The sequence below is a fragment of the Scyliorhinus canicula genome, chromosome 17, assembly GCF_902713615.1.
Source record: "Scyliorhinus canicula chromosome 17, sScyCan1.1, whole genome shotgun sequence".
In the NCBI taxonomy this organism is placed as follows: domain Eukaryota; kingdom Metazoa; phylum Chordata; class Chondrichthyes; order Carcharhiniformes; family Scyliorhinidae; genus Scyliorhinus; species Scyliorhinus canicula.
Genome location: NC_052162.1, coordinates 120,426,456 through 120,498,544, shown reverse-complemented (window position 1 = coordinate 120,498,544; position 72,089 = coordinate 120,426,456). Strand labels below are relative to the sequence as shown.

At 47.6% G+C, this 72,089-nt stretch overlaps 2 protein-coding genes and 1 pseudogene across 3 annotated transcripts; 2 read left to right on the top strand and 1 right to left on the bottom strand.

The window, feature by feature from the left end:
• Window positions 1-5,159: 5,159 nt before the first annotated feature.
• LOC119951568 (zinc finger protein 271-like) lies at window positions 5,160-7,138 on the top strand. Its single transcript, XM_038774755.1, has 2 exons — window positions 5,160-5,170; window positions 5,270-7,138. The coding sequence occupies exons 1-2, from the start codon at window positions 5,160-5,162 to the stop codon at window positions 6,825-6,827; spliced, it is 1,569 nt and encodes a 522-aa protein (XP_038630683.1). The 3' UTR covers window positions 6,828-7,138.
• Window positions 7,139-41,657: 34,519 nt separating this feature from the next.
• Window positions 41,658-64,751, bottom strand: LOC119951567 (annotated as a pseudogene).
• LOC119951832 (gastrula zinc finger protein XlCGF7.1-like) lies at window positions 52,558-55,985 on the top strand. Of its 2 annotated transcripts, none has more exons than XM_038775198.1 (2): window positions 52,558-52,741; window positions 54,207-55,972. In XM_038775198.1, exon 2 carries the CDS (start codon window positions 54,544-54,546, stop codon window positions 55,300-55,302), a length of 759 nt encoding a protein of 252 aa, XP_038631126.1. In that variant the 5' UTR covers window positions 52,558-52,741; window positions 54,207-54,543; the 3' UTR covers window positions 55,303-55,972. The 2 variants fall into 2 exon arrangements, with proteins under 2 accessions (XP_038631126.1, XP_038631127.1); XM_038775199.1 differs by lacking the exon at window positions 52,558-52,741 and adding an exon at window positions 52,916-52,949 and having other exon boundaries at window positions 54,207-55,985.
• Window positions 64,752-72,089: the final 7,338 nt, after the last annotated feature.

Genomic DNA, 72,089 nt, shown 5'->3' with positions numbered 1-72,089 from the left:
GAGGCCTACCGACTGAACTGGCTTGGGACAATTCACACCTCTTTAACCTGGAGTTACCTCTCTCTCTGCATCTTTGATGATTTGATTGCCTGCAGGTGCTCGCATTCCGGGGCATCTCTGACTGTGTCTATATAAACATTTCTGGAACAAGCCTTTCCATTCACCTGAAGAAGGAGCCGTGCTCCGAAAGCTCGTGTTTGAAACAAACCTGTTGGACTTTAACCTGGTGTTGTAAGACCACTTACTGTACCTGGATGAGGCGGGCAGAGCTACCCCCTTAACCCAGGGGCCTTTGTGACATAAACACCTCGGCCCAAGTGTGGTTCTGGGACAGGAGACCCTTCAGGCGACCGCCGGGCCAGGCACATTGGAACTACCCAGGGGTTCGGTCCAAAAGCCTGGTCCCACTGTCTGTGCTGCGTCTGCACGTTCTCCCCATGTCAAGTTGAGGGAGCAAAGGATGTTAATGTCTTTCAGAGAGAGAGAACTGGGCCAACTTTTCCAGAGTCTACATCCTCCCTGGATTCACTTCCTTTCCCTTCAGTTGCTGCAAGTGACCAATTGAAGGTGAGAATGAGGAAGGAAATGGAAAGGGGGAGAAAAGAAAGTGTTTTACTCACAGATGTTGGAGACAGGAAGACGTTTCAATCTGTGTGACGCTCAATTTTCATTCACACAAAGCCCGCGCTTCGATTGGCTGGAGGACCAGAGTCCTTCCAGTCCTCCAAGTCTTCCCATTGGTCAATTCGGCAGCCGGAAGGTCAGGGGGTGGGCGCTCCGCCGCACATGCGCAGCACCGGGCCGGCGTTAGGGGAAGGTCACTGACTGGGTTCTTCCCCCGTCAGACCCGCAGCACCGAGCAGTGAGTCCCGAGGCTCTCGGCAGCTTGACCAGGCCGCACGGAAAGAGCTGAAGCGGCTCCCTGACTCCCTGTCGGAAGGGAAGCCGCGCCCCTCCCGCCAGACACCCGCAAATGTCAATATTTTTATTACTTTTGTTTTCACCATTTTTCAAACAATGAAAGCAGCAGAAAAACTGGCGGGAAATGGGCCCAGAGAACAAGAGATATTGCCGCAGAAATACAACAAGACATTGAGAATTCATTCAGAACAGGATCTCTGAGGGAGCAGAGCCTCCAGATTAAATGGCAGCAATTCAACAACCAGTCAACATGTTGACATAGTGAGTGGGGAAAGAGGGTTCGATTCTAGACAAACAGGAGGCTAACGATGCAGCTCACACACCCCAAAGTATTAGAACCAAAGAACAAAGAAAAGTACAGCACAGGAACAGGCCCTTCGGCCCTCCAAGCCTGTGCCGACCATGCTGCCCGTCTAAACTAAAATCTTCCACACTTCCGGGATCCGTATCCGTCTATTCCCATCATATTCTGTATTTGTCAAGATGCCCCTTAAATATCACTACCGTCCCTGCTTCCCCCACCTCCTCTGGCAGCGAGTTCCAGGCACCCACTACCCTCTGTAAAAAAAACTTGCCTTGTACATCTCCTCTAAACCTTGGGAAAAAGTCTCTGACTATCCACTCTGTCTATGCCCCTCATAATTTTGTAGACCTCTTTCAGTTCGCCCCTCAACCTGCGCTATTCCAGTGAGAACAAACTGAGTTTATTCAACCTCTCCTCAGAACTAATGCCCTCTATACCAGGCAATGTGCTGGTAAATCTCTTCTGCACCCTCACTAAATCCTTCACATCCTTCTGGTAGTGTGGTGACCAGAATTGAAAACTATACTCCAAGTGTGGCCTAACTAAGGTTCCATGCAGCTGCAAAATGACTTGCCAATTTTTATACTCAGTGCCTCGGCCAATGAAGGCAAGCATTCCGTATGCCTTCTTGACTTCCTTCTCCACCTGTGTTGGTAACTCCTGAATGACCCTCTTATGCACTGAACTGATCTCTGCATCTTCCCTACTGTTGTTAGCACTATACTCTGTTTGCTTCACACTACGTCTATGTATTTACATTGTGTATTTATTATACGTCCTATGTTTTTTCATAAATAATCTCTCTGGACTGTCTGCAGAACAATACTTTTCACTGTACCTCGGTACACGTGACAATAAATATAAACCTAATCTATATTACATAAATTGTATTAAGTCCTTGTCCTCTATTGACTATTAATTTTTTTCAGGAGTTTTGGCAAGTTTTTAAAAAAATATTTTTATTCTCCATTTTCACATTTTCCTTCAAAAGTTACACCCCACCCACAAACAGTGAACGGTAACAAATACAAAATCAATCCCCTTAACAATAACAACGATCCCATCCTCCCACCACCCCAAACAACGGCCCACCTGTCAATATATGAATCCAATAAAACAAACCCTCCCACGGTGGAAACAAAAAACAAAGGAGAAAAAGAAAAAGGAGTCTGGTCACCATAGAGTCCACTCCCCCACTTTCTCCTAATCTTGTTGAATGTTTCTTTGAGTATTCTCCGCTGATCTTCAGTTGTTTGACCCATTAACAGATCTCCCCAGTTTACCGTGGACAGTCTCCGTCTCATCCCGTTAAAGTCAGCCTTACCCAAGTCTAAAATTCTACTGTCTGTAATGTGCTTTTCACTTTCAAACACTACACTGAATTCAATCATGTTGTGATGACTATTTGATCAATGTTTGTGCAGTTAGGTTACCAACTGAATTAGGGTTATTACTCATAATTAAATCTTTTTTCAAATAAAATTAGGGTAACCCAATACTTTTCTTTCCCCATTTAAGGGGAAATTTAGCATGGCCAATTGACCAACCCTGCACATCTATTTGGGTTGTGGGGGTGAGACCCACGCAGACATGGAGAGAATGTGCAAACTTCACACATACAGTGACCTGGGGCGGGATTGAACTCGGATCCTCGGAGTCGTGAAGCAGCAGTGCTAACCACTGCACCACCATGCTGGCCCTTATAACTAAATCTAATATTGCCTGTCCCCTTGTTACATCTGGAACATATTGCTGCAGGAAACTATCCCAGACACATTCCAGAAAAGGAAACTATCCCAGACACATTCCAGAAAAGGAAACTATCCCAGACACATTCCAGAAATTCACTCCCTTTCTGACAGGTGCTGGTCTGCCTCTCCCAATCTGTGTGTCAGTTATAATCCCCCATTAATACTACTCTGCCTTTGCTACACACTTGCTTAATTTCTGCCTTTATACAATCTAGCGCCTCTGTACTGCCACCAGGGGGTCGATACGCAACACTCATTACAGTTTGAGATTGTTTTCTTCCTCAGTTCCACTCCTATGGTCTCCACTGGATGCTTTCCCCTCATTGTTTCCTCCCTCACCATTGAGGTGATAGTATTTATGATCAGTAAGGCTACTCCACCCCCTCTGCCATATTCTCTGTCCCTCCTGTAAACTTTATAACCGGGATATTTAGTTCCCAGTCCTGACCATCCTGCAGCCAAGTCTCTGTAACAGCGACAACATCATAATCTTCAACTTGCATTTACGCCTGCAGTTCGTGTAGTTTATTCCTTACACTCCGTGCATTTGTCTATAGAACTCTTAATCGGGCTGTTCCCCCTGACCGCTCCCTCAGCACTGCTTGGTTGTTATTTGCTTGTTTGTTATTTGCTTGTTTTGTTATTCACTTGTTTGTTATTTGCTTGTTTGTTATTTGCTTGTTTGTTATTTGCTTGTTTGTTATTTTTCACTTTTGCTTTAACCAGTATACTACTTGTAGTTTTGCCATGAGCTGCAGTTCCTGACGTTAGGTTCCCGACTACCTCCCTATTTATCCTTTCCACGTGGACACTGGTCCCAGATCGGTTCAGGTGGAGACCGTCCCAACGGTACAGATCCCTCCTGTCCCAATACTGATGCCAGTGCCCCATGAAATGGAACCCCTCTTTCCCACACCACTCCTTTAGTCACGTGTTTACATCCCTAATTTTCTCATCCCTATGCCAATTTGCACGTGGCTCAGGGAGTAATCCAGAGATTATAACCCTTGGGACCTGTTCTTTAATTTTGTTCCTAGTTCCTGATTTTCCCCAAACAGGTCCTCTTTCCGAGTCTTGCTAATGTTGTTTGTCCCAACGTGGACCCCAACAAGTGGATCCTCCCCCTCCCTCTCCAATATCCTTTCAAGCCGGTTAGACATGCCCCTCACCCTGGAACCGGGCGGGCAACATACCCTGTGGGACTCTCGGTCCTGCTTCCAAAGGATGTTATCAGTTCCCCTAATTATAGAATCCCCGACAACTACCACTTCCTCCCCCCGCTTGAATGGCCTCCTGTACCAGGATGCAGTGGTCAGCTAGCTCATCCTTCCTACAGTCACTGCTCCGATATCCTGCCCCTCCGAGTCCGCTTCCTGGAGACTCGGCTGCGAATGCCCGAGATGAGGTTTTTATACTATCAGCTCCAATACTAAATCCCCGGGGTAAGGTTTTTATACGCACAGTTCCGGTACTCCGATCTTCCGAGTCCGCTCCCTGGAGACTCGGACGTGAATCCCCAAGATAAGGTTTTGTTACTGTTTGCTCAGATACTCCGCACCTCCGAGTCCCGTGCCTGGAGACTAGGCCGTGAATCCCCGAGGTAAGGTTGTTATACTTACTGCTCCAATACTCCATCCCTCCCTGGTGGCTAGGTGTGGGGAATAGGTATTGGAGACGAGGTATTGGGGAATGAGAGCGGAAAGAATGTTATACAGAAACTAGAATTGTTTGTTCTGAATTTCTATCCGATACTGAGTTGACTTTGTAAACTCCTTCTGCAGGATATTACAAGAGGAGGAATTACAGACAGAAATCTCAATTGTCACGTCTCGATCTGACAGAGCCACTTGATTCCTTGGGACCTGAGTATCGTCGGCCTTTGAATCCAGAAGAATTAATGTTTCCGGATCTGTCGGGATCAAAACATTTAACCATCAGTGTGACTGGAAAAGCACCCTCAATTCCTTAGAACCTGAATATCATTGGCCTTCGAATCTAAAGGAGAAATGTTTGTCTGTTCTGTCAGTTTCAAAAGATTTTAAATATCAGTGTGACTGGAAAAGCACCGAGACGCACACACACCCGAGTGAGAGTGTTCCAGAGCACTGACTGTGGAAAGAGCTTTAACCAGTTACACAGCCTGAAAAAAACATCACACCATTCACAGTGGGGAGAGACCGTACATGTGTTCTGTGTGTGGATGAGGCTTCAGCTGATTGTCCAACCTGGAGAAACACGAGGACACCCAAAACATGGAGAAACCATGGAAATGTGGAGACTGTGGGAAGGGATTCAGAGCCCCATCAGAACTGGAGATTCATCGACGCATTCACACTGGGGAGAGGCCATTCACCTGTGTGTGTGGGAAGGGATTCACTCAATTATCTCACCAGCAGTCACACCAGCGGGTTCACACTGCGGAGAGGCCGTTCAACTGCACTCAGTGTGGGAAGAGATTCAATCGGTTATATGCCCTGCGGATACACCAGCGAGGTCACACAGGGGAGAAGCCATTCACCTGCTCTCAGTGTGGGAAGAGATTCACTCAAATCTCCAGCCTGATGTCACACCAGCGAGTTCACACTGGGGGGAAGCTGTTCATCTGCCTACAGTGTGGGAAGAGATTTAGACAGTTATCCAGGCTGAAGTCACATCAGCGAGGTCACACTGGGGAGTGGCCATTCACCTGCTCTCAGTGTGGGAAGGGATTCAGTCAGTTGTCCACCCTGCGGATACATCAGCGAGTTCACACTGGGGAGAAGCCATTCACTTGCTCTCAGTGTGGGAAAAGATTTGGACATTTATCCAGCCTGAAGAAACACCAGCGAGTTCATACTGGGGAGAGGCCGTTCACCTGCTCTCTGTGTGGGAAGGGATTCAGATATTCATCCAACCTGCAGAAACACCAGCGAGTTCACACTGAGGAGAAGCCATTCACCTGCTCTCAGTGTGGGAAAGGATTCAATCGGTTAACCCACCTGCAGACACACCAGCGAGTTCACACTGGGGAGAGGCCGTTCACCTGTTCTTGGTGTGGGATGCGATTCACTCACTTATCTAGTCTGAAGATACACCAGCAAGTTCACACTGGGGAGAGGCCGTTCACGTGCTCTGTGTGTGAGAAAGGATTCACTCGGTTATCTAACCTCAAGACACACCAGCGTGTTCACACTGGGGAGAAGCCGTTCACCTGCTCTGTGTGTGAGAAAGGATTCACTCGGTTATCTAACCTGCAGTCACACCAGCGGGTTCACACTGGGGAGAGGCCATTCACCTGCTCTGTGTGTGAGAAAGGATTCACTCGGTTATCTAATCTGAAGACACATCAGCAAGTTCACACTGGCGAGAAGCCGTTCACCTGCTCTCAGTGTGGGAAGAGATTCATTCACTTATCTAGTCTGAAGACGCACCAGAGAGACCACACAGTGGAGAGGCCATTCACCTGCTCTGTGTGTGAGAAAGGATTCACTCGATTATCTGACCTGAAGACACACCAGCGAGTTCACACTGGGGAGAAGCCATTCACCTGCTCTCAGTGTGGGATGCGATTCACTCGCTTATCTAGTCTGAAGGCACACCAGCGAGATCACACTGGGGAGAGGCCATTCACCTGTTCTGTGTGTAAGAAAGGATTCACTCGCTTATCTATTCTGAAGAGACACCAGCGGGTTCACACTGGGGAGAAGCCATTCACCTGCTCTCAGTGTGGGAAGGGATTCAGTGATTCATCCAACCTGCAGACACACCAGCGAGTTCACACTGGGGAGAGGCCGTTCACCTGCTCTCGGTGTGGCAAGGGATTCACTCAGTCATCCAACCTGCAGAGTCACCAGCGAGTTCACACTGGGTAGAGGCCAGTCACCTCCTCTCAATGTGGGAAGGGAAAGCATGATTCATTGCATCTGCTGAGACACCAATAAATTGACCAGTGAATACAGGGGTTGGATTCTGCTGTTATTGTTTCTGCTCTCAGTTACATCCAGCACTGCAGTTTGTTCATTCTGTCAGTTGGTCAATGGGGAGGGTCCGAGGATTACTTTCTGCTGGACTGGCCGGTCTCACAACTTTGCCTCCAGTGGGCTGATTCTCTTTGTCTTGTTGGAATACCTGGTTTCAAATTTCATAAGGATCACAGAATAAAAGGATGTTTCGCAAGTGAGAAGATATTTAGTTTGCATTTCTGTTTGGATCCCCCAAAATCCTGCCACATTGCCATGAAGATGGGCCATGATGGTTACATGGGTTTTTCTGTTTAATTTATCTGGGTGTTGCTCACAGAAAAATGCCATCAGGGTATGGGGGGCAAGTTGTCTAAGGTGGAATGGGAAACTGATGGGAGACATAGAATAGCTAATATTTAAGGAATTATTACATATTTACCAGGGGCTCTCTCTCTCTATTGAGTTTTTTGTGGTATACAGAAGAAGGATTAGTGTGTACATACACGGTTGTTCTTTATTTTGCATTATACACTGTGGTGGTTGTGGTTTCCTGTTTTCCGTTCCCCACTGTTTAATTTTGTCCCGTCTGTTGGTCCCCCCCCCCCCCCCCCCTTCTCTTTTCCTGCCCCCCTGCCCCTGTTTCTCAGCTTCTTTTGTTGGGCATGGTTGGGTTCCATGTCTCCCTGCCCCCCTCTCATTCCCCTATCCCACAAACCCGCTTCCTTACTGTGTCATGACTGCCTTCTCCTGTTCTTTGTCTTCTCAGCTGCTGGCCACAAACAGGTCTTGGAACAACCAAGTGAACGGCTCCCACGTTTTGTGGAATCCTCTTCCGACCTCGGATGGCAAACTTTTGCTTGGCCCTTCCGAATTTTATTAACTATTACTGGGCAGCCAACATATCGATGGCTAGTGTTGAAGTCAGATTTAGAAAGAAGATTTTAGATAAAGGTACCCTGGCTTAGATGCCTGTATAAGAGGCAATTTGTAGGAATAGATAGTGTATAAACAATGCTTGTGATTTTATAAGCTGAGAATTACTAATATCAGAAAGGACACAAAATGGGTGTTAGCTGAGCTAGCCACATTGCTGAACAATCATTAGCTGGGTTACTTGCAAACTGGTACAAATAACATTTAATGACAGACAGCAGAGTTAGTCAGGGAGGCAGGAATGATTGATGTCAAGGAATTGAATGTGAAAAACACATGGGGAGTTTTTAGGGAGGATTTTATCACCACTGATAACAGCTCCACAGGACAAAGAGCAGAATGTATCCTCACCAGCTCAAGGTCTCCAGGTGCAGGCAGGAGACATAACTTTAAGTTAGTTTTGAATGACTTCTTCATGAAGTTAGGGGTTGGTAAGACACCAACCCACTTTACGTAATGTCAAATTTTAACATAGAACAGTACAGCACAGAACAGGCCCTTTGGCCCTCGATGCTGTGCCGAGCCATGATCACCCTACTCAAACCCACGTATCCACCCTATACCCGTAACCTTACTTTTTAGGACACTACGGGCAATTTAGCATGGCCAATCCACCTAACCCGCACATCTTTGGACTGTGGGAGGAAACCGGAGCACCCGGAGGAAACCCACGCACACACGGGGAGGACGTGCAGACTCCGCACAGACAGTGACCCAGCCGGGAATCGAACCTGGGACCCTGGAGCTGTGAAGCATTTATGCTAACCACCATGCTACCGTGCTGCCCCAAATTTAATTGGATATATATCTAATATATGTAATCTATAATCAGTATTGGACAAGGTGCGGCCGAAATGGGCTGTGCAGCTGTTTTGAAAAATATAAGAATGGATGTTTTCCTTTGTTCAGTTGAGAGATGGTCTGGGACTGTAACCATCTCCCCACCGGTGAAATAAAGTGTTTGATGTGAGAACCAGTAACCCTGGGCGTTGAGTGATTTGTTAGAGATTCTCTCCCGCTAACAGTTAGGTAGTGGGGGAGGGGTCGGTGTGGGAGCGAGTGGAGGCGGCATCTTGTAAGGGTACAAGTTTGGAGACTTTACTAACGGCGACTCTACCGTTCTTGCCGGCTCGGTATTCCACAAGCCCAGTGGTAGTGGCAGCCCTGAGGATGTGGGGGCAAGGGAGGCAGCATATGAGATGGGAGGGGGTGTTGGTGCGGTCACGGATATGTGATAGTCACCATTTTATTCCGGGAGGATTGGTCGGAGGCTTTAGGAAATGGTATCGGGCAGGGATCGAGAGATTTGGTAATGTCTTCATTGAGGAGGGTTTCCCGAGCCTGGAGACACTAGAGGAGGAGTTTGATTTGTCGGGTGGGAACGGGTTTCGCTCCCTGCAGGTACGGGACTTTGCCCAGAGACAGGTCACAAGTTTTCCCCGCCTCCCCCCAAGGGGACGACAGGATATGGTGATGTCAAAAACAGGGGTTCGAGAGGGGAGGGTCTTGGAAATAGACAAGGAATTGATGGAGTAGGAAGGGGTCCCAATCGGGGAGGTAAAGAGGAAATAGGAGGAAGAGTTGGGAGGGGTGTTAGAAGTCTGACTATGGGAAAAGGCCTTGAAGAGAGTTAATTCATTCTCGTCGTGTTCCAGGCTCAGCCTGATCCAGTTCAAGGTGGTTCACAGGGCTCATCTGACTGTGGCCTGGATGAGTAGGTTTTTTGAGGAAGTGGAGGATAGGTGCGGGCGGGTGGGGGAAACCCAGCGAACCACGTACACATGTTCTGGGCATGTCCGAAGTTGAGTGGATTCTGGCAGGGATTTGTGGACTTCATGTCAGAGGTCCTGGAAGGAAGGGTGACTCCGAGTCAATATTTGGGGTGTCAGAAGATCCTTGGGGGGGGGGGGGGAGAAGAGAAGCCGACGTTTTGGCCTTTGCCTCCCTGGTGGCCCGGAGATGGATTTTGTTGGGATGGAGGGACTCGGAGCCTCCAAAGTCAGGAGTGTGGGTCAGTGACATGGCCGGGTTTCTCAGGCTGGAAAAGATTAAGTTCACCTTGAGAGGTTCAATTCAGGGGATTGCTCGGAGGTGGCAGCCGTTCATCGACTTCTTCCAGGAAAACTGACTGTCAGCAGTAAGGGGGGGGGGGGGGGAGAATGGGAGGCTCGGCGGGGGGGGGAATGGGAGGCTCGGCGGGGGGGGGGAATGGGAGGCACGGCGGGGGGGGGGAATGGGAGGCTCGGCTGGGGGGGATGATAGGCTCGGCGGGGGGGGATGGGAGGCTCGGCGGGGGGGCGAATGGGAGGCTTGGCGGGGGGGGAATGGGAGGCTCGGCGGGGGGGGGAATGGGAGGCTCGGCAGGGGGGGAATGGGAGGCTCGGCGGGGGGGGAATGGGAGGCTCGGCGGGGGGAATGGGAGGCTCGGCGGGTGGGGGGAATGGGAGGCTCGGCGGGGGGGGGGAATGGGAGGCTCGGCGGGGGGGGGGAATGGGAGGCTCGGCGGCGGGGGGGAATGGGAGGCTCGCCGGGGGGGAATGGGAGGTTCGGCGGGGGGGGGGGGGGGAATGGGAGGCTCGGCAGTGTAAAATAAGGACGGGGAATCTAATATACGGGGAGTTAGCAGCTCGGGGGGGGGGGGGGGGGTAGTTGGGTAATTTATGGTGATGTTATTGCGGGTGTCGGTCCGCTCGCTTGTTTAGAATGTTAAATTGTTGAACTAAAAATTACAAATGCTTCAATAAAATGTTTTCTGAAAAACATATCGCCCCTTAAGGGAGATAAACCTGGGCAGTACGTTCATTTTGATCGTCTGCACCCTCCCCGCCAGGGTGAGTGGGAATGTGCAGGTCCTGTTATACTTCCTCCGTCAGGCTGGTCAGGTTCCACTTGTGGATCCCTGTCCAGTGATGAGTGATTTGGATCCCCAGGTAGTGGAATTTGTGCCAGGCCTGTTTAAACGGCAGCCACTCCAGCTCTGCTCCTCCCCCTTGCAGGTTCACCGGGAAGGTCCCGCTTTTGCTCCGGTTAATTTTGTCGCCCAAAAAGGTTCCAAACTCTTTCAAAAGCCCAATAATTCCTCCCATGCTGCTTTGCGGGTCTGAGATGTAGACGAGCAGATCATCTGCATGGAGCAAAGCTCTGTGTCTCCTGTCCGGATCCATTTCCACTTCTTTGCCACCCTCAGCGCAATCTCTTGTGGTTTGATTGCCAGGGAGAACAGCAGCGGGGATAACGGTCATCCCTGCCTTGTGCCTCTGTGCGGCTGGAAGTATTTAGAGCTGGTGGGGGCGTTATACAGGGGGTTTCATCCAGGCAGTGAACCCTGTTCCAAGCCCAAACCGCTCCAGCACCTCTATGAGGCACTTCCACTCAACTCTGTCAAAGGTCTTTTCTCTATCCAGGGAGACGATCACCTCAGGTTGTCTCTCCACGGATGGGGTCATGATCACATTCAGCAGGCGCCTGAAGTACATATTTTGAAGCTCCTTATGTCCTCTTCGCAATTTACTTTCCTGCCTATCTTTGTGTTACTGGAACATAGGAGCAGGAGTTGGCCATTCAGCCCGTCGAGCCTGCTCCACCATTCAATACAGTCATGGCTGATCATCCACTTCAATGCCTCCCCCCCCCCCCCCCCCCCACACTATCCCCATATCCCTTTGTGTTATTGGGATTTAGAAATCTGTCAGTCTCTGCTTTAAACACACTCAATGACTGAGCTCCCACAGCCCTCTGGGGTAGAGAATTCCAAAGATTCACAACTTGTGGATCAAACCATTGCCCTGTTCTTTTCTCATATCCCTGTAGACTTATTTTCCTCAAGTGATCATCCAATTTCCTTTTGGAAAAATTCCATTATCTCTGCTTCTACCCCCCTCGTAGGAAGTGGCTTCCAGATATTTCCAACTTTCGTCAAATACAAACGAGTGTCAAAGAGCACAGAAAGAGGCCATCCCACCCATCATTCCCATGCTAGCTCTTTCAGTGAACTATCTAATTAGTCCCATCGCTCCACAAGTTTCTTTTCCCACAGAACCTGTCCAGTTCCCTTGTGAAAGTTACAGTTGAATTTACTTCCTGCACCTTTGTCAGGCAGTGAATCCCAAATCACAGCTCATTCTGTTTTAAATATAATAATTTCATGATATACTGAGTTTGGATTTTCACACGGTATTTGAAATGGAGAGAATATCAATCCTCAGTCTTTGAGTGATCTTCATGAATGGGCACAATGTGATATACCCAAGTTTTCAGTGCCAAGGTGCCATCTGGCAGTGCCAAGGTACCCGTGTTCCGGGGGAAGGCCAGGGGTCCACCCTGACCACTCCAGGGCCTCCAATGGCCTGGGAGACCCCTCGGGTGCCGTGATGCCTGGTCCATGTCTGTGTGGACCAGTAACACTCGGCGCCCGCGTGACCGCTCGCTGGGGAGCCGGTTAGATCACCGGGGGCTATTAGAGGGTCCTTCCGTTAATGGGATGGAGATTGGCCTTCATTGGAGCTCGACCTCGCCAACGGGAGTGGGCTGGTTAGGTCGGAAACCGATTAGCGCTTGGCTTGGTTCCCAATTCTGGAGTCTCCAGCGGACTAACCGGCTCGCCTGGATCAATATGGCCATTAGATCACGGCTTCAGTTTTATTTGCTGTAAAAATGTAAACACTTAATTGCTGTGCATGTAAAGAATGTGATGAGGATAAATGTACTGGCAAGAGAGACCTTCAAACTCTGACTAGCCTCAACATTTGAAACTGTATGAATAAGGGATTGTATAGAATCAGATAAAGGGATAGTATGAAACAGTTCTGTTGTATTCCTGTCTGAGATGAGAGAAGGTGGTGTCAGTAATTGGGGATCCAATTAAATTAATCCAGTGACCAAATTGACCAATGGTCATGTTACAACAGGCCCAACTCTGTCGTGAGGTAATGGTCACTTTGGGGATAAAAGTAGACGTTCTGAAGGTCTTCCTTGCTGGCCAAGTACTGAAGATTCCCGAGGCCGGGTTCCAAGGAAATTACTGCCAAAGAAGGAGCCAGACTCCCGAGGCTGAATTCCACAAGAATTACTGTCAAAGAAGGAGCCAGAGAGGGTTACGCTGCTGCAGACTGATCACCCACATGAAGTTGGAAAGGTCAATGGGCTGGATTCTCCGATCACCGCGTTCGGCGATTGGCCGGAGAATCCGCTTTTACGGTGGAATCGGGGGCGACGGCATTTTTGCGATTCTCCGCCCAGTGAAAAACGTGGAAACTCGAAGAGCTCACCTGAGACCCTCCCCAGATACTACGCCCCTGATGGGCCAAGCCCTCGACGGCGCCGCTCGCCGGTGCTCACACCGTTAGGGGACCTCGCGTGGCAGCGGCGGACTGAGTCCAGTGTCGCCACAGTCACGGGGGGGGGGGAGGGGGAGCTGTTCCGGTGCCATGGGGGGCTTCGCAGGGGGTGGGGAGGCTTGTTACAGGGGGGCGGTTTTTAGCAGGCCGGGTCTGCATGTGGCCGGCGCCATGCACATGCGGAGCCCAGGACTCAGCCATTCTGCGGCCATTCATCAGGTAAAGCCGGGCTTTACGCTGAGCGACTGCTAGCCCCCCCACCGGGCAGAGGATCGGTGCGGGGGCAGCGCAATGGACTTGGCCGCAGGATCGGAAAATCCAGCCCTGTGTCTTAAAGTTGTTCAGTAAACTTTTTCATCTAATGAAACTCTTGAAATTTACTAGCCTGAGAATTCTGCCTTTGCCTTAATTGGTTAAAGTCTTGTCTGAACCAAAGTAAATTTATTAAATGGTAAGTTGGGGGTGGCTGAAATCAATTAAGTTCCTGATAACAAGATCTTTTAACATAAACCTTCAATTTAAAAACCTGCATTTCTATAGCGCCTTTCACAACCACAGGACGTCCCAGCCAATTAAGTATTTTGAAGTGTAGTCACTATTGTAATGTAGGAAATTCGGCAGCCAGTTTAAACACAGCAAGATCCCACACACAGCAATGTGATAATGAGCAGATGATCTGTTTTTAGTGATGTTGACTGAGGGATAAATATTGACCAGGACACCGGGGATAACTCCCCTGCTCTTCTTCAAAATAGTGGCTGTGGGAACTTTTACACCCACCTGAGAGGGGCAGACAGGGCCTCAGTTTAACATCTTATTTGAAAGAAGGCTGTTCTGACAGTGCAGCACTCCCTCAGTGCTGGGACCAGGAACGTTGGATGTGATTTTTGTCACATGGGGGGGGGGGGGGGGGGGGGGGAGACTGGGATTGGGGTGTCGTTGATGTAAGCCATGTTGACTGGGCTTTGTTGTTGGTTGGGTGTGTTGTTCATTTTGTTACTTTATTATCTTGTTGTTAAAATTGTTACAATTCTAATATAAATGCCTTAATACAAATATATATATATTTAAAAAAACTACAGGTAGATCTAAAATTTTTCACTTTTCCATTTGTTGTCCGGTGAATTATCAGATACTTTGACTAGTTTATTATTAAATCTTTTACCCAGTTGCCCTTACTTATGAGAAGAACAAAGAACAAAACAGATTCATGGGTTAACCCAATTTTATTCACAATTATCTGATTGTTTTGCTGTGCGTCTGTTTTATTTGCGCATTAGAATCCTCAACAGCATTCACACTGAATATGACTCAGACTCACAGCTGAGCTCTCGGTATTACCCGCACTTCGTGAAGTAAGCTGGCCATGCCACAATCACTCAATGTGGATACCTTCTTCTCTGAGCTCGGAGCCCAGGGCCTCTTCTTCTTGTGATAGTTGTGCTTGGGGGATTCCTAGGTTGTCACTCGCTTCAGTTTTCAATGTTCCTTCTTCTATGTCAGTTCTGCTAGCACTGAGTTGTAAGTACACAGCCACATCCGGCCTGAGTTCTATTGTCTCATCCAGACTTAAACTCATTAATAGGAATAAACAGGATACTCCTGTTCAACCAGGGTGATTCAAACAAGATCCATTGTCCTCTGAAACACTCTTGTCTGACCAGCTATTAGTCCATTATGGAGTCTGATATCGTTTGTCATGCTGGAAAATTGATTACTTCTGCCTCGTAGTTAATTAGGTATTCATAGTATGTTTTTTTGACCTTTTGTGTAAAACTGTTAACTACTGTAAGTGGGTAATCACGAAGTTCCATATAGCGATAATGAGTGTACTGACTTGCGTGATCTGGCAGGCGTCCAGTATGGAATTTAGCCAGGGCCTTATTTGGCAGTTCCTGTTTTTCGGCCTATGTGTGTTTTTCTGCCTTGTCAGCCTGTTCCCAGTGTCACATTCCCCCCTTTGATCCCATAAATGTAAGCGTATGGGGCCACTAGTTTGGGCAACTGTATTTCCCAGAGTGAGTCCGAGATACATAATTTCTTTACATTGATAAATGTATTCAATTACATACTTAGTTACAGTTATTAAAAGCTTGTTCAATTACACATTTTTATATTTAAAAACAAATCCCTAGGTTTCATTACCTATTCCACATTTAATCTCTCTTCCATTTGCCTTTTTCCATCTCTTAAACATAATCATCAGTAAAGCTTGATGTATAGTTACAAGAACAACAGCAATAATAAAATGCAATGTGACCTGCATTGAAGGGTGTATGTCCACATTAGAGCCCCAATCCCAAATATTGTCCTACCAGGTTGTCTCCTTTATCTGCTTGATGTTATTATTAATCTGCTCAGTTTTCTATTCTACCCGAAGATGTGTCTTGTAGACTCTTTTTAACAGTTTCTCCAATTTCCTCAATTGTTCAGGCAACAACTTTATTTCAGAAAGATAGCTCTCTTTCTAGTCATGCAGTTTCCCTTTAATTTTTTTGGTAACGTTCAGCTTGACTTTTGATCATTTATGTGTGCCTCTTTCCCATATATCCTATACTTTAACATGTTCTGTTTGTTTATTTACTCTCCTTGTTACAGTAATCATTGTAAACGTAAATTCTCAAGAATCCTCTCTCAAACCTTTTGCATCTGCTGCACACCCAAGCTCTGTCCCCTGAAGGGTTAAATGGCTCAGTACAAGTAACATGGAACTTCAACAAATTTTATGACCCCTTAAATTGGAAATGAGACTCCTCCATTATCTCATCATTGTTCTTGGCCCTTCTTTCTTAGTTCATGAATGGCGTGATCAGCACAAATACTATATTTTATTCCTCTTCTACGGTTTTGACTCCCATTCCCAAATCCCAGTAATGGACAAATCCCATTATCTGTTGCAGCTTCATTGACATTCCCCAAATGTAACATTATCTCCCCACCTGTAGGTCACCTCACTCATGCTCACATAACAGCCCTTATCCTTGTACAGAAAGTCATTCATTTCTAAACTAGTCACATTTAAGTACATAGAATTAAAACAACAGAATTTACATGCTCGCGTATTCATTACCTGAGTTAGCATACGGAACCATTTAAGGTTCCGTACTTAGAACAAAGAAAATCCAAAGCATTTTACTTTAATTCAGTCTTAACAAACTAAAATAAAGATAGAATTTTCAAAGAAAACAATGGAAGTAGATTATGACAGTCACCTTCATTCTTCTTTCAAAAGCTGTAATTAAACTCAAAGAAAAAGGGAAATTCTCCAGAAAATATATATATTTGCAGCCACAGGGGGCTTTTCCATTGTCCCAGTATCACCACTCTCCCACTCGAACAATTGCTTTAACAACTACTTTATCATTTTATCACAGCTTATCCTGCTCCTCACTCAACCTAATTCAAAATACAACTACATACACATATTTAACAAGCAGCTTTTAAATAACTTGTGGGCCAGGGCTTAGAAACTCCAAAGTGTATCATGGAGTTCACCTGATCGACAATCTTTATGTTGAATTTGGCTAGGATGAGCATAAAAGCCTTTGCCTCAGGTGTGATTCATCAGACTCCCTAGACACCTTAATCAAAATAAGGTTTATTCTAAGAATATAGTTCACAAATACAAACACATACTTTTTATCAATTACAAACATAAAGACACCACACAGCTACAATAATCTATGTATAACACAATGAATTCCCTCTTAACTGTTCCAATTCAATAACAAAATCCAATAAACCAAACCCCTTTTCAAGGGCGTGGCCCAGCACACTGCAGTATCGCTTCAATGGGACTGGTCCTTTCCCTAAGATTCTGATCCAGTCTCAACCAGCAGAGTCAAACTACTTCTGGAAAGCAAACAATATCTTTTAAGTTACCAAAGCAGTTAGCCACAGCTAATGGGTGTTTTACTTCTGGAACAGCTTTTAAAATGAAAATAGAGAAAGATTGGGAAAAAACACCTTTGCAGTTCAAAATGAAACAGACCCAAAACCTCACAGCCACAGCCCAGCTCCACCCACAAAATGACACCACTGAAGATATGTGATAAGACAAAAACCTTTCATAAAGAGACACTCACATGATACTAACAAAACAAAACCACATAACATTAACTCAATGACACAGGCACTAGAAACAGACTCACAGACAAGGAAAAATCACACATACTAGCACACAACTAGCAACTCAACAAACACAAGTGTCCCTTTTCAACTCAGCTGCCAGCAGCTCTGAATGAGTTGATTAAGGTCTGCAAAATATCTTTTCACCTGATATTGAATGAAACCAATCACTTACCCAATTCAGACATTTTTCTTTCAAATATGCATTCAGAACGTTGTCATTCAAACTCTTTTCCAAATTGTCAATTTAGCTTTTCCAAACTCAAAAGCCATATCTCCCCAATCTATATCTCCGTCGTCTTTATCCATCTCAAGGTCCCTAAAATCACACATCAAATCCCCTTGGACTGACACTGGAGACTCTAACCTCTCTCACTTTTTCTAACACTTGCTTTTGTTCATCAAGGTGTTCACAGAGCACAAATTCCCACACTGACTCCTTGTAAAACTCATGGACCAATACTCACCTATTTATTTTTTCCCTCTGGATAATCCCAGACGGTCCCAATATCACCTGCTTACACCCCATTGACACAATGGATCCCTTGAGGAGCCTTTTGTCACTGGCCACCTTCCACAAGGTGTTTGAATATCCTTTTCCTATTCCTGGACTTCATTGTGTCCCAGCCCCTTGCTTAGGCATTCCCAGAGTACCAACCCCCCCGATTCCCAGGCTTCTTTGTGTCCCAGCCCCTTGCTTAGGCACTCCCAGAGTACCAGCCCCCCCTATTCCCAGGCATCTTTGTGTCCCAGCCCCTTGCTTAGGCACTCCCAGAGTACCAACCCCCCTATTCCCAGGCTTCTTTGTGTCCAAGTCCCTTAGGCACTCCCAGAGTACCAACCCCCCTATTCCCAGTTTTCTTTGTGTCCCAGCCCCTTGTTTAGGCACTCCCAGAGTACCAACCTCCCTATTCCCAGGCTTCTTTGTGTCCCAGCCCCTTGCTTAGGCACTCCCAGAGTACCAACCCCCCTATTCCTAGGCTTCTTTGTGTCCCAGCCCCTTGCTTAGGCACTCCCAGAGTACCTACCCCCTATTCCCAGGCTTCTTTGGAACAAGTCCCTTAGGCACTCCCAGAGTACCAAACTCCCTATTCCGAGACTCCCTCAATAGACACAAGAGGCTACCAGTCGGGGGGCCCGGCGATTCTGTTCAATAGCGGGCTGTTATTTATCAGTAGAGGTACGGAAAATACACCTGATTTATTTCAATACTATGAATCTTACCGACTACAGGGTGGTTAAACACTAACAAACAATACAGGAGGTGGTGTAAACCAGCCACCACCTGGTAAGAGGAACGCTGATGCAACTGGGCTGCACTTTAAAAAAAAATTTAAATATCCAATTTAAATTTAAAGTACCTAATTATTTATTTTTCCAATTCAGGGGAAGTTTAGCGTGGCTAATCCTGCACATTTTTGGGTTGTGGGGGTGAGACCCACACAGACACGGGCAAACTATGCAAACTCCACACAGACAATGACCCAGAACCGGGATCGAACCTGGGTCCTTGGGGCCTGAGGAAGCAGTGCTAACCACTGCGTCACCGTTCCGCTCACGTGGAGCGCTTTTTAATCTCAAGGGTCTGTACCCTACTTACTGACCAATTGCCAAAAGTTATTTTTTTACGGGGGTTCAATTTAGCATGGCCAATCCACCTAACCTGCACATCTTTGGACTGTGGGAGGAAACCGGGGACAGGGGGAGGACGTGCAGACTCCACACAGACTGTGACCCAAGCCGGGAATCGAACCTGGGACCCTGGAGCTGTGAAGCGACTGTGCTAACCACTGTGCTGCTGCTTGGAGACCCTGAACCCCAGCAGACATCATCCAGTTGAGTGGAGTCCACAGGCTGAAGCTGGGAGACTTTTAATCAGCAGAATTTGCTGCAAGAATGCTGGGCAATTGAGGTTTTAATTGCAGCATTTCTTTCAGAGTTCTAAATGAACCTGTTAATCTGAACTGAAATACACAGGATTAGGATGAGGGTGCATCTTCTAAATAACATTTTATTGAAGACACTCAAAAAAGCAGAAAAAAATGTTATGGATAGATTCTGCTGTTAATGTTTAATATATAATTAAACATACTTGACTGTAGCCGTGATATTAAAGCTGATGCCATGAGCCAGGGAAAGTGGAAATCAAAATCACCCAGTTGGCCCTCTGCATGGTGCTTGTGAACTGCGCTCCCTGGTGTTTCCTCATTGGTGTCTCCGCAGGTTTGTTTAAAGAGTGAATCCCTTTCCACACAAGGAGCAGGTGAACAACCTGTCAACCAACCACACTTCAGAAAGTCCTTCACTGCCAATGAAATAGTCTGAGTCTCCGAGGTGATGAAAGGCACTGTATAAATGCAGGTTTATTTTTCAATCGACATGCTCCTATCCTGACAGGCAGATCGTCCAACAAGAGCATAAACCAGCTGACTGGAGAGGGGCAGTAACTGCCAGTGTGGACCAAGGCTGCTTCCTTTCAGAGGCCACTGAATACATTATGGAAACTGGCCATTTAAAGACAGTGCCTTGACTCGCTGGTCTGAGAATCCACCCCTTTCCCCCTGTGTAACGCTGGCTGAGAATCCACCCCTTTCCCCCTGTGTAACGCTGGTCTGAGAATCCACCCCTTTCCCCCTGTGTAACGCTGGCTGAGAATAGATATTGGGGCTGGTCAAAATACCGAAAATTATTTGCTCCTGTTCTCTTCGTCTGAAATCAAATTGGAAGGAAAGGGAGACAACTCTGAAACTGGGAAACGAGAATTCCAGACATTCCTGAAATATTGCAGACACACATTTATTTGTCTGTGATTACAGAATCTCACCGCACAGGAGGCTACTCAGCCCATAGTGCCGGTGCTGGCTCTTTGAAAGTTAGTCCCTTTCCCCATGAATCCTACAAACTAGTCCTCATCCAGTATTTATCCAACTCCCTGTGTTGAATCTGCTTCCACCAGCCTTTCAGACTGTGCATTCCGGATCACAACACCTCACTGTGTAAAGATTTAGCTTCCTCATTTCCCTCTGGCTTTTACGTCAATCACCTTAAATCTATGTCCGCTGGTACACAACCTCTTTGTTAATGGGCAGTTTTTCATAGAATCACTACAGTGCAGTAGGAGGCCATTCAGCCCATCAGACCTGCACTGACCCTCTGAAAAGGCACTCACCTTGGCCCATTCCCCCACCCTATCCCTGTAACCCCACCTAACCTTTAGACACACTAAAGGGCAATTTAGCATGGCCAATCCACCTTTCCTGCACATCTTTGGACTGTGGGAGGAAACTGGAGCACCCGGAGGAAACCCACACAGACACGGGGAGGACGTGCAGACTCCACACAGTTACCCAAGGTCAGAATCGAACCCAGGTCCCTGGCGCTGTGAGGTAGCAGTGCTAACAACTCTGCCACCGTGCCCTCTTTCTCTTTATTTTACTCAAAACCGTTAATCATCTTGTTTAAACTCAGATAATAGAAAGTTCCTGATCATTCCCATTGTTCTGCTCCAAGGAGCAATTTACATAAATGGTTAAATCCAATAAAATTAACCCAGTGACAATAATGACCAATTGTCTGATTACAACAGGTCTGATTCAGATCAGGTAATGTTAATACAAGAGGTAAAAGTGGGATTAGTGAGTGATCTTGGGCGTTGCAAGTTGGACTCTAGTCATGGAGATACTCAGTGTTCCTGGAGCAGGATTTTTGGAAATCGCTGTTCCACACTTCAACTGGGGTGATCGGTCAATTGAAGGGGTGAACAACACCAGATCCATTCGCGTATTGCCCTCTGTAATTGTTTCTCTGGCACCCAAATGTATATGTACCTCCCCAGTCTTCCCCCCCCAACCACAGAAGCCTACTTGTGTTAAAAATAATATTGCCAATTGTACAGAGTTGCTGTTGTTGAACTAGTGCATAATACCCGACCAGTTATTTTATTTTATTTGTTTGTGTGTGCTCTTCCATATATATATATATATAAAATTTTGTGTACATAACGGTAAATATACTTTGTTCAAAAACCCCATAAAAACATTTATTAAAAAACATTGAAGGGGTGAAAGTCGTTCATGTAATCCATCATGAGCAGTTTTGGGCCCTGTATCTAAGGAACGATAGAACATAGAACAGTACAGCACAGAACAGGCCCTTCGGCCCTCAATGTTGTGCCGAGCCATGATCACCCTACTCAAACCCACGTATCCACCCTATACCCGTAACCCAACAACCCCCCCTTAACCTTACTTTTATTAGGACACTACGGGCAATTTAGCATGGCCAATCCACCTAACCCGCACATCTTTGGACTGTGGGGGGAAACCGGAGCACCCGGAGGAAACCCACGCACACAGGGGGAGGACGTGCAGACTCCACACAGACAGTGACCCAGCCGGGAATCGAACCTGGGACCCTGGAGCTGTGAAGCATTTATGCTAACCACCATGCTACCCTGCTGCCCCTGATGTGCTGGCCTTGGAAAGGGTCCAGAAGAGGTTCACAAGAATGATTCCTGGAACGAAGAACTTGTCGTATGAGGAACGTTTGAGGACTCTGGGTCCGTACTTGGAGTTTAGAAGGAGAGGGGATCTTATTGAAACATACAAGATACGGCGAGGCCTGAATAGAGTGGACGTGGAGAGGATGTTTCCACTTGGAGGAAAAATAGAACCAGAGGACACCATCTCAGATTAAAGGGATGATCCTTTAAAACAGAGACGAGAAGGAATTTCGTCAGCCAGAGAGTGGTGAATCTGTGGAACTTTTTGCCGCAGAAGGCTGTGGAGGCCAATTCACTGAGTGTCTTTAAGACAGATATAGATAGGTTCGTGATTAATAAGGGGATCAGGGATTATGGGGAGAAGGCAGGAGAATGGGGATGAGAAAATATCAGCCATGATTGAATGGCGGAGCTGACTCGATGGGCCGAGTGGCCTCATTCTGCTCCTATGTCTTATGGTCTTATGTTAATGAAACAAAGTCTGATGTTCTTTATTCAAACTACAATATCAAGATTCAACATCAGCCCAATCAAAGAATATTGATCGTGCACCATCACAAAAAGGGTAATCTGGGCAGAGCTGCGTAGCCTCATCGGCGACAAAACACTGCCTCCCCACGGGAGCCCTGCTTCAATAAGCAGGGCATCAGGAAGTCACTATATAATCCCACTTGGAGCAGGGGGCCTATCTCCCCCCTCAGCCTCACCCTCGCACCCAAGGGCTTCAACATCATTGATCCACAACACTCAAACCCTCCAACCCACAGCTTAATACCTCCCCAGAACCTATCCTGAGAGGATTGATTGATGATTTGATTGATTTGTTTTATTGTTACGTGTACCGAGGTACAGTGACAAGTATTGTTCTGCGTACAGTCCATACAAATCGTTCCATACATGAAAAACAAAACATAGGACATGGATAAATACACAATGTAAATACATAGACACAGGCATCGGGTGAAGCATATGGAGTGCAGTACTACTCAGTAGAGAAGATGTGTGAAGAGATCAGTTCAGTCCATAAGAGAGTTATTCAGGAGTCTGGTAACAGCGGGGAAGAAGCTGTTTTTTATCTGTTAGTGTGTGTTCTCAGACTTTTGTATCTCCTGCCTGATAGAAGAGGTTGGAAGAGAGAATAACCCGGGTGGGAGGGGTCTTTGATTCTGCTGCCTGCTTTCCCAAGGCAGTGGGGGGTGTAGACAGAGTCAATGGATGGGAGGTGGGTTCGTGTGATGGACTGGGCTGTGTTCACGACTCTCTGTAGTTTCCAATGGTCTTGCCCCGAGCAGCTGCCATACCAGGCTGTGGAGGAGGACCAGAGGAGGAGCAGACCAGGGGTCTCCAAAGAGGACAACTCAGGGACAGAAACCTACTCCATCACCCAACAGACCCTCCGCCCGACCCAATAAACAGTTACTCCTGCCCTGCCCTCGCCGATCAAGTGACCACTGCCACTCTCAGGCAGCCAAGAGAATTTTGAAGCAGACAAATGGAACAAGGATTAACTGACCACACCCAGTCCCTCGTGCTCACTAGTCCCCTTGGTTCTCTCGTGTTTTTAGGACAATTTCTGTATCTTCCTCCGTGAGGACAGACACACATTGTTTAGTTTCTCTGCCATTTCCTTATTCCCCATTATAAATTCTCCTGTCTCTGCCTGGAATGGATCCACATTGGTCTTTGCTAATCTTTTCCTTTTCACATTCCTATAGGAGCTTTTCCAGTCGGTTTTTATGTTTCTCGTCAGTTTGATCTCATATTCTATTTTCTCTTTATCAGTTTCTTGTTCCTCCTTTGCTGAATTCTAAATCAATCACCAATCCACAGGCATACGGCTATTTTGGCCACTTTATGAGCCTCTTTCTTTGATTTAATGGAATCCTTAAATTTCCTCGTTAGCCACAGTTGCATCACTTTTCCTGTGGCTTTTTGTTCCTTAAAGGAGTCAACATTTGATGTCAACGTCTAATAATACCTTAGAAATTAGTGATTGCCTGTCTATTATCATACCTATTGTTGTAATGTCCCAATCTACCACAGACAACTTGCCTTTCAAAACTTGACAGTTTTCTTTGTGAAAAACACGTGGATAAATTAAACAAAGGAACCATGTAACCACCATAGCCCATCTTGGCAAGGTGGCATGCTTTCAGAGGTTCCAAACAGAAATGGGAACGACATATCTTCCAACCACCAAACACCCTTTCACTCTGTTGAAGCCAGGAATTCACAACACGGCTCAATGATCATCAGCCCACTGGAGGCACATTTGTGAGACCAACCAGTCCAGCAGGAAGAAACCCTCCGCCCATCCCTATTGATCAACTGACAGAATTAATACAATGCAGTCCTGGATGCAATTGAGAGCAGAACAGCGGAATCCAACCCCTGTAACCAACTGTGAACTTGGTGTGTGAGCATGTGCGATCAAACACAAAATCTCTCCCACACTGAGAGCAGGTGAACGGCCTCTCCCCAGTGAGAACTTGGCGGTGTGTCCGCAGTTGGAATGGATCACTGAATATCTCACCTACTCAGAGCAGGTGACCGGCCTCCCCCCAGTGTGAACTCGCTGGTGTGTCCGCAGGTTGGATAACCAAGCAAATCTCTTCCCACACTGAGAGCAAGTGAACGGCCTCTCCCCAGTGTGAACTCGCTGGTGTGACTTCAGGCTGGATGACTGAGTGAATCCTTTCCCACACTGAGAGCAGTTGAACGGCCTCTCCCCAGTGTGAACTCGCTGGTGGCTCTGCAGGTGGGATAATCGAGTGAATCCATTCCCACATTGGGAGCAGGCGAATGGCCTCTCCCCAGTGTGAACTCTCTGGTGTGTCTGCAGGGTAGATGAATGACTGAATCCCTTTTCACACTGTGAGCAAGTGAATGGCCTCTCCCCAGTGTGAACTCGCTGGTGTCTCTGCAGGGTGGATAACCGAGTGAATCTCTTCCCACACTGAGAGCAGATGAACGGCCTCTCCCCAGTGTGAATTCGCTGGTGTTTCTGCAGGTCAGAGAATTGAGTGAATCCTTTTTCACACTGAGGGCAGGTGAAAGGCCTCTCCCCAGTGTGAATGCGCCGATGAATTTCCAGCACAGATGGTGCTGTGAATCCCTTCCCACAGTCCTCACATTTCCATGGTTTCTCCATGTTTTCGGTCTCCTTGTGTCTATCCAGTTTGGACAATTAGTTGAGGCTTTGTCCACACACAGAACACGTGTAAGTTCTCTGCCCGCTGTGAATAATACAACGTTTTTTCAGGCTGTGTAACTGGTTAAAGCTCTTTCCACAGTCAGTGCTCTGGAACACTCTCACTCGGGTGTGTGTGTCTCGGTGGCTTTTCCAGTCACACTGATATTTAAAATCTTTTGAAGCTGGCAGAACAGACAAACATTTCTCCTTCTAGATTCGAAGGCCAATGATATTCAGGTTCTAAGGAATTGAGGGACTGTCAGATCCAGACAACATGTATTAGATTTCTGCCTGTAATTCATCCTCTTCGAATCTCCTGTTAAAAGAATTTACAAAAGACATCACTGTCAGTACAGGATAGAAATTTAGAACACACAATTCTAGTTTCTCTGGAACATTCTTTCCTCTCTCATTCCCCAAAAACTGTAAATCTCCATCCCACACACTCTCCCTCCATTCTCACTCTGCTGTACCTAATATTCACCCTCCCAATTCTCCTGAAGGTGCTGATTAAGGCTGATTGACAGATCCCTGCTCACTGCTTCCTGTCCTGGACACAGAGATCATAACAAATCGGAGCTGCAGTCGTCCATTCTGCCCATCGGGTTTGCTTAACCATTCAATGGGATCATTGGCCAATCTACCTCAGCACCATTTTCCAACACTATCTCCCATATCCCTCGACACCTTCACTCCCTTGAAATGTTATCAATCTCTGATTTGAAAATACTTGATGACTGAAGTTCCACAGTCCTCTGGGGTAGAGAATTCCAAATGCTGACAGGGGGAGTGAGGGGAAGATGTGTTTGGTGGTGGAATCATGCTGGAGTTGGCAGACAGCACCTCATCTTCCGATTAGGCATGTTACACCCTTCCGGACTTAACATGGAGTTCAACAACCTCAGACTCTCCACCACCTTTACCCCATTTTTATCTATCAATTTATTTTTGTTTTAATTTCTTCCATTGATCGTTTTTTTCCCTCATCATTATTCTCCTCCCCTCCCCCCATTCCAACTATTTCAAGCTGCCCTTTACACACTGCTCACCTTTATTCTGCCATTCACACATTCTAACCTTTTTTATATATCACTATCAGCACCCTTCTTAGCCTTAATTACCACCATTTGCATTCCTTTTATCTTCTGTTCTCGACATCTTTGACAATCTCCACCTATTGTTGGCCCCTATACAGCCCCACCACTCCATTCCATCCCTCCCCCACGACACGACAAATCTGACCCCATTTCCAGTTCTCTCTGTCACAGAGTCATCCAGACTCAAAACATTAGTTACTTTTTCATAGATTATCATAGAATTTACAGTGCAGGAGGCCATTCAGCCCATCAAGTCTGCACTGGCTCTTGGAAAGAGCACCCTACCCAAGGTCAACACCTCCACCCTATCCCCATAACCCAGTAACTGCACCCAACACCAAGGGCCATTTTGGACACTAAGGGCAATTTAGCATTACCAATCCACCTAGCCTGCACATCTTTGGACTGTGGGAGGAAACCGGAGTACCCGGAGGAAACCCATGGACACACAGGGAGAACATGCAGACTCCGCACAGACAGTGACCCAAGCCGGGAATTGATCCTGGGATCCCGCAGCTGTGAAGCAATTGAGCAAACCACTATGCTACCGTGCTGTTCGGGTACACAGAGGGAAAATTCAGAATGTTCAAATTACCAGACAGTACGTCTTTTGGGACTTGTGGGAGGAAACCGGAGCACCTGGAGGAAACCCGTGCAGACACAGGGGGAACTCTGGGGAAACCAACCCTTTTAATTGTGGACATTAGGAAAGAGACTGCCCTTTTAGCCAGACAAATAAATGTGTCAAGCAGAGGGAGCAAAGGATGTCAATGTGTTTGAGAGAGAGAGACGTGGGCCAAGCTTTCCAGAGTCTGCACCCTCCCTGGATTCACTTCCTTTCCCTTCAGTTGCTGCAAGTGACCAATTGAAGGTGAGAGTGAGAAAAGAAATTGAAAGGGGGAGAAAAGAAAGTGTTTTACTCACAGATGTTAGAGACAGGAAGAAGTTTCAGTCTGTGTCATGGTCAAAGTTCATTAACACAACGTCTGCCTTCTGATTGGCTGGAGGACAAGAGTCCTTCCGGTCCTCCCAGTTTCCCATTGGTCAACACCTCAGCAGGAAGGTCAGGGGGTGGGCCTTCCACCACACATGCGCAGCTTCCCCTCACCTTTGGACATGCGTAGTACCTGATCACCCGCCCGTGCGGCGGATAGAGCGTTTTCCCCAGCGCGAGGGATTGTGGGAGCTTCGGCCGACACTCTCCAAACTCCTGGGTTTGGGATGAAAAGTGGAGGAGGGGCAGTGACCTCACCCTGACACAAAGCACATGTTGGTAGTCACGGGAATTGATTGTGACGTTCACCCTTAGCACCTGGGGAGGGCAATAGGTGAGAATGAAACTGAAGCCGAGAGTCAGCATCTTCACGGGAGGAGACTTGGGGAAAAGCAGGAGGACAGAAGGATAAATTAGTGCTAAAATCAATAGTGAGGAGAGCATGTGTGAGGTTCAGATATTTATAGTTTGAGAGGAAGAATTCTTTTCTGTGATAACTAGGATTATCAGTTCTGAATTTCTATTCTGTAATCACAATGATGACTTTAATAAAAAAATTATATATATTTAGAGTACTCAATAATTTTTTGCCAATTAAGGGGCAATTTAGCATGGTCAATCCATCGAACCTGGACATCATTTTGGGTTGTGGGGGCAAGACCCACGCAGACACGGGGAGAATGTGCAAACTCCACATTGTCAGCGACCCACGGCCGGGAGTGAACCCGGGTCCTCAGCATTGTGAGGCAGCAGTGCAAACCACTATGCCACCCTGATGATGTCAATCCTATCACATCCATTAAAGTCTCTATCAGGTCAGTCTTCAACCTTCTCTTCCCCAGGGGAAATATCCCCAATCTGTTCAATCTCTCCTGAAACTTAAACACTCTCAGTTCTGATATCATCCTTGTTAGTCTTGCACATCGTGGAGGTCCTATCTCTGTTTTAAAGGGTATATAATTAATACTTAGATTCAGTTTAATTTGGTTGAAGTGTCTTATTTACTCAGTTCCAAAATGACCCTCGAAAATGCCTCAATTCGAAAGAGGCTTAACAATCAGGCAAGAGAGGACTCTCAAATGTCAAATGTTTATTTTTTTAAAGCAGTATACTGATGAAGTACACGAGTGACGTTCACCACCTCAATTGGGTGACCTGCCCTCGTAGAAGTGTGAATCTTCTTCAGGTTTCTGAACCAACAGTGATTTCCCAAAATCCTGCCCAGAAGCACTCAGTGTCTCCACGACTAGAGTCCAACTTACAAAGCCCAAGATCACTCACAAATCCCACTTTGACCTCTTGAATTAATATTACCTCATCTTGAATCAGACCTGTTGTAATCAGACAATTGGTCATTATTGTAACTGGGTTAATTTTATTGGATTTAACCATTGATGTAAATTGTTCCGTGGAGCAGAACAATGGGACTGTTCAGGATTTCCCTATTATCTGAGTTCAGACAAGATCATGAACGGTTTGCATCGAGTAAATGAAGAGAAACTGTTTCCACTGACAAATGGGTTGTTTTTTTTTTTTTTTAAATAATTTTTATTGAATTTTTCAAAATACAAACATTTTAACCCCCCCTACCTTTACATTTAAATTATAACAAAACAAAGTCAAACCCCCCTACTTAACAAGAAAAAGAAAAAAAATCCCCCCCCCCCCTACCCGCGCGTCCCCCCCACCCCCCCCCCCCCCCCCCCCCGCCGGCGAACCGACAGTCAGACCAACTTATCATTTCTAGCAGCGTCCTCGGGCAGGCCTTGCCCGTGCCACCGCCGCTACCGTACTTCCTTCGTCGTTGTCCCCCCTCCCCCCCTCTCCCCCCCTCCCGCCCTCCCCTCCCCTCCCCTCCCGGGTTGCTGCTGTCATGGCCTCAGTTTCTATCTCTGATCCAAGAGGTCTAGGAAGGGTTGCCATCGCCTGGAAAACCCCTGCACCGACCCTCTCAGGGCGAATTTGATCCTTTCCAATTGGATGAAGTTTGCCATGTCGTTTAACCAGGTGTTAACACTCGGAGGCCTTTCGTCCCTCCACTGAATCAGGATCCTCCTCCGAGCCACCAAGGACGCAAAGGCTAATATTCCCGCCTCCCTCGCCTCCTGTACCCCCGGTTCCACCCCAACCCCGAAGATCGCAAGTCCCCATCCTGGCTTGACCCTGGACCCCACCACTCTCGACACCGTCCCTGCCACCCCCTTCCAGAACTCCTCCAGTGCCGGACATGCCCAAAACATATGTGCATGATTCGCAGGGCTTCCCGAACATCTAATACACCTGTCTTCACCCCCGAAAAACCGACTCATCCTTGTCCCCGTCATGTGGGCTCTATGCAGTACCTTAAATTGAATGAGACTTAGTCTCGCACATGACGACGACGAGTTGACCCTCTCCAGGGCGTCTGCCCATGTCCCGTCCTCTATCTGTTCCCCCAGCTCTAACTCCCACTTATCTTTCAGCTCCTCTACTGGTACCTCCTCCACCTCCTGCATAATCTTATAGATGTCCGAGATCTTCCCCTCCCCGACCCAGACCCCTGATAGCACCCTATCACTCACCCCCCTGTCGGGGAGCGCGGGGAACCCCGCTACCTGTCGTCTGGCAAATGCCTTCACTTGGAGGTACCTGAACGTGTTCCCCGGGGGGAGCCCAAATTTCTCCTCCAGCCCTCCCAGGCTCGCAAACCTCCCCTCTATAAACAAGTCCCTCAGTTGTCTAATACCCGCCCTCTGCCAGCTCTGGAATCCCCCTCCTGTGTTTCCCGGCGCAAATCTGTGGTTCCCTCTTAGTGGTGCCCCTATCAGACCTCCCACTTCCCCCCTGTGTCGCCTCCACTGCCCCCAGATCTTGAGGGTGGCCGCCACCACCGGGCTCGTGGTATACCTCGTGGGAGAGAGCGGCCATGGTGCCGTTACCAGTGCCCCTAAGCTTATGTTGCCGCAGGACGCCCTCTCCATGCGCTTCCAGGCTGCCCCCTCCCCTTCCATCATCCACTTTCGTACCATCGATGTATTTGCCGCCCAGTAATATCCTGAAAGGTTGGGTAACGCCAGCCCTCCACTATCCCTACTCCGCTCCAAAAAGACCCTTCTAACTCTCGGGGTGCCATGTGCCCACACATACCCCATGATACTACTCGTTACCTTCTTGAAAAAGGCCCTGGGGAGGAAGATGGGCAGACACTGGAACAAAAACAAGAACCTCGGGAGGACCGTCATTTTAACTGACTGCACCCTCCCTGCCAGCGACAGCGGCACCATGTCCCACCTCTTAAACTCCTCCTCCATCTGTTCCACCAGTCTGGAAAAGTTCAACTTGTGGAGGGTCCCCCAGTTCTTTGCCACCTGCACCCCCAAATACCTAAAACTTTTAACTGCTCTTTTGAAGGGGAGCCTCCCAATTCCCTCCCCTTGGTCTCCCTGGTGTATTACAAAGACCTCACTTTTCCCCAGATTTAATTTATATCCCGAAAAGTCCCCGAACTCCGCTAGTATCCCCATTACCTCCGGCATTCCCCCCTCCGGGTCTGCCACATACAGCAACAGGTCATCCGCATAGAGCGAGACCCGATGTTCCTCCCCTCCCCTTGTCAGTCCTCTCCACCCCCCTGAACCCCTCAGTGCCATCGCCAACGGCTCAATCGCTAATGCAAAGAGTAAGGGAGATAGGGGACATCCCTGCCTAGTACCTCGATGGAGCCCAAAATATTCTGACCTCCTCCCGTTTGTTACCACACTTGCCATCGGAGCTGAATAGAGCAGTTTTACCCACTTGATAAATCCCTCCCCAAACCCAAACCTTTCCAACGTCTCCCACAAGTATTCCCACTCCACCCTGTCAAATGCCTTCTCCGCGTCCAGCGCTACCACTATCTCCGCCTCCCCTTCCACTGCTGGCATCATAATCACATTTAACAATCTCCGGACATTTGTGTTAAGTTGGCGTCCCTTCACGAACCCCGTCTGGTCTTCATGGACTACCCCTGGCACACAGTCCTCTATCCTGGTTGCCAGGACCTTTGCTAACAGCTTGGCATCTACATTTAAGAGGGAGATAGGCCTGTAGGACCCGCACTGGACCGGGTCCTTGTCCCGCTTCAAAATCAAGGAGATCAGGGCCTGCGACATTGTTGGAGGCAGAACCCCCCCCTCGCGCGCCTCATTGAAGGCTCGCACCAGCACTGGACCCACCAAGTCCACAAATTTCCTGTAAAACTCCACCGGGAACCCATCCGGCCCCGGCGCCTTCCCCGCCTGCATCTGGCCTATCCCTTTAATTAGCTCCTGCAGCTCTATCGGCGCCCCCAACCCTTCCACCAGCTCCTCCTGTACCTTTGGGAACCCCAATTTGTCGAGAAAGTTCTTCATTCCCCCTCTCCTCTTCGGCGGTTCAGACCTATACAATTCCCTATAGAAGTCCCTAAAGACCCTATTCACCTCTTGCCCCTTCTGCACTACATCCCCACCCCTCTCTCTCACTCCCCCAATCTCTCTGGCTGCATCTCGCTTACGAAGCTGGTGTGCCAGCATCCTGCTCGCCTTTTCCCCGTACTCATACGCCGCACCCTGCGCCCTTCTCCACTGCATTTCCGCCTTCCTAGTGGTCAGTAGGTCGAACCTGGCCTGCAAGCTACGCCGCTCCCTTAATAGCCCCTCCTCTGGCGCCGCCGCATATTTCCTATCTACTTCTAGGAGCTCCCCCACCAGCCTCTCCCTTTCCTGCCTCTCCTTCCTCTCTCTGTGTGCCCTTATGGAGATCAGCTCTCCTCTAATCACTGCTTTCAAGGCCTCCCAGACCGTCCCCACCTGCACCTCACCTGTGTCATTCGTACCCAGATAGTTCTCAATGCCCGTTCTCACCCTTCTGCACACCTCTTCGTCCGCCAACAGCCCTACATCCAGGCGCCACAACGGGCGTTGGTCCCGCGCCTCCCCCATGTCCACGTCCACCCAATGTGGTGCATGGTCCGATATCGCAATGGCCGAGTACTCCGTGTCCTGCACTCTCGGTATCAGCCCCCTGTTCAATACGAAAAAATCGATCCTAGAGTACACTCTGTGGACGTGGGAGAAAAAAGAATACTCCCTCGCCCTAGGCCTACCAAATCTCCATGGGTCTACCCCTCCCATCTGCTCCATGAACCCCCTTAACACCTCTGCCGCTGCCGGCCTCCTATTCGTCCTGGAACTCGATCTATCCAGCCCAGGGTCTAACACCGTATTAAAGTCCCCTCCCATGATCAGGCCCCCTGCCTCCAGTCCCGGGATGAGGCCCAGCAGGCGCCTCATAAAACCCGCGTCGTCCCAGTTCGGGGCATACACATTTACCAGTACCACATTCTCCCCCTGCAGCCTACCCCTCACCATCACGTACCTGCCCTCCTTGTCTGCCACCACCTCTGCCGCCACAAACGACACTCTCTTTCCCACCAAAATCGCCACCCCCCGGTTCTTGATATCCAAGCCTGAGTGGAACACCTGTCCCACCCACCCCCTTCTCAGGCGGACCTGATCTGCTACCCTCAAATGAGTCTCCTGCAGCATTGCTACATCAGCCTTCAGTCCCTTCAGGTGTGAGAAGACCCTTGATCTTTTGACCGGCCCATTCAGCCCCCTTACGTTCCACGTGATCAATCGGGTCGCAGAGCGACCCGTCCCTACTCCCTGTCGATTAGCCATGTCTTGTCCCTTGCTCGCCCCGGGTCATCCCTTCTTTTCTGACCCGCTTCCCATAGCGATGGCCCCCCCCCCCCCCCCACCCCCCCGGCTCTCCCCTTCTCGTCCCTGGTCTTTCTAGCAGCAACACGGTGTCCCCCCCCCAGTCCCCCCCCCCTTCCCCCCCCCCCCCCCCCCCCTGGCTAGGACCCCTCCTAGCCGCGATGTACCCCACATCGTACTCCCGAGAGTCAGCTGGTCTCCGCTGACCCGGCTGCTCCTGCCACATTCCGACTCCTCCCGGTTCACCCCATCTGCGCCCGTGAAAGATCCCCTTAAAACCCCCAAGAAAGACCCGCATAATCAACCCGCTCCCCCCCGTCCCGTCTCCCCAACTTAACGATATAAATACAAATACCCAATGGCAACTAAATGCATAAATACTTAACTACATACTTAAATAACAAAATAATTAACTAACTATCAACTAACAGTGTGCCCAACCATCACCCTCCATCAAACAGTATAAATAACCGCAGATAACCATAACCCGAAAATAAAAAAAGAACAAAAAACCCCCCCAAGCACCCAAAGAAAAAGGGTAAGAGGGGTAAATAACTAAGGGAAATTGGAAACGGGAAAAAACACCCCATAAGAAGCCAACGACCCACAATAGAGATTTCAACAGTACAAATATACAGAAACACCCAACAACTCGAAACCTTCAAAATATTCAGAAAAGTCAACCGTTCGAGAAAAAACACCCCAAACACTCCACGAAACTGTTACCCAGTTCCGACCTGGCCTGAAAAAGAAAAGGGCCACTTGCTCAATCAAGAGTCCCCCGGCGGCTACGACCGCCGGTGCTCCCAGGTTTTAGTTCGTGTCCAACTTTTCCTCTTGTACAAAGGTCCAGGCCTCCTCTGGGGACTCGAAATAATGATGTTGGTCCTTGTAGGTGACCCACAAGCGCGCCGGTTGCAACATTCCAAATTTGATCTTTTTCGCGTGTAGCACCGCCTTTGTCCGGTTGTACCGGGCCCGCCACTTTGCCACCTCCGCACTCCAGTCCTGGTACACCCTTACCGTCGAGTTCTGCCACTTGCTGCTTTTCTCCCTTTTAGCCCACCTCAGGACTTTCTCTCGATCACTTAGCCGCTGGAACCGCACCAGCACCGCCCTCGGGGGCTCGTTTGCCCTAGGCCTCCTGGCCATGACCCGGTATGCCTCTTCCAATTCCAGGGGCGCCGGACCGGCCCCTTCCCCCATCAGGGAGCTCAACATCTCCGCCACATATCCCGGGAGATCCGACCCCTCCAGGCCTTCTTCCAGGCCCAGGATCCTCAAATTTTTCCTCCTCATCCGAGTGTCCAGCTCCTCGAAGCGGCTCTGCCACTTCATGTGGAGTGCCTCGTGCACCTCCACCTTTGCCCCGATGACTGTGGCCTCCTCCTCCCTCGCGGTCATCTCCTGCTGCAGATCTTTAATCGACGCCTCTTGGATCGCCTGGGCTCCCACCAACCTGGTGGCCGTCGCGTTCATGGACTCTAAGAGTTCCACTTTCATCTCCGTGAAAAAACGGAGGAGAGCGGCCTGCTGCTCCTCCGCCCATTTCTTCCACTCCTCCGGTGCACCGCCGGCCGCCATTTTGATTTTCTTCCCCCGCTTTTTTTGGGGAGCTGCTGCCGTTTTTCTTGCCGCTCCACTCCGGGTACCGACCATAAAATCGGTCTAGTTCTCCTCAGGGGACCTTCCCCCACCGGGATTCGTTTTTTCAGCGCCGTTGGGGCCCTCCAATTGGCCCAAAAACACCTTTGTTGCAGGAGCTTCCAAATGTGCGGCTTAGCTAGTCATAGCCGCAACCGGAAGTCACAAATGGGTTGTTAACCAGAGGACACAGATTCAACAAAGGTTTGACAAAGAGTCATCGGACTCAAAACGTTAGCTCTTTTCTCTCCCTAGAGATGCTGCCAGACTTGCTGAGATTTTCCAGCATTTTCCCTTTCGTCACAGATTTAAGGTGATTGACATAAAAGCCAGAGGGGAAATAAGGAAGATGAATCTTTACACAGTGAGGTGTTGTGATCCAGAATGCACTGCCTGACAGGCTGGTGGAAGCAGATTCAACACAGGGAGTTGGATAAATTTTAGAAAGGGACTAGCTTTCAGGGTTCATGGGGAAAGGACAGGATAGTGGGATAATTGAGTAGTTATTTCAAAGAGCCAGCACAGGCACGATGAGCTGAATGGCATCCTGTGCGGTGAGATTCTGTGATCAAAGATAAATAAATGTGTGTCTGCAATATGTACTGTGATGTCAATGTCTAGAATTCTCTTTTCCTTCCAATTTGATTTTAGACAAAAGAGAACAGGAGCAAATGGCTTTCAGTATATTGACCAGCCCCGACGTCACACAGAGGGGAAAAGGGGTAGATTCTCAGACCAGCGAGTCAAGGCAGCCTCTTTAAATGGCCAGTTCCCACACTGTATCCACTGAAGGGAAGCAGCCTCGGTCCACACTGGGAATCCTGCCGCCCCATCAGCTGGCTCGCGCCAGGGACCCGGGTTCGATTCCCAGCTTGAGTCACTGTCTGTGCAGAGTCTGTACATTCTCCCAGTGTCTGCATGGGTTTCCTTCGGGTGTTCCAGTTTCCTCCCACAAGTCCCGAAAGACGTGCTTGTTAGGTGAATTCGACATTCTGAATTTTCCCTCACTGTACCCGAACAGGCACCGGAGTGTGGCGATTACGGGATTTTCACAGTAACTTTATTGCAGTGATAATGAAAGCCTACTTGAGACGCCTATAAAGATTTTTATTTTTAGGTGCGATGAATTATTGAATCTCTTTCCACAGTCAGAGCAGGCAAACGGCCTCTCGTCAGTATGAACTCGCTGGTGTGTCCACAGGCTGGATGGAACATGGAATGCTTGCCCACACAGAGCAGCAGAATGGTCACACCCTGGTGTGAATGTGCCGATGAGTTTCCACTGTCGATGGACAACTCAATCTCGCTGGTGTCTCTGCAGTGCAGATGACCTTCTAAACTTCTTTGTGCAGTGAGAGCAGCTAAATGCGCTCTCCCCGGTGTGAATGCACTGGTGCATTTCCATTGTTTCCTGCTGTCTCTTCCGGTAAGACAATCAGTTGAAGGCTCACACAGAATACGTGTACGGTCTCTGCCCGCTGTGATGGTGCAATGCTTTTTCAGGCTCTTTCCAGAGTCAGTGAACTGGAACACTCTCACTCAGGGGTGTGTCTCAGTGCTTTTCCAGTCACACTGATGTTGAAAACATTTTGAAGCACAAGGAATAATAAAACATTGCTCCTCCTGGATTTAAAAGCCATTGTTCTTCAATGAATTGAGTAACGTTGTCAGATTTTGATGTGAAGTTGATTTTTAAAAATAGCCACGCCTAGGCCCGGGGGGGGGGGGGTCCCTCGCCTTCATTAAGTGCACCCTGTGCACAACTTTCAAATGAGTCAACCCCAGCCTCACACACGAGTTTGATGCGTTAACCCTCCACAGCACCTCACACCATTGTCCGTCCTCCAACATCATCCCAAACTCTTCCTCCGACTTCTAAAAAAAATATTTTTATTCTCCTTTTTCACAATTTTTCTCCCGAGTTTACACCCAACAACAATCAAAACCCAACAACAAATATCTCAAATCCCATAACAATAACAACGATCCCATCCTCCCACCATACCCAGACATCGGCCCGCATGTTAACATAAACAAATGACCAAAACAAAAAGGAATCAGTGATTACCCACAGCCATCTTCAACATACACAGCCCCCCCCCCCCCGACTAATGTTCGATGGTATCCAGTTCTTGAAAGTGCATAATAAATAGTGCCCATGACTTGTAGAATCCCTCCGAGCTTCCCCCTCAGTTCAGACTTAACCTTCTCAAGGGTCAAGTATTCCAACAGGTCCCCTCGCCACGCCAGGGCACAGGGTGGAGAGGCCGCTCTCCATCCCAGCAGGATCCGCCTTCGGGCGATCAACGAGGCGAAGGCTATGATATCTGCCTCCGCACCCGTTTCCAACCCTGGCTGGTCCGACACCCCGAATATGGCCTCCCGGGGACCCGGGTCCAGCTTCACATGCACCACCTTGGAAATGACCCTAAACACCTCCTTCCAGTACTCCCCAAGCTTTGGACAGGACCAGAACATATGAACGTGATTAGTGCCCCCCCCCCCCCCCCCCCCCGCAACGTTCACACACATCCTCTACTCCTTCAAAGAATCGGCTCATCGTCGCCCTCATGAGGTATGCCCTGTACACCACCTTCAGCTGTATCAGCCCCAACCTCGCACACGAGGTGGAGGCATTCACTCTCCGGAGCACCTCACACCAGATCCCCTCCTCTATAACCTCTCCAAATTCTTCCTCCCACTTTGCTTTGATCCCCTCCAGTGGTGCCTTATCCTTTTCCAACATAGCTCCGTATACCGCTGACACTGCCCCCTTCTCCAGTCCACTTGCCGCCAGCATCTCCTCCAACAACGTGGAAGCCGGTTCCTCCGGGAAACTCTGTACCTCCTTCCTGGCAAAGTCCCGAACCTGCACATACCTAAACCCTTCTCCCTGCTCCAGCCCATACCTCGCTTCCAGCTCCCTCAATCCTGCAAATCGACCCCGAGGAAACAAATCTTTTAGCGTCTTAATCCCCTTCTCTTCCCATTTCCGAAAGCTTCCGTCCCACCTCCCTGGCTCAAATCAGTGGTTCTCCCGGATCGGCATTTCCTTCGACCCTGCCCCCAATCTAAAGTGTTGGCGAAACTGCCTCCAGGTTTTCAATGAGGCTATTACTACTGGACTCCCTGAGTATTTCCCCGGAGCTATCGGGAGCGGGGCCGTTGCCAGTGCCTTAAGCCCCGACCCCCTGCACGAACTCTCCTCCATTCTGACCCACTGGGAATCAAGCCCTTTGACACAGCTCAGCACCTTCTCCACATTCGCCACCCAGTCGTAGTATATCAGGTTCGGGAGACCCAAACCCCCTGCCTGCCTGCCTTCCCCTCTGTAGCAATACCTTCCTCACTCTGGCCACCTTCCCACCCCATATAAATGAGGTAATCCTCCTCTCAATCTCCCTGAAAAAGGACTTTGGCAGGAAAATCGGTAGGCATTGAAAAATAAACAGAAATCGCAGCAACACATTCATTTTAACCACCTGCACCCGACCTGCCAGTGACAGAGTGAGACCATCCCACCTCGCCAGGTCAGCTTTCACTCTCCCCACCAAACTAGTGATGTTGTACCTGCGAAGCCTTCCCCACTCCTGGGCAATCTGCACCCCCAAATACCCAAAGTGAGTCCCTGCCCTACGGAATGGCAGCCCCACCACCCCTGCCCCCACCCCCACCTGAGACACCACAAAATACTCACTCTTGTCCAAGTTCAGCTTGTACCCCGAGAAAGACCCAAATACCTGCAGCAACTCCAATATTCCTATCGACGCGCTCGGCTCCGACACATACAGCAGCAAGTCGACAGCATACAAGGACACCCTATGCTCTATCCCCCCCCCCCCCTCACTATTCCTTTCCATGCTCCCGAACTTCTTAATGTGATGGCCAACGGCTCAATCGCAAGCGCAAACAGCAGGGGGCACATAGGACATCCCTGCCTCGTCCCACGGTGGAGAGAGAAGTATCTCGAACTGATATTGTTCATGCGGACACTCGCCTCTGGCTCCTTATATAATAACTTTACCCAGTTGACAAATCTTGGTCCAATCCCAAACCGTTCCAGCACTGCCATCAGGTACCCCCATTCCACCCGATCAAACGCCTTCTCGGCGTCCAGTGCCACCACCACCTCTGTTTCCTTCCCTTCCGCCGGTGCCATAACAACATTCAAGGCCCTCCTAATATTCGAAAACAGCTGCCTCCCTTTCACGAACCCTGCCTGCTCCTCACCTATGATCTTCGGGAGACACCCCTCCAGCACTTTTGCCAATACCTTTGCGTCCACATTAAGTGAAATGGGCCTATACGACCCACACTCCGTCGGATCCTTATCCTTTTTGAGCAACAGGGAAATCGATGCCTGCCCCAAGGTTTGCGGCAGCACTCCCTTCCCTATCGCCTCTTCAAACATCCCTACCATCAGGGGTGCCAACTTATCCTTACATTGTTTATAATATTCCCCCGGAAAGCCATCCGACCCTGCCACCTTCCCCGACTGCATCCTCCCAATCGCGTCTTTTATCTCCTGCTCCAGTATTGCTGCTTCTAATGTAGCCTTGTCTCCCTCCCCTAGCCTCGGGTACTCCAACCCATCTAGAAATTCCAGCATCTCACGGTCTCCCCCGGGTGGCTCCGACCTGTACAACCTCTCGTAGAATTCCTCAAAAACCCTGTTAATCAGCTCCAGAGCCACCACCAACATCCCGGCCCTATCCCTTACCTGAAGAATTTCCCTTGCTGCTGCCTCCCTCTGGAACTGACCTGCTAACATACGCCCTGCCTTGTTTCCATGTTCATAAACTGCACCCCTTGTTCACCTAAGTTGGCGCACCGCCTTCCTGGTGGATAGTCGGTCGAAGCTCGCCTGTTGTTCCTTCCTCTTTCCCAGCATCGCTGGTTCCCCATCCTCCGCATAACTCCTATCTACCTCCAACATCTCATCTATTAGCCTCTGCCGCTCCAACCTCTCCTCCTTGTCCACACTGGCCATAAACAAAATTACCCCTCACTACCGCATTTAGAGCCTCCCAGACGACTGCCATTGACACCTCACCCATACAGTTGAATCTTACATATTCTTTAACGTGTCGCGTCTTTTCGTCCGACGTCACTTCGTCCAACGACACTTCGTCCACGTCTTTTGGTCCAACGACACTTCGTCCACGTCTTTTGGTCCAACGTCTTTTTGTCCGCCCGTCTTTTGGTCCAACGTCACTTCGTCCAATTATCCAATTACAAATTAACTCCGTATAAAACCATTTAATTGATAAAATGCAAGTACAATACAGCAAGTGAATTTAATTGCTAAAATGCAAGTAATTGATAAAATGCAAGTAAAATGCAAGTTGAAAAATGCAGTTAAAAAGTTAAAAAATCTAAAAATGCAGTTAAAAAATCTAAAAGTTTACTAATTACTTAAAATTCCCGAAATTACTTAAAATTGATGTAAATTGTAAATTCCCGAAATTACTTAAAATTGATGTAAATTGTAAGCAACATTCCTCAAGAAATCAATTTTTGTTGTAGAATCATATTCAACGACCAATCTTTTGTGGCGTTCAGTTATTTTCTTATATCGCGTACATGAAGTCGACTGATCTCCCCGAAGAATTTGAGCCTTTTTACCTATTATGAACCCTTCCTCGTCCTTCAGAGTTTTGGGCGAATTAAGAAAGAGAACAATAATATCTATCCTTTAACGAGGCTCGTTAAAGGAAAGATAACGATAATAACTATCCTTTAACGAGGCTCGTTAAAGGAAAGAGACCGGTAATAAAAATCCTTTATTGCATATTATACCTTGCTATGTGCATTAGAGAAGATTTCTATTTACAAAAAGTTAATGTGGGGAGTGGAGTGGAGTGCTACTAAGCAAATTACAAAAAGTCAAGTTACAAAAAGTCTTTTACAAAACAAATCATCCAACAAAAAAACGTAACAAGTCACAAAAAGTCTTTGACGAAAAAAGTCATCGGACAAAAAGACGTTGGACCAAAAGACGTGCGGACAAAAAGACGTTGGACCAAAAGACGTGGACGAAGTGTCGTTGGACGAAATGACGTCGGACGAAAAGACATAGCACCATTCTTTAATTACCTTTTCAATTTTTTCACAGAATACTTGGTTCCCCAAAAGCCCTACATCCAGTTTCCACCCCGGCCTCTGCACTACCCCCTTCTCCAGCACCATATCCACCCAATGTGGCGCGTGATCTGACACAGCAATTGCAGAGTATTCCGACCCCCTGACTCCAACCAACAAAGCCTTTCCCACCACAAAAAGTCAATCCGCGGGTATACCCTATGGACTGCTGAGAAAAACGACTACTCCCGTTACCCTGGGTGTAGGAACCTCCAAGGGTCCACCCCTCCCATTTCCACCATTAGCCCAGCTAGCGTCTTTGCCCCCCCTGATGGGACCAGCGAGCGCGGCCGTGATCTGTCCAACCTGGGCTCCTGCACCAAGTTCCAGTCTGCCCCCCCACAATCAGCTTGTGTGTGTCCAAGTCAGGAATGGCTCCAAGCTGCCCAGTAATAGTTAATAAAATTCGGAAGGGCCAAGCAAAAGTTTGCCATCTGAGGTCGGAAGAGGATTCCACAAAACGTGGGAGCCGTTCACTTGGTTGTTCCAAGGCCTGTTTGTAGCCAACAGCTGAGAAGACAAAGAACAGGAGAAGGCAGTCATGACACAGTAAGGAGGGGGGAGGGGGGGGGGGGGGGGGGCAGGGAGACATGGAACCCAACCATGTCCAACAAAAGAAGCTGAGAAACAGGGGCAGGAGGGGCAGGTGAGGAAAAAAAGGGAGAGTGGGTCGGGGCAACAACCGGGACAAAAATAAACAGTGGGGAACGAAAAACAGGAAACCACAACCACCACTGTGAATAATGCGAGAGAAAGAGCAACCGTGTACGTATGTACACACTGATCCTTCTTCTGTATACCACAAAAAATTCAATAGAGAGAGAGAGAGCCCCTGGTAAATATGTAATCATTCCTTAAATATTAGCTATTCTATGTCTCCCATCAGTTTCCCAGTCCACATTACACAACTTGCCCCTCATACCCTGATGGTGTTCTTCTGCGAGCAACGCCCAGATAAATTAAACAAAGAAATCCATGGAACCATCTCGGCCCACCTTCGTGGCAATGTGGCAGGAATTTGGATGATCCAAACAGAAATACAAACTGAATATCTTCTCACTTGCGAAACATCCTTTTATTCTGTGATCCTTATGAAATTTGAAACCAGGTATTCCAACAAGACAAAGAGAATCAGCCCACTGGAGGCAAAGCTGTGAGACCAGCCAGTCCAGCAGAAAGAATCCCTCGTACCCTCCTCATTGACCAACTGACAGAATGAACAAACTGCAGTGCTGGATGTAACTGAGCAGGAACAATAACAGCAGAATTCAACCCCTGTATTCACTGGTCAATTTATTGGTGTCTCAGCAGATGCAATGAATCATGCTTTCCATTCCCACATTGAGAGCAGGTGAATGGCCTCTACCCAGTGTGAACTCGCTGATGTCTCCTCAGGGCGGATGAATCACTGAATCCCTTCCCACACTGAGAGCAGGTGAATGGCTTCTCCCCAGTGTGAATGCGCTGGTGTTTCCGCAGGTTGGATGAATCTCTGAATCCCTTCCCACACTGAGAGCAGATGAACAGCTTCTCCCCAGTGTGAACTCGCTGGTGTGTCTGCAGATTGGATAAGCGAGTGAATCCTTTCTCACACACAGAGCAGGTGAATGGCCTCTCCCCAGTATGATCTCGCTGGTGCACCTTCAGACTAGATAAGCGAGTGAATCGCATCCCACACTGAGAGCAGGTGAACGGTTTCTCCCCAGTGTGAACTCGCTGATGTGTCTTCAGATTAGATAACCGAGTGAATCCTTTCTCACACACAGAGCAGGTGAATGGCCTCTCCACTGTGTGAACTCGCTGGTGTGTCTTCAGACTAGATAAGTGAATGAATCTCTTCCCACACTGAGAGCAGGTGAACGGCTTGTCCCCAGTGTGAACTTCCTGATGTGTCTTCAGATTAGATAACCGAGTGAATCCTTTCTCACACACAGAGCAGGTGAATGGCCTCTCCCCAGTGTGAACTCGCTGGTGTGACTGCAGGTGAGATAACCGAGCGAATCCTTTCTCACACACAGAGCAGGTGAACGGCTTGTCCCCAGTGTGAACACGCTGGTGTCTCTTCAGACTAGATAACCGAGTGAATCCTTTCTCACACACAGAGCAGGTGAATGGCCTCTCCCCAGTGTGAACTCGCTGGTGTATCTTCAGACTAGATAAGTGAGTGAATCGCATCCCACACCAGGAACAGATGAATGGCTTCTCCCCAGTGTGAACTCGCTGGTGTTTCCGCAGGTTGGATGAATATCTGAATCCCTTCCCACACTGAGAGCAGGTGAACGGCCTCTCCCCAGTGTGAACTCGCTCGTGTTTCTTCAGGCTGGATAAATGTCCAAATCTCTTCCCACACTGAGAGCAAGTGAATGGTTTCTCCCCAGTGTGAACTCGCTGATGGTACCGCAGGGTGGACAACTGACTGAATCCCTTCCCGCACTGAGAGCAGGTGAATGGCCTCTCCCCAGTGTGACCTCGCTGATGTGACTTCAGACTGGATAACTGTCTAAATCTCTTCCCACACTGTAAGCAGATGAACAGCTTCTCCCCAGTGTGAATTCGCTGGTGTGACATCAGGCTGGAGATTTGACTGAATCCCTTCCCACACTGAGAGCAGGTGAATGGCTTCTCCCCAGTGTGAACTCGCTGGTGTATCCGCAGGGCATATAACCGACTGAATCCCTTCTCACACTGGGAGCAGGTGAATGGCCTCTCCCCAGTGTGAATTCGCTGATGTATCCGCAGGTCGGATAACCGACTGAATCCCTTCCCACACTGAGTGCAGTTGAACGGCCTCTCCGCAGTGTGAACTCGCTGATGTGACTGCTGGGCGGATAACTGAGAGAATCCCTTCCCACACACACTGCAGGTGAATGGCCTTTCCCCAGTGTGAATGCGCCGATGAATCTCCAGCACAGACGGTGCTGTGAATCCCCTCCCACAGTCCTCACATTTCCATGGTTTCTCCATGTTTTGGGTCTCCTCGTGTCTGTCCAGTTCGGACAATCAGTTGAGGCTTCGTCCACACACACAAGTGTACGGTCTCCTCCCGCTGCGAATAGGCCAATGATTTTTCAGGCTGTGTAACTGGTTGAAGCTCTTTCCACAGTCAGTGCTCTGGAACACTCTCACTCGGGTGTTTTTCCAGTCACAATGATGTTTAAAATCTTTTGATGTTGACAGATGAGGCAAACATTTCTCCTTTACATTCGAAGGCGAATGATATTCAGGTTCCAAGGAATTGAGGGACTGTCAGATCCAGACGACATGTATTAGATTTCTGTCTGTAATTTGTCCTCTTCGAATCTCCTGTTAAATCAATTTACAAAAGACATCACTGTCAGTACTGGATAGAAATTCAGAACAAAGCATTCTAGTTTCTCTGGAACTTTCTTTTCTCTTGCATTCCGCAACATCTGTAAGTCTCCATCCCACACACTCTCCCTCCATTCTCACTCTGCTGTATCTAATATTCACCCTCCCAATTCTCCTGAAGGGGCTGATTCAGGCTGATTGACAGATCGATGCTCACTGCTTCCTGTCCTGGACATAGGGACCATAACAAATCAGAGCTGCAGTCGGCCATTCAAACCTGCTCAACCATTCAATGGGATCATTGGCTGATCTACCTCAGCACCATTTTCCAACACTATCCCCCATATCCCTCAATACCTTTACTCCCTTGAAACGTTATCAATCTCTGTCTTGAAAATACTTGATGACTGAAGTTCCACAGTCCTCTGGGGTAGAGAATTCCAAATGCTGACAGGGGGAGTGAGGGGAAGATGTGTTTGGTGGTGGAATCATGCTGGAGTTGGCAGAACTGGTGGAGGATGATTTCTTCAATGCGGAGGCTGGTGGGGTGAAAAGTCAGGACAGTGGGGATTCTATCCTGGTTCTGGGAGAGAGGAGTGAGGGGGAGGGCAGAGGGGTGGGGGATGGGTCGGACACGTTTGAGAGCCCCGTCGACCACAGTGGGTGAGAAGCCACGGTTAAGGAAAAATGAAGACATGTCAGCAGCACCGTTTTGGAAAGTGGCATAATCGGAAAAGATGCGACAGAGGTGAAGGAACTGAGATAATGGGATGGAGTCCTTACAGGATGTGGGGTGTGAAGTGCTGTAGTCGACGTAGCTGTGGGAGTCGGTAGGTTTGTAATGGATATTAGTGGACTGTCTATCTCAGAAATTGAAATAGAAAGGTCAATGAAGGAAAGGGAAGTGTTGGAGACAGACCATGTGGAGGTGATAGAGGGGTGCAAACCGGAAGCAAAATGAATATATTTTTCCAGGCTTTGAAGAACACCTCCAGTCCATCCGCAAACAGTTACCAGACCTTCCTGTCGCTTGCCATTTCAACTCAGCTTCCTGCTCTCAGTCCACATGTCCGTCCTTGGCCTGCTGCAATGTTCGGGTGAAGCCCAGTGCAAATTGGAGGAACAGCACCTCATCTTCCGATTAGGCATGTTACACCCTTCGTGACTTAACATTGAGTTCAACAACTTCCGACTCTCCACCACCTTTACCCCATTTTTATCTATCAATTTATTTTTGTTTTAATTTCTTCCATTGATCCTTTTTTCCCTCACCATTATTCTCCTCCCCTCCCCCCATTCCAACTATTTCAAGTTGCCCTTTACACACTGTTCACCTTTATTCTGCCATTCACACATTCCAACCTTTGTATGTATCACTATCAGCATCCTTCTTAGCCTTAATTACCACCATTTGCATTCCTTTTATCTTCTGTTCTTGACATTTTTGTCGATATCTCCACCTATTGCTGGCCCCTATCCAGACCCACCGCTCCAGTACACCCCTCCCCCACTACAGTACAAATCTGACCCCATTTCCAGTTCTCTCTAACTGTCACAAGAGTCTTCCAGACTCGAAACATTAGTTCCCTTTTCTCTCCACAGATGCTGCCAGACCTTCTGAGATTGTCCAGTATTTTCTGTTTTTGTTTAAGATTCCAGCATCCACAGTCATTTGTTTTCATAATAATATATCTAATCTGTACCATGTAAAAACAATAGACATATCTCTGTCTGACATTTATTTACTGTCCCTTGAAATTTTAGCCAACTCTAATAATAATAATCTTTATTGTCACAAGTAGGTTTACATTAACACTGCAAAGAAATTATTGTGAAAAGCCCCGGGTCGCCACATTCCAGCGCCTGTTATAGAATTTACAGTGCAGAAGGAGGCCATTCAGCCCATCGAGTCTGCACCCGCTCTTGGAAAGAGCACCCAAGGCCACACCTGCACCCATAACCCAGCCACCCCACCCAACACTAAGGGCAATTTTGGACACCAAGGGCAATTTAGCATTACCAATCCACCTAACCTGCACATCTTTGGACTGTGGGAGGAAACCGGAGCAACCGGAGGAAACCCATGGACACATAGGGAGAACGTGCAGATTCCGCACAGACAGTGACCAAAGCCAGGAATCGAACCTGGGACCCCAGAGCTGTGAAGCAATTGTGCCAACCACTATGCTACCGTGCTGTTTGGGTACAGAGGGAAAATTCAGAATGTCCAAATTACCAGACAGTACATCTTTCGGGACTTGTGGGAGGAAACCGGAGCACCTGGAGGAAACCCGCGTAGACACAGGGAGAACTCTGGGGAAACCAACCCTTTTGATTGTGAACATTAGAACACCCTTTTAGCCAGACAAATAAATGTGTCAAGCTGAGGGACCAAAGGATGTCAATGTCTTTCAAAGAGAGACCTGGGCCAAGCTTTGCAGAGTCTGCACCCTCCCTGGATTCACTTCCTTTCCCTTCAGTTGTTGCAAGTCACCAATTGAAGGTAGGAATGAGAAAATAAATTGAAAGGGGGAGAAAAGAAAGTGTTTTACTCACAGATGTTGGAGACAGGAAGAGGTTTCAGTCCGTGTCATGGTCAATGTTCATTAACACAACGTCTGCCTTCTGATTGGCTGGAGGACCAGAGTCCTTCCGGTCCTCCCACTTTGCCATTGGTCAACACCTCAGCAGGAAGGTCAGGGGGCGGACGTTCCTCCACACATGCGCACCTTCCCCTCACTCTTGGACATGCGCAGTACCTGATCACCCGCCCGTGCGGCGGATAGAGCGGTTTCCCCAGCGCGGGGGATTGTGGGAGCTGCGGCCGACACTCTCCAATCTCCAAGGACTTATATGAAAAGTGGAGGAGGGGCAGTGACCTCACCCTGACACAAAGCACATGTTGGTAGTCACGGGAATTGATTGTGACGTTCGCCCTTAGCACCTGGGGCGGGCAATAGGTGAGAGTGAAACTGAAGCCGAGAATCAGCATCTTCACGGGAGGAGACTTGGGGAAAAGCAGGAGTACAGAAGGATAAATTAGTGTTAAAATCAGTAGTGAGGAGAGCATGTATGAGGTTCAGAAATTTATAGTTTGAGAGGAAGAATTATTTTCTGTGACAACTAGAATTGTCAGTTCTGAATTTCTATTCTGTAATCACCGTGATGACTTAAAAAAAATTATATAGATTTAGAGTACCCAATTATTTTTTTCCAATTAAGGGGCAATTTAGCATGGCCAATCCACCTAACCTGAACATCATTTTGGGTTGTGGGGGCAAGACCCACGCCGACACGGGGAGAATGTGCAAACTCCACATTGTCAGCGACCCACAGCCGAGAGTGAACCCGGGTCCTCAGCATTGTGAGGCAGCAGTGCTAACCACTATGCCACCCTGATCATGTCAATCCTATCACACCCATTAACGTCTCTATCAGGTCAGTCTTCAACCTTCTCTTACCCAGGGGAAATATCCCCATCCTGTTCAATCTCTCCTGAAACTTAAACACTCTCAGTTCTGATATCATCCTTGTTAATCTTTCTTGGAAATCCTGGAGGCCCTATCTGTTTTAAAGGATATATAATTAATATTTAGATTCAGTTTAATTTGGTTGAAGGTGCCTCATTTACTCAGTTCCAAAATGACCCTCTAAAATGCCTCAATTCGAAAGAGACTTAACAATCAGGCAAGAGAGGACTCTGAAATGTCAATGTTTATTTTTTAAAAGCAGTATACTGATGAAGTACACGAGTGACGTTCACCACCTCAATTGGGTGACCTGCCCTCGTAGAAGTGTGAATCTTCTTCAGGTTCCTGAACCAACAGTGATTTCCCAAAATCCTGCCCAGGAGCACTCAGTGTCTCCACGACTAGAGTCCAACTTACAAAGCCCAAGGTCACTCACAAATCCGACTTTGACCAGCCTGGCATCATGGCATATTTTGCATGCGTGTGATCAGGGCGGGGGTGCACTGCATGGGTGTTGGGGAGGGTGTTGGGGGGGGGGGGGGGAGGATTAGGTGATTGCTTTGGCGACCTTAGAGATCTGGATGCCATTTTTAAATGCCGTCCCTATCTTGTGCTACACTGGGGAGTTCCGGTGAGCAGATTTCCCCACTGTACAAAACAGGGCTATGTGTGGCCTCGGCTGCGTGTTTCCCGTTCAGGCCCCTTATACAACGCGAGTCCCGTTGAATAGCCCTGTCTTTATCGGCACTTTGAGCGCCGGGATACACATGGCTAAACGCGCTCACTGGGGGACTTTGTTCCCTTTTGGGAGAATTGCAGCCACAGTATAAACCGAGAAATAATGAGGGCTTGTGAGAAGGACACAACTGTAATCATGGGTGATTTTAAAAAGCATATTGACTGCTAGCCTTGAGGGAGATTTCATAGAGTTAGAAGGATTGTTTCTTTGAGCAGTACGTTATGGAGCCAACCAGGGAACAGGCTATTTCAGGTTTAGTATTGTGTAACGAAGAAGGGTTGATAAATAGTCTTGTTGTTAAGAATCCTCTTGGAAGGAGGGATCACAACATGCTGGAATTTCAAATTCAGATTGAGCGAGAGAGCTATACTGGAGTTTTAGTGCTGGGAGAGGTAATTATACAGGCCTGAGGAAAGAGTTGGCCCAAGTAGACTGGGGACAGATAATTGAGGGTAGGACAGTTGAGGAACAATGGAGGATGTTCAGAGAGATATTTAATACCTCTCAATTAAAGTATATTCCTGAGAGGAAGAGGAATTGTAAAAGGAAGAAAAATGTTCCATGGCTAAACTTGGAAGTCAAGGAAGACATAAAGACAAAAACTAGGGCATACCATACTGCAAAAGCTAGTGGTAAGCTGGAGGATTGGGAGAACTTTATAGTTCAGCAAAAGGCTACTAAAAATAAAATCAAAAGAGCTAAGATGAACTACGAAAGGAGACTAGCAGAAAACATAAACACTGATACCAAAAGTTTCTGTAAGTATAAAAAGGGGAAGAGAATAGCGAAAGTAAATATTGACTCTTTAGAGGGTGATAAGGTGAAATAATAATGGGGAACACAGAGTCAGCAGAGGTACTGAACCAATATTTTGCCTCTGTGTTCACAGTAGAAGATTCAAAAACTACAGTTAATGCAGGGGAGCTTGGTGTAATAAACATCACTAGGGAGACGATATTGAATAAACTGGTGGAATTAATGGCAGATAAGTCTCTGGGACTTGATGGCTGCACCCTAGGGAATTAAAGAGGTTGTGGATGCATTGGTTATGATATTAGAGAACATAGAAAAAATTGTGGATGATACTAAAACAGGTGGGAAAGCAGGCAGTGAAGGGGAGATTACAGTGTTACAGACGGATATAGATAGGCTAGGAGATTGGGCCACAATTTGGGAGATGGAGTTTAATGTAGATAAATGTGAGGTTATCCATTTTGGCTGAAAAAATAGAAAGGCAAATTATTACTTAAATGGAAAGCAGATTCAAAATGCTTCTGGGCAGAGGGATCTAGGTGTCTTTGTTCATGAATCACAGAAAGTCAGTGTGCAGGTACAGCATGCAATAAAAAGGCAAATGGAATGTTAGCGTTTATTGCAAAAGGACTGGTGTATAAAAGTAGAGAAGTGTTGTTGTAATTGTACAGGGTGTTGGTGAGACCACATCTGGAATATGTTGTGCAGTTTTGGTTTCCTTATTTGAGGAAGGATATGGTGGCATTGGAGACAGTTTAGAGGAGGTTCACCAGATTGTTTCCAAGGAGTGAATAAACAGTTTGGTCTTATACTCGCTGGAGTTTAGAAGAATGAGGGGGGTTCTGAGTGAGGTATTTAAAATCCTAAAAGGGATCGATAGTAAATGTAGACCAAATGTTCCCCCTTGTGGGGCAATCTAGAACGAGGGGTCATGGATATAGGTTAAGAGGCAATAGATTTAGAACTGAGATGAGGAGGAACTAACTTTCGCAGAGGGTGGTGAATTTGTGGAACTCACTGCTCCATAGTGCGGTGGAATCTGAGTCATTAAATGGTTTCAAGGAGATAGATATATTTCTGATCAAAAATGGGTTAAAGGGATATGGGGATCAAGTAGAGAGGTGGATTTGAGACCAGGAAGAGATCAGCCATGATCTGGTTGAACGGCGGAGCAGGCTCGAAGGGCTGATTTTCCTACTTCTGCTCCTAATTCCTGTGTTCCTGTGTAAATTCGTTAACCTTAGAGTTAAAGCTTAAATATTGTTTTTGTTTGTTCTCACAAAGTTTGTTTATAAAATAACCGAGCCCTATTTCTTATATCATCACTACTGGAACAAATCGATCTTTCCGCACCATCTTTAAAATGTTCTGGTTCAGTCTCTTAGCTACAAGGTGTCCGTAACAATTGGATGTGAAACGTTAACTTTGTTTCTCTCCACAGATGATGTCCGACTTGCTGTGTTTTTTCAGTTCTTCCTGTATTTATCTTTGATCTACCTGTAGTGGGGGAAAAACACCATTTAATATCCAGGATTAAATAAATATCCTTCAACAGCTTTTGTGGATCATTTCAGTGGAAATCTGCTCTCCCAGATTCAAAGAGCATCAGCTCACTGGAAGCAAACTTTTAAAAAAAAATTTAGACTACCCAATTCTTTTTTCCAATTAAGTGGCAATTTAATGTGGCCAATCCACCTAGGCTGCACATCTTTTTGGGTTGTGGCGTGAGCCCACGCAGACACGGAGAATATGCAAACTCCACACGGACAGTGACCTGGGGCTGGTATCGAACCCGGATCCTCGCCGCTGAGGCAGCAGTGCTAACCACTGCATCACCGTGCTGCCTCCTACTGGAAGAAAACTGTGAGAGTCCAGCAGAAAGAAACCCTCTGACGCTCCCACTTCACCAACTTTCAGAATGAACATGGTTCAGTCCTGGATGTGATTAACAGCAGCAATAAAAGGAGAATACAGCTCCTGTAATCACTTGTGAACTCTCTGATGTGTCAGCAGATGGGATAACTGAGTGAATCTCTTCCCACACACGGAGCAGGTGAACGGTCTCTCCCCACTGTGAACCCGCTGATGTGTCAGCAGGTGGGACAACTGAGTGAATCCCTTTCCACACACTGAGCACGTGAATGGCCTCTCCCCAGTGTGAACTCGCTGGTGTCTCAGCAGGTTGGATGAATCACTGAATCCCTTCCTACAGTCAGAGCAGGTGAATGGCCTCTCCCCAGTGTGAACTCGCTGGTGTGTCTGCAGGGTGGATAAATCACTGAATCCTTTCCCACACACAGAGCAGGTAAATGGTCTCTCCCCGGTGTGAATCTGCTGGTGTCTCTGCAGCGTGGATGACCGTCCAAACCTTTTTGTGCAGTGAGAGCAGCTGAATGGTCTCTCTTCAGTGTGAATGCGCTGGTGGACCATCAGTTCCTGAGACCTTTTGAAACCACTCCCACAGTCAGGGCATTTAAAGGGTCTCTCATTGGTGTGAGTGACGTTATGTCTCAATAAGCTGGATAACTGAGCAAATCCCTTAGCACACACAGTGCAGGTGAATGGCTGCTCCCCAGAGTGAACCCGCTGGTGTGCCTGCAGGTTGGATGAATCACTGAATTTCTGCAAACACTCAGTGCAGGTGAACAGCCTCTCTTCAGTGTGACTGTGTCCATGGGTTTCCAGCTCTGATGGGGATCCGAATCCCTGTCCACAGTCCCCACATTTCCATGGTTTCTCCATGGTGAGGGTATCCTCATGTCTGTCCAGATTGGACAATCAGTTGAAGCCTCGTTCACACAACGAACACAGGTACGGTCTCGTCCCGCTGTGAATAGTGCAATGTTTTTTCAGCCTGTGCAACTGGTTGAAGCTTATTCTCATTCAGGTGTGTGTGTGTCTCAGTGCTTTTCCAGTCACACTCATGTTTAAAGCCTTCTGAAGCAGACAAAAAGTCCCTTCTAGATTCAAAGGCCGATGAATCGAGTGACACTGTCAGATTTTGATGTGACGTTTGGTTTGAGATTTCTGCCAGTAATTCCTCACCCCCAAATAACCTTTAAAAGAAGTTTACAAAAATCATCACCATCAGTACAGGATAGAAATTCAGGACAGACAATTCTCATTTCCATGGAACATACTCTCGTTTAGCAAAAGCTGTAACTTTCACTGCATTCTCACTCTGCTGTATCTAATATTCACCTTCCCAATTCTCCTGAAGGTGCTGATTCAGGCTGATTGAGAGATCCATGCTCACTGCTTCCTGTCCTGGACACAGAGACCTGAAAATCTTCATGCAGCTGCCAGACAGATATATGTCTACATTACTGGACTGAAAACATGTGTAATCTATAGATTGGATTCCATTCTATTCACTTCAGTTACTGAAAGTCGCAATGCCCTACCCGAGAGGGAAACATTAATTTGCTCCCAGATATTGAAGAGGAGTTTTACTCTGAAGTCCAACTTCCGCAACGTCACAATGGAGTCCTGCCTGAATTACCGCGGTGACGTCACCGGCTTTCAGTGCTCAGGCACGGAGCGCGTACCCAGCAACCCCGACCCCACCCCTTGTTCCCCCTCCCCCCCACCTCCAAGAGACAAGACAGGCAAACAGATGACGGCTCCGGCCAGAGCGTGAAGTCGCTCAGTGGCCTCCCCCTCTCCCCCGACTGCGCATGTCCAAAAAAGAGGGGCACCGCGCATGTGCGGAAGTACCACTCTTGCCTTCCTGCTGCAATATTGATCAATGGGAATTCTTGGATGACCGGAAGGACTTTGGCCCTCTAGTCAATCAGAGCGTGGGCTTTGTGTTAATGAAGAGCGAGCTTCACACAGACTGAAACCTCCTCATGTCGCTAAAATCTGTGAGTAAAACACTTTCTTTTCTCCCCTTTCCATTTATTTTCTCATTCTGACCTTCAATTGGTCACTTGCAGCAACTGAAGGGAAAGGAAGTGAATCCAGGGAGGGTGCAGACTCTGGAAAGTTTGGCCCAGCTCTCTCTCTTAAAGACATTGTGTGGAGATGCCGGTTGGACTGGGCTGGGCACATGAAGAAGTCTCACAACACCAGGTTTGTTTCGAATCACTAGCTTCCGGAACGCAGCTCCTTCCTCAGGTGGTATTAAAGACATTGACATCCTTTGCTCCCTCAGCTTCACATATTTATTTGTCTGACGAAAATGATGGTCTCTTTCCTAATGTTCTCAATTAAAGGTCTGGTTTCCCCAGGAGATAAGACCATAACAAAATAAGAACTAGTACCAGGAGTAGGCCATCTGGCCCTTCGAGCCTGCTCCGCCATTCAATGAGATCATGGCTGAACTTTTGTGGACTCAGCTCCACATTCCTGCCAGAACACCATAACCCTTAATCCATTTATTCTTCAAAAAACTATCTATCTTTATCTTGAAAACATTTAATGAAGGAGCCTCAACTGCTTCACTGGGCAATGAATTCCATAGATTCACAATCCTTTGGGTGACAAAGCTCCTTCTAAACTCAGTCCTAAATCTACTTCCCCTTATTTTGAGGCTATGCCCCCTAGTTCTGCTTTCATCGCCAGTGGTAACAACCTGCCTGCATCTATCCTATCTATTCCTGTCATAATTTTATATGAGATGACTGACATTTAAGGGGACAGTAAATTAATATTGGACATAGATATGTCTAGTGTTGTTATATGGTACAGATTAGATATATTAGCTGTAGTTCTGAAATAAATTATGTTTATTATTATTTCTAGTTTTTTTTATAGTACTGGATCTAGTTTATATATTTGCAGTTATAGGGTCATTGCAGTCCGGAAGTAGTCCATTCGGCAACTCGAGTCATTGCCGACTCTCTGTCGAGCAATTCTGTCCGTCCCGAGTGCGTCCCGTTCTGTAACCCTGCAGTGCCCTTCCAATTTCAGTTAGAAATCATTGATCATCTCTGCTTGACTCTTCTCATAAGCAGCAAGTTCAAGATCATGATCAATTACAATTCCCTGAATCTCAACCAACTGAAACAATCCAATCCATTAAACATATCTTTAGTGCAATGATATAGATTAGGCTAGCAGTCTGAATTAAGATTTTCAGGTCTCTGTATCCAGGACAGGAAGCAGTGAGCAGGGATCTGTCAATCAGCCTGAATCAGCACCTTCAGGAGAATTGGGAGGGTGAATATTAGATACAGCAGAGTGAGAATGGAGGGAGAGTGTGTGGGACGGAGATTTACAGCTTTTGCTAAATGAGAGAGAAAAGAATGTCCTATAGAAACTAGAATCAACTGTTCTGAATTTCTATCCTGTACTGACAGTGTTCAATTTTGTAAACTCCTTTCACAGGGTCTCAAAAGGTGAGGATTTTGCAGACAGAAATCTCAAACCAAACTTCACATCAAAATCTGACAAAGGCTCTCAATTCATCGGGACCTGAATATTATCAGCCTTTAAATCTAGAAGGAGAAATGTTTGTTGTGTCTGCTACAGAAGGTTTTAAACAGAAATGTGACTGGATAAGCACCAACACACACACCCGAGTGAGAGTGTTCCAGTGCACTGACTATACGGCCTGAAAAAACATTCCACCATTCTCAGCGAGGAGAGATAGTACACGTGTTCTGTGTGTGAACAAGGCTTCAACTGATTGTCCAACCCGAAGAGACACAAGGGCACCAGCACCATGGAGAAACAGTGGAAATGTGGGGACTGTGGGAAAGGATTCAGGTACACATCTGAGCTGGAAATTCATCGCCGTAGTCACACCGGAAAAAAGCCATTCACCTGCACTGAGTGTGGGAAGGGATTCAGTATTTCATCCAACCTCCGGACACACCAGCGAGTTCACACTGGGGAGAGACCATTCACCTGCACGGAATGTGGGAAGGGATTCTCTCAGTTATTCAACCTCCGGGCACACCAGCGAGTTCACACTGGGGAGAGACCATTCACGTGCTCAGTGTGTGGGAAGAGATTTGGTCATTCCTCCCAACTGCTGTTGCACCAGCGAATTCACACTGGGGATACGCCATTCACCTGCTCTGTGTGTGAGAAGGGATTCACTCAGTCATCCAGCCTGCAGACACACCAGCGGGTTCACACCAGGGAGAGGCCATTCACCTGCTCTCAGTGTGGGAAGGGATTCACTCAGTCATGCAACCTTCTGAGACACAATGTTACTCACACCAATGAGAGACCCTTTAATTGCTCTGACTGTGGGAGCGGCTTCAAAAGTGCTGCTAATCTGATGACCCACCAGCGCATTCATACTGAGGAGAGACCGTTCAGCTGCTCTCACTGCACAAAGAGGTTCACAAAGTCGTCTAACCTGCAGGCACACCAGCGAGTTCATACTGGGGAGAGACCATTCATCTGCTCTGTTTGTGGGAAGGGATTCACTCGGTCAAAACCTCTGCTGACCCACCAGCGAGTTCACAAGTGACGATGGGGGTTAGATTCTGCTGTTATTGCTGCTGCTAATCACATCCAGGACAGAACCATGTTCATTCTGACAGTTGGAGTTTGTTTCAGTTGATGTTATAATCCCAGTAACCGGGCTGGAGTTCGATCATCTGGATATAGTTTAATTCAATCAGTTTGCATCAAACGCACGTTGTTTAAGTCCTTGATTTCTCTAAGTTTAAGACGAGACTGATTGATGTCCTGTTACCGACTGTTATGGTAGTGTCCCTTTAAGAAATGTTTTTGTCTGATCACATGGCTTCAGTGATGTCATTGTGTGGGTGGAGCTGAGCGGTGGCTCTGTGAGCTGTTTTTACTTTCGCTTTCAGTTTTGGCTGCTGTTGACTCAGAGAGCAAAGAAGTGTTTTGGCCTGTCCCCCTCTATTTTCATTTTAAATATCTGTTCCAGTAAAAAAAACAAATACCTTCCTGCTTTGGGAACTTAAAATCTATAATTTCCTTTCCTGAAGGGTTTAAACCTGCTGGTGAGACGGGTCAGAATCTCAGGAGAAGCCAGTCTTATTCAAAGTGAGAATGGTGAGTGCTGGACCACGCCCTTGAAAAGGGGTTTTTGGTTTATGGGATTTTGTTTTTGAATTGGAACAATTAAGGAGGAATTCATTAAGTGTTGTACATAGAATACTGTAGCTGTGTGGTGTCTATATGCTTGTAATTGACAATTCTTGCTGTGTGTGTATATATATACCAACTAAGTTCTTAGAATAAAGCTTGTTTTGATTAGAATTGTCCCAATTAAGGGGCAATTTAGCATGGCCAATCCACCTACCCTGCACATATATTTGGTTTGTGGGGGGTGAAACGCATGGGGAGAATGTGGAAACTCCACGGGGGGAATTCACCGCAAGGCCCGATGCCGTAGTGAAACCCGGAGAGGTTCACGACGGCGTCGGAGGCCACTCCTTGCCCTAACCCTAACAGGCCGCTCGGCCCATCCGGGTTGGAGAATCGCGGGTCACCGTGAAAAACGGCGGCCCGCAATTCTCCGAGCGGCGTGCAAAACGCGACACGCCATTTTGGGGGGGGGGGGGGGGTGCCAGAGCGGCTCTCCCGCGATTCTCCCACCCGGCGTGGGAGCGGAGAATCGCGCCTCACGTGTGCAGTGACCTGGGGCCGGGATCGAACCCGGATCCTTGGCGCCGTGAGGTAGCAGTGCTCGCCACCGTGCCACCCAACACTCGGGGTTTCAGTGGGAGACTATTCAATGTTAACTCGAACTGGGTGAAAGTCAACATTCCCTTCCCAGAGAGCCCTCCTTAAGTCAGGTTCTATTTCACCGAGTGAGTGTCCCTGTGCAGTTCTCAGCTTCACTCTGGGAACATACAGCTGGGTGAAGCTGTTTCAGGTCCTCCTTCTCTCACTCAGCATGGGAAGTTTCAAATGTTTTTAATATTGGGGTGAGGATGAGGGGGGCTGGTGTCCGTATTCACTGTCACCCCAATTCCTGTTTCAAAGACATGAAATGGGAAAAAGGGGTCTGTGACTGGTCGTGGTAGTGACCTTTTCCCTGAGCCTAGTGGCTGAGGATACTTCTTCACCGATTCACCCTCCCCTCTCCTTTCTGCCTGGGTCTTAGCCTGTCCTGTATCCCTGGCCTGGGTGGCCCCACACACACAAACCAGCATTTCCTCATTGCATAGAAGAGGCAGAGCAGAGGGGGAAGTGCTTTCAACTCGACTGTCCCAGCAAGAGCTAGAGGTCACCTCCTCTGGTTTCAGTGACAGCAGCTACGAGGGTCACTGCCTCTGGTTTGGAGACAGCAGCTACGAGGGTCAGTGCCTCTGGTTTTGGAGGCAGCAGCTACAAGGATCACCTCCTCTGGTTTTGGAGACAGCAGCCACGAGGATCACTGCCTCTGGTTTTGGAGACAGCAGCTACGAGGGTCACGGCCTCTGGTGTTGGAAACAGCAGCTACGAGGGTCACGGCCTCTGGTGTTGGAAACAGCAGCTACGAGGGTCACTGCCTCTGGTTTTGGAGACAGCAGCTACGAGGGTCACTGCCTCTGGTTTTGGAGACAGCAGCCACGAGGGTCACTGCCTCTGGTTTTGGAGACAGCAGCTACGAGGGTCACTGCCTCTGGTTTTGGAGACAGCAGCTACGAGGGTCACTGCCTCTGGTTTCAGAGACAGCAGCTACGAGGGTCACGGCCTCTGGTTTCGGAGACAGCAGCTACGAGGGTCACTGCCTCTGGTTTTGGAGACAGCAGCTACGAGGGTCACTGCCTCTGGTTTTGGAGACAGCAGCTACGAGGGTCACTGCCTCTGGTTTCAGAGACAGCAGCTACGAGGGTCACGGCCTCTGGTTTCGGAGACAGCAGCTACGAGGGGCAGTGCCTCTGGTTTTGGAGACAGCAGCTACGAGGGTCACGGCCTCTGGTTTTGGAGACAGCAGCTACGAGGGTCACCTCCTTTGGTTTTGGAGACAGCAGCCACGAGGGTCACGGCCTCTGGTTTCGGAGACAGCAGCCTTGAGTGCTGTTGCTGCTGATTTGTACCCAAAGCTGTCAGATTTTATCTAAACCCAGGATTTGGTCTGCTTCAGGGAGGGTGACAGTTTGTTGGTGAACTCATTCCTTTAACAGCCTTGCATCTTCTAATTCCTCACCCAGTCGGTATTATGTCTGTAATTCAATATTTTGTTCCAGAGTTTGGTATAGTTTTTTTTCTGATATAACTCTTCATTGTGACAATAAAGATTATTATTATTATTGACATGTGCCTCCTGTTTCAATCGTTTTTTTTCAAGTTTAGAGCATTCAATTCTGTTTTTCCCAATAAAGGGCCAATTTAGCGTGGCCAATCCACCTAACCTGCACATCATTTTGGGTTTTGGGGGTGAGACCCACGCAGACACGGGGAGAATGTGCAAACTCCACACGGACAGTGACCCAGAGCCAGGATCAAACCTGGGACCTTGGCGCCGTGATGCAGCAGTGCTAATCACTGCGCCACCATGCCGCCCCTCCTGTTTCAGTCATAACTGATTGTGTCGGACAGCAATGCTCGCCAGCTAACCATCACTTTACTTTTTAAACTTATTCACCCATTCCATTAATTCCTTGTACTTTTCTTACGGTTGTAAGACACACACATGTATTGTGGACTGATTCTGGACCTTCTTCAACTTAATGTTACCTTTTCTGAACCTCTTTACAAAGCCAATTTAAGATATACTGATAATCCCTATCAATCTTCTACAAATCCCAGGATATCTCTCACTCCCAGCACACACGTTTTCTCTCTCAGACCATCAATCAGTCATTTCAGGTTTATAGCAATATCATTGTAGACTCCTGAATTCACAAAGGAGCATCTCCATCCACATTCAACAAGAATGCTGCTTCTCAAGCCTGTGGTCTGGATCAGATCAATCCCATTCCTGACACCACTTCGAAGAATTGTGTATGGGAATCACAGATTACCCAAAATAGGGTCAAGCTGATAAGTAATTTTAAAGTAGTATTGAGAAGCAACTGTTGAATTATAATTGATAAGCTATTGGGGTGGCACGGTGGCACAATGATTAGCATGGCTGCCTCACAGCACCAGGGACTCGGGTTCAATTCCAGCCTTTCGTGATTGTCTGTGTGCAATTTGCACATTCTCCCTGCAAAAGGGGGCTTAGAGGATTAACCGTTAGATTAAAGTAAGACACATTAGTATGTAACTCAACATTCGCTTCTATATTTAAATTGTAAAACACAAGGCCGAGTAGCAGACAACACACTTCTGGATATGGGCACTGAGAATAGGGAATTGCGCGCAAAGTATGATGGTATTTAAACCAACCAGACTTAACCACATTCCTGGGAAGAACAGACACACACAAAGTGCAGGCTCCTCGGCTCAGCAGAAATATTCCTCATGCCCAGCTCCAAACAGCCTGGACTAATTAGACACCGATACCATTCAGAGGTAGAAGAAAGATAGAGGACAGATTGTACAAAGCATCAAGGACAGTGGATAAGAAGGACCTGGGAAACATTAGGAGACCATGAGTAAGGCCCGACACATGCATGAGCTGGTCAAGCAGCCCCAGATTGCCCAAAAGCAATTATATTGGTCAATGAATGTAATCTATAGAAACAATGATTGGATCAAGTCCAGCTGAGGCAGGGCTACTGATGTTTGGAAATTGTATAATTATTGAACCTGAAGCAATGTAAGGTCACGTCAATCTGCCCCAGATTGCTCTCCCATCGTACGTTAGCAAATAAAGAATGTCTTTACCAGAGTTGCTGTCTCCGTGAGTGTGTGTTAGCTGAGCTGTATTTAAGAGGGGGACTCCCTCACGTGAAAGACAGCTGAATACTTAGCCTCTGAAAACGCTCCTACACCCCATGTCTGCGTGGGTTTCCTCCGGGTGCACAGGTTTACTTCCACAGTCCAAAGATATGCAAGTTAGGTGGTTGGCTATACTGAATTACCCCTTAGTGTCCAGGGATGTACAGGTTGGGCTATGGGGATGAGGTGGGGAGTGGGCCTCGGTAGGATGCTCTTCCAGAGGATCAGTGCAGACTCGATACATCAAATGGCCTCTTTCTGCACAGTATGGTTCTACTCTGGCTCTAAACATTGGAAAAACATTGAACCCATTACAGGTGAGAATAGTTTACTAGTCCTGGACGATGACTGGACTGAGGATGCAGAATAAGTGCTGGTCTCAGTCTCATCTGGATGTTCTAACTGGTGTAAGCCAGAGCGTGGGTGTTATGCTGAAGCTAGGGTGCACCACTTTGAAATTATTTTGCTCTCGATATTATCTAGTTAGAAACAATAAACACAGAAAAATCAAATGTCTTGCTTTTGTTTTACGCCACCAGATTTAACTTTATTTTAAAACAAAACCACTTTAAGGGGAGGCTTGGTGGTGTCATATTTAACACTGCTTCCTCACATCGCCGAGGACCTGGGTTCAATCTCAGCTCTGGGTCACTGTCCATGTGGCGTTTGAACATTCTCCCCGTGTTTGCGTGGGTCTCACCCCACAACCCAAAGATGTCCAGGACAGGTGAATTAGCCACGCTAAATTGCCCCTTAATTGGAAAAGATAAAGATTTGGGCACTTTAAATTAAAAAAATAAATAAAACAAATTTTATTGGATATGAAATAATTAAAACAACAATCACTATTAACAAGCTGCTGAATTACTAAATATGTTAGAAACTCAGGTTTACTTATAGCTCTCCCTGAGAATTCTCTTACAAGACGCATCAATCTTAAAGTGATTTACTTCTGTCAAAGATCTCCAGCGAAGACAGCCCAGGTACTATTTTATGATCTTATCTTTCTAGCTGTTAACTTTAGTGAACATGATCCAGCTTTTGAAGCATAATAGACTCCAAACTTGTTTGAATTCAGTTTGTCCCATTCTCTCAGTTTTGACTTTAATTTTCAAAACCAAAAGCTATACTCTAAAACAGATGAACCACAAACAAGGGGCGCGATTCTCCGCAAATGCGGCGAATTGTAAAGGCTGCCGTGAAACTGGCCGTGTTTCACGGCAGCCTCCTCCCGGGACCCGATTCTCCACCCCGGGCGGGGCTAGCAGCGGGGCCCCGTGAAGCACGGCATCGCGGACTTAGCGACCGTCGCTAAGTCCGCGCGCCAAGCGTCACGCCGGCTGACGCGCACGATGACGTCAGCTGCGCATGCGCGGGTTGGACGGCTCCAGCCCACGCATGCGCAGGGCTGTCATCTCCCTCGGCCGCCCAGTGGACTGATCCTGCGGGGCGGCGGAGGGAGAAAGAGTGCGTCCGTTACGGACGCACTGCCAGCGATCGGTTGGCCCATGCCCGCCTTGGCACAGCCGTGGTACTGCCGTGCCAATCGGGGCCCTGGATGCCCAGAACGGGCATGTTGCGCCTGTTTTTACGACGGCAGCAAGCAGGTGTGTTTGCTGCCGTAAAAACGGTCGTTAAGGCCCGGCTGCTCGGCCCATCGGCCTGGGGAGAATCGCTGTTCACCGTAAAAAACGGCCAGCGATTCGTGTCGTGGGGCGGCCGTGCGGCGGGGGGGGGGATAGCGGGAGGGCATGAAAAATGTCGGGGATGCCCTCCCGCTATTCTCCGACCCGTCGTGGGCAGCGGAGAATTGCGCCCCAGGTGTCAGCTGCAACAGAGAATTTATGTTTGGGTCATGAGATCCATTGTATCAGGGTTAAAGTGTCTTGTAATAATAATAATCATCTTTATTAGTGTCACAAATAGGCATACATTATCACTGCAATGAAGTTACTGTGAAAATCCCTTAGTCGCCACACTATGGCGCCTGTTCGTGTACACAGGAGAATTCAGAATGTCCAATTCACCGAACAAGCACGTCTTTCAGGACTTGTGGGAGGAAACCGGAGCACCTGGAAGAAACCCATGCAGACACGGGGAGAACGTGCAGACTCTGCACAGACAGTGACATAAGCTGGGAATCGAACCCGAGTCCCTGGAGCTGTGAAGTAATAGTGATAACCACTGTGCTACCGTGCCACCCTGTTTCAGGGCCTGTGCTAGAAACATATCTGTTTGCAGAGATAACAGGCCTATCCTCTGTTTTCCAACCAGCCAGCTACTATGGAAGTTTTCTTCGCAAGAAAGGCAAAGAGCATTTTCTATAATATTCCATAAACTTCTGAAGATTTTATAAGTTGATTAGACTGGGATTTCTCAGTCCATTACTAGGGTTGGACTTGTCTCCATTCCCGTGCTAAGGGGATTTCTGTACCAAATTGTGAGGGAACATTTCAGGGCTCTCGATTCTCCCCAATTCCCATTCCCCTTCTTTCTGGTGGATAATGGAGGTGTCACTGTATGTAATGTACAAATCAGTAAGAACAAATCAGGCACTGAATTGCAGATTTTGTACCAAAGATCATTTTGGATTGAAGCAAAGTTCATAATTTTATTGTGAACTAATTTCTGATGAACGTTCCTGAATTATGGGGAAAGATCACAGACAGCGGTTCTAAAAGGGACACTGCAGCCCCGAGAACACAATCAGCTACAGATCCAGAATATTAACTTCAGCCCAGTTACAGGGTGGATTAACATCAGCAGAAACAAACCCCTACTGTCAGAATGAACGTGATTCGGGCCTGGTTGTCATTAACAGCAGCAGTAACAGCAGAATCCAATGCCTGTGTCACTTGTGACATCGCTGGTGTTTCAGCAGTTGGGATGAATCAATGAATCCCTTCCCACACTCAGAACAGGTGAACGGCCTCTCCCCAGTGTGAACCCGTTCATGTCTCAGCAGTTGGCATGAATCAGTGAATCCCTTCCCACACATGGAGCAGGTGAATGGCCTGTCCCCAGTGTGAGTTCGCTGGTGTACAATGAGACTGCCTGAGTGCCTGAAGCTCTTTCCACAGTCAGTGCAGCTGAATGGTTTCTCCTCAGTGTGAACTCGCTGGTGTTTCAGCAGGGTGGATGAAAGCCTAAAGCTCATTCCACAGGAGGTGCAGCTGAATGGTTTCTCCCCAGTGTGAACTCGCCGGTGTGCCACTAGGTTGGATGAATTAATGAATCCCTTCCCACATACAGAGCAGGTGAATGGCCTCTCCCCGGTGTGAACTCGCCGGTGTAATGCTAGGTTGTATGACTAAATGAATCCTTTCCCACAGACAGAACAGGTGAACGGCCTCTCTCCAGAATGAACTCGCTGGTGTAATCCCAGATTGGATGACTGAGTGAAATCCTTTCCACACACGGGGCAGGTGAAGGGCCTCTCCCCAGTGTGGATGCGTCGATGAGTTTCCAGTTTTGATGGACAAGTAAATGCCTTTCCACAGTCCCCACATATCCACGGTTTCTCCGTGGTGTCGGTGTCATGATGTCCGTCCAGTTTGGATAAACAGTTGAAGCCTCTTCCACACAGAGAACACGTGTACGGTCTCTCCCCGCTGTGAATAGTCTGATATTTTTTAAGACTGTGTAAATGGTTAAAGCACTTTCCAGTCAGTTCACTGGAACGCTCACTCGGGTATTTGTGTGTCTCGGTGCTTTTCCAGTCACACTGATATTTGAAATATTTACCCAGACAGAACAGACAAACATTTCTCCTCCACATTCACAGTCTGAGGTTATCCAGCCCCTGTTGAATCCAGTGACTATGATGATCTTGATATGATGCTTGGTTTCCACTTTCCTGTCCACAAATCCTGGAAAAGGGATTTACAAAGGTCACATTGTCTGTACAGGATAGAAATTCAGAACAAACAATTCTAGTTTCTGTGGAACATTTTTTTCTGCCTTGTTCCCCAAAGCTGTAAATCCCCATCCAATACTCTCCCTCCTCCCTCGACTGAAATCCAAATAAAGTGTCAGATAATTCTTTCTGTATCCTTTTAACAAATTCGTACAACTAGACATAACAATATGTTTTGTAATTCACTTCATTCTGTCTTGTGACAAAACATTAATCTGAATCACCCTGACAGACCAGACAGAATAACAGGGTTGTGTTTCGAACTGACTGTGTGGAGATACAATGAGCAATTGTGAAGATGATTTCTCCAAACCTCCCGGGATTACCTTCCTTCTTTCACTCCCTCTCCAACTAAGTTAAATCCTGTACTAGTCTCAGGGCCCATTCTGGTTTCTGGTTCTCTTCCTGTTGACTAATTAACTCAAATTAAATATTGAGAAGACTGAAGCCACTGTTTACCGTCCCTATTTAATCTCCATTCCCAGATACCAATTCCACCCGTCTCCCTGGTAACAATCCCATTGCAACCTCAGTGTCATCCCAAGATGAGTTTCTGACCTAGTATCTGTGCAATCACTAAGACTGTTGTCAATTGCATTACAGCATCTGGCCTAGCTCCTGTCTCAGTGTATCTGGTGCTGAAACCCAAATTCATGCCTTCGTAAGCTCCCGATTCGACTGTTCCCATACATTCCTGACTGCTCCCCCACATTCCACCCTGTAACCGTGAAAATCCGAAGGCCTGCTGTCTTAATTCACAGCATGTTCCTTTCCCCAATAACCCCGATGCTCCATGACTTGCATTGACTCCCAGTCAATTCTCACCCATTTTCAAATCCCTCCATGGCCTCATCTCCCCCTATCTGTCATCTCCTGCAGCCACACAACCCTCTGAGACATTTGCACTCCCCCAATCCCGACTTCTTGTACATTTTGTGTTATAATTGCTCCCCTACTTGTGGCCGTGTTATCCGTTCCTTCTGACACAAGCACTGAATTCCCTCCCTAAACCTCTCATCTCACTTTCCTCCTTTAAGACTCTTTAAAACTCACCACTTTGTCCAGGTTTTTGGTCATGTGTCCTAATATCTCCTATCTGTCTGGGTGTCTCACTTTGTTTTATAATGTTCCTGTGAAGTTCACTGAGATGATTTATGATGTTAAAGGTGTTATATAAATACAAGTTGTTGTTGACTGTAACCCTGACCTTCTATTTTGCAACAACCCATTGGTTTCACAACACCATCACTGCTTTTTTTGCCCCTGCGGGTTTGCAGCTTCTACAAAGACAGAGGGCGGTAACTCAGGCCTGTCACCGGGTGCAGGCCGCAGCTCTGCCCCCACCCCCGGGCTCGATGCAAACGCGGCCCAGAAACTTCTTACTGGGCTTTGGAGCCTCCACCGGTTTTTCAAATGAAACCTCCCGCCCGCGTCCAGCATCAGCAATGCGCATGCTCCAGGTCACAATGCCCGGGAAATGATTGACGGCAGCTCTGGACCAATAGGATGTAATGGGCGGTTCTGGATGACCAAGCGTGGACGGTTGGTCCTCCAACCAATCGGAGTGATTGAGGGGCGGGGCTGAGCCTGGACTGCCCTCATTTTAAACTGGAACATGCGCAGTGTTGGTCACAGCTCAGGATTTTGGGGGGGGGGGGGGTCGTGTTGAAAGTTTTGGTCTGCGAGATACCGTCGGGTGAGTCCTGAGGGAAGGATGGAGCCAGCGGTTGGGTCGGGAGGCTTCATAAACACTCCGCGCAGGCCTCACCCCCCCCCTCCCATACGAAGCTGGTCACTGGGAGCCAGAAGCCCCGCCCACTCTGTTGCTTCACGAAGGCCCCATGTGAAGCAAACAAGCTCCGCAGCTGCAGACCACGGAGCTGAGAATGATTCTGAAGGGTTTACTCCAGGTCACAATGTCCGGGGAGTGATTGACGGAAGGCAGGGGCCAAGAGAGAGAGAGGGGCGGAGCTGGATGACCGAATAGAGCAGCTGATCCTCCAGCCAGTCAGAGTGAATGGGGGCAGGACAGGACGTGCCTTCAGAAGGGCTGCGCATGCGTGCTGGTGTCCCAGCCCGGGGAAACCGCGCATGTGTAGTGTCCCTCCCTCCCACGCTTCATGCTGAGGACTTGACCAATGGGAATACTTGACGGACCGGAAGGACTCTGCACCTCCAGCCAATCAGAACACGGGCTTGTGTGGCTAAGGATTGAGCTTAACGAAGACTGAAACCTCCTATCTCCAACATCTCTGAGTAAAACACTTTCTTTTTCCCCCTTTCCATTTATTTTCTCATTCTGACCTTCAATTGGTCGCTTGCAGCAACTGAAGGGAAAGGAAGTGAATCCAGGGAGGGTGCAGACTCTGGAATGCTTGGCCCAGGTCTCTCTCTCTTAAAGACATTGACATCCTTTGCTCCCTTAGCTCGACACATTTATTTGTCTGACTAAAAGGATCGTCTCTTTCCGAATGTTCACATTAAAGGGCTGGTTTGAGATGGCTGACATTTAAGGGTGATGTGGAGATGCCGGCGTTGGACTGGGGTGAGCACAGTAAGAAGTCTTACAGCACTAGGTTAAAGTCCAATAGGATTCACCTGAGGAAGGAGCTGCGCTCCGAAAGCTCGTGTTTGAAACAAACCTGCTGGACTTTAACCTGGTGTTGTCAGACTTCTTACTGTGCGACATTTAAGGGGACATTAAATTAATATTGAATGGAGAAATATTTAGTGTTGTCATATGGTACAGATTAGATATATAATTTATGGTTATGTAAAGTACATTTATTATTATGAATGAAAATCGCTTATTGTCGCGAGTAGGCTTCAATGAAGTTACTGTGAAAAGCCCCTAGTCACCACATTCCGGCGCCTGTCCGGGGAGGCTGGTACGGGAATCGAACCGTGCTGCTGGCCTGCTTGGTCTGCTTTAAAAGCTAGCGATTTAGCTCAGTGAGCTAAACCAGCCCCTTTTAGCCCAACTATTTCTAGTTGTATATTGTATTTCCAGTCAAAGAGTCAAGATGACACAGAAGCTGTCCATTGTCAGCTCCCTGGTTCGCACCTTCGGAATTTCTCCCTCCTGAAACTTGGCCCAGGTTAACGGCCGCCATCTTGGTTAAGTGAGTGGAGGATTGAGGAGGGGATCAAACAGCAAGAATAGTCCCCGCCCCTATTTACTCTGATTGGTTGAAGGACCAGGTGCCTGTCTCAGTTCTCCAGCCCCGCCCCCTGTCCCCATTGTTCCGGGCTTCTCCGGAACATTGCAGCAGGCCGAGGACAGAAATGTGAGCCTGAGAGCAAGGTGGTGAATTCTAATGGCAGCAAGCGGAAGGTCAGGGTCAGGCTTGTGGACTGAGCGGAGGTGTTCCACAAAGAGGGCAGGGGACAGGCTGCAGATGAATTAAAGAGAAACCATTTGGGTCCAGAATATTGTGAACATCCTTTTAATCTTTTTGTCTTTGATCGTTAAGTTATTTTGTGTTTTTTTAACCATGTTTTGTTTCATTAATAAACTTTTATCAGTGAAAATATTCGATTTTTCTGGATTTTTCATGATTAGATTGATGCACTTCAGGGAAAGTGGGTGAGAGGGGTTGACAGGCTCATTAACAGAAAGTGAGTCCCTCTGAGGTTATTGCAAAAGGTGCCAGAGGAGATGTGATTTTATTTTATTTTTTGACACTGAGTTATTCTGATCTGCCTGAAAGCTGATTCAATTGAATCTTTCCAAAGGGTAAATACTTGAAAGGGAAGAATTTGCAGGGCTGTGGGGAAAGAGCAGAGGAGTTGAATGAATCAGAGAGACCTTTCAAAGAGCTAGCAGGGGCACGATGGGCAGAGTTTTTAAATTGAAGACTTCTGTTATCTGATCTTGTTATGTGGAACTTTATTGATTTCAGCCACCCCCAATTTACCATTCAATAAATTCACTTTGGTTCAGACAAGACTTTAACCAATTAAGACAAAGGCAGAATTTTCGGGATAGTAAATTTAAAAATACGTTTATTAAATGAAAAAGGTTTATTGAACAACTTTAAGACATTGACTTTTACAACTTCATGTGGGTGATCAGTCTGTAGCAGTGTAACCCTCTCTGGCTCCTTCTTTGACAGTAATTCTTGTGGAATTCAGCCTCGGGAGTCTGGCTCCTTCTTTGACAGTAATTTCCTTGGAACGCGGCCTCGGGAGTCTTCAGTACTTGGCCAGCAAGGAAGACCTTCACAACCTCTACTTTTATCCCCAAAGTGACCATTACCTCACGTCAGAGTTGGGCCTGTTGTAACATGACCATTGGTCAATTTGTTCACTGGATTAATTTAATTTGATCCCCAATTACGGACACCACCTTCTCTCATTATCTCAGGCAGGAATACAATAGAACTGTTTCATACTATCCCTTTATCTGATTTTATACATCCCTTATTCATACAGTTTCAAATGTTGAGGCTAATCAGAGGTTGAAGGTCTCTCTTGGCAGTACATTTATCCTCATTGCACATTCTTTACATACCCAATTAAGCTTTTACATTTTTACAGCAAATGAAAATCAGGCACGATCTAATGGCCACGATGCACAAGACGCAAATCCAAGTGCGGCAGTTAGATCGCAGGAGAGTCTGAAATCGGGCACTGCACCAAGCGCCAATCGGTTTCCAATCTAACCGGTCTATCCTCATTGGCGAGATCTGGATACAATTAAGGCCAATCTCCGTCCTATTAACGGGAAGGACCCCCTATCTAAAAGCCTCCCTTGATTGAAGCGACTCCCCAGTCGGTCACATGGACACCGATTAGTAATGGCCCACACAGACATGGGCCAGGCGTCAGGGTACCTGAGGGGTTCCCCGGGCCATTGGAGACCCCCCTGAGATGTCAGGGATAGGGCAGGGTGGGGGGTGCCCCCCCCCCCCCCCCGGCCCAGCCCCGAGAACGTGTGCACCTTGGCACTGCCAGACTGGCACCTTGGCACCGCAAATCTGGGTATTTCACACTCCGCCCATTCATTAAGACCACTCATAAAGACTGAGTCTTGATTTTGTGCAATAACCATGTCTTTCTCTCCATTTCAGATCCCCTGTGAAAATCCAAACACAGTATATTGTGAAATTGTTAGATTTAAAACAGAACAAGCTGTTGGGATTCACTGCCTGACAAAGGTGCAGGAAGTCAATTCAACAGCAACTTTCAAAAGGGAACTGGACAGATTCTGTGGGAAAAGAAACTTGCCGGCCGATGGAACTAGTCAGATAGTTCACTCAAAGAGCTAGCATGGGAACAATGGGCAGGATGGCCTCTTTCTGAGACTCGTTTGCATTTGAAGAAAGTGTGAAAAACCTGGAAGCCACTTCCTACGAGGGGGCTAGAAGCGGAGATGTTGGAATGTTTCCAAAAGGAAATTGGATGGGCTTTTGAGGGAAATAAACTGACAGGGATATGGGGATAGATCAGGGCAATGGTTTGATCTACAGAGATCCACAAGTTGTGAATCTTTGGAATTCTCTACAACAGAGGCTGTGGAAGTTCATCATTGCATTTGTTTAAAACAGAGACTGACAGATTTCTAAATCCCAATAACACAAAGGGATATGGGGATAGTGTGAAGGGAAAGGCATTGAAGTGGATGATCAGCCATGATCATATTGAATGGTGGAGCAGACTCGATGGGATGAATGGACAACTACTACTCCTATGTTCCAATGATCAAAGATAGTCAGGAAAGCAAATTGTGAAGAGAACATAAGGAGGTTAAAGCGTTTACATGTTAAATGAGTGGAATAAGATCTGCTAAATGGAGAATAATGTGGGAAAATGTGTAACTGTCCATGTTGGCCAGAAGAATACAAAAGTTTATTATCGAAATGGTGAGAGGGGCAGCACGGTGGCTCAGTGGGTTAGCCCTGCTGCCTCACGGCGCCGAGGTCCCAGGTTCGATCCCGGCTCTGGATCACTGTCCGTGTGGAGTTTGCACATTCTCCCCGTGTCTGCGTGAGTATTGCCCCCACAACCCAAAGATGTGCAGGCTAGGTGGATTGGCCACGCTATGTTGCCCCTTAATTGGTAAAAATTAATTGGGTACTTTAAATTTATAAAAATAAATAAATAAATAAATCTAAATGGTGAGAGATTGCAGAGCTCTGAGACTCAGAGGGATCTGGGTGTCCAAGAGGATGAATCACAAAAGGCGAGTATACAGGTACAGCAAGTAATTAGGAAAGCTAATAGAATGTTATTGTTTATTGTGAGGAGAATTGAATACAAAAGTAGGGAGGTTATGCTTCAGTTATACAGGAGATTAGTGAGACCACATCTGGAGCACTGTGTATAGTATTGCTCTCATTTAAGGAATGATGTCAATGTGTTGGAAGCAGTTCAGAGAGGGTTTACTGGACTCATACCTGGAATTGGAGGCTGGTCTTGTGAGGAATGATTGGACAGGCTGGGCTTGTGTCCGATGGAGTTTAGGTGATTTGATTGTACTGTATAAGATCCTGAGGGGTCTTGACAGGTGGATGTGGAAAGGATGTTTCCTCTTGTGGGAGAATCGAGAAATTGGAGTCACTTTAAAAGTAATAACTTGCCCATTTAAGGCAGAGGAGAACTTTTTCTCTCAGAGGGTTGTGAGTCTTTGGAACTCCTTTCCTCAAAAGGCAGTGGAAGCTGAGTGAATATTTTGAAGGCAGTGTCAGCACTGAATAGAAATTCACAACAGACAATTCTCGTTTGTATTGAACATTCTTCCCTCTCTCATTCCAAAAGCTGTACATCTCTGTCCCAGACACTCTCCCTCCATTCTCACTCTGCTCTACCTAATATACACCTCCTAATTCATCCTGGTCAACAAATTCATGTTCGCTGCGTCCCGTCCTGAGTACAGGGACCTGAAAATCTTAATGTAGCTGCGAGCCATGTATATGTCGATATTACTGGACTACAAATGTGTGTATGGTACAGAATTGTATTGCTTGATTAGAGATGGTTGGGGTGATGCAAAGAACAACTTTACGAAGGAGCGAATGGTGCTTCATTGAGCAAGGACCAATTACATCCAAATTAGACAGGAGCTGGGGAATGTGGATTGGGAGCATCTATTTGAGGGTAATCCACATCTGACACGTGGAAGGCTTTGACAGGCCAGTTGATTGAAGTGCAGGAGAGGCATGTCACCACAAAAATAAAGGATAGAAATGGCAGGATTTGGGAACCATGGATGGCAAGGGAAATTGTGGCTTAGTCAAAAGGGAAAAGGAAGCATATGATAGGTCTAGTCATCTAAAAACTGACGAAGCACTTGAGGAATACAGTGAAAGTAGGAAGGAACTTAAACATGGAATTAGGAGAGCTGAAAGGGGCCATGGAATGTCTTTAACAAACCTGATGTGGAGATGCCGGCGTTGGACTGGGGTGAGCACAGTAAGAAGTCTTACAACACCAGGTTAAAGTCCAACAGGTTTGTTTCAAACACGAGCTTTCGGAGCACGGCTCCTTCTTCAGGTGAATGGAAAGGCTTGTTCCAGAAATGTTTATATAGACACAGTCAGAGATGCCCCGGAATGCGAGCACCTGCAGGCAATCAAATCATCAAAGATGCAGAGAGAGAGGTAACTCCAGGTTAAAGAGGTGTGAATTGTCCCAAGCCAGTTCAGTCGGTAGGCCTCTGCAAGTCCAGGCTTGTTGGTGGGGGCCGAATGTTCTCAAGAGCTGTTTAACAAACCTGGTTAAGGAGAAATTCCATTACTTTTTACGCATATATTAGAAGCAAGATGTTAGCAAGAGAAAGAGTAGGCCCACTCAAGGACAATGGAGGAAAGCTATGCGTGGACCCGCAGGAAATGGGTGAAATCCCCAAGGAGTATTTTGTATTGGTATTCACCAGGGAGAAGGGCATGGTGGATGTTGAGGTCAGGGATCGGTGTGTGACAGCTCTTGAGAACGTCAATATATCAAAGGAGAAATTATTGAGTATCCTAAATTGCATTAAGGTAGACAAGTCCCCAGGGCCGGGTGGGATCTATCCCAGGTTACTGCGGGAGGCAAGGGGAGAAATGCTTGGGGCCTTAACAGATATCTTCACATCCTCTTTGACCGCAGGGGAGGTTCCAGATGACTAGAGAATAGCCAATGTTGTTCCCTTCTTTAAGAAAATTATAGACTGTGAGCCTGCCATCAGTATTGGGGAAGCTTTTGGAAAAGATACTGAGGGACAGGATATATGCACACTTGGAAGAAAATGGACTAGTTCGTGACAGGCAGCATGTTTTGTACGGGGGAAAGTCATGTCTTAAAAAACAACTTAATTGAGTTTTTTGAAGAGGTGACAAAGTAATTTGATGCGGGGATGGTTGTGAATCCAGTTTATATGGACTTTAGTAGGCATTTGACAAGGTCCCACATGGCAGACTGGTACAAAACTAAAATCACATGGGATTCGGGGTGGGCTGGCTAGATGGATACAGAACTGGCTTGGCTATAGAAACAGAGAGTAGCTATGGAAGGGTGTTTTTCAGAATGGAGATCTGTAGCTAGTGGTGTACCGCATGGATCAATGC

What these genes read in the sequence shown, in the direction of transcription:
- LOC119951832 (XM_038775199.1), top strand. Translation starts at nt 54,544, where the DNA reads ATGGAGAAACAGTGGAAATGTGGGGACTGTGGGAAAGGATTCAGGTAC.